General features: G+C 48.9%; 1 protein-coding gene across 2 annotated transcripts; it reads right to left on the bottom strand.

The window, feature by feature from the left end:
- Nucleotides 1-41,165: 41,165 nt before the first annotated feature.
- Nucleotides 41,166-69,621, bottom strand: PMP22 (peripheral myelin protein 22). Of its 2 annotated transcripts, none has more exons than XM_067020687.1 (5): nt 69,434-69,621; nt 65,222-65,333; nt 63,912-64,011; nt 50,187-50,327; nt 41,166-42,481 (listed from the first exon to the last, which is right to left on the bottom strand). In XM_067020687.1, exons 2-5 carry the CDS (start codon nt 65,297-65,299, stop codon nt 42,318-42,320), a joined length of 483 nt encoding a protein of 160 aa, XP_066876788.1. In that variant the 5' UTR covers nt 65,300-65,333; nt 69,434-69,621; the 3' UTR covers nt 41,166-42,317. The 2 variants fall into 2 exon arrangements, with proteins under 2 accessions (XP_066876788.1, XP_058904468.1); XM_059048485.2 differs by lacking the exon at nt 69,434-69,621 and adding an exon at nt 66,862-67,521.
- Between the last annotated feature and the right edge of the window lie 1,899 nt (nt 69,622-71,520).

Here is a 71,520-nt window from a genome sequence, read left to right as displayed (position 1 = left end):
AGCCGCACGGCTCAGAGTGCGGGGCTGAGTCTGTGTGTGTGATTAGGTTGCGAAGCTCTTGTCCAGGATTAAGAGTTCAGGCAATGGTCATGAAACCGTTTTCATCCGTGTGAGCTAATCGGGAATCAAGCCAGCAGCCTTGATCCCGTTAACACTGGGTTCTAATGAGCCTGTCCAACTGGGTAGAGGGAAGCAGATGGCCCCAGAAGCCCGGGGGGGGGGGTGCATATATGGCCAAACAACCAGAGGGTGCTTTCCCTCTTTAAGGAAAGGAACCGTGCTCCATGGGACAGACAGAACCAAAGTCCACGTTTTAACTTGGCCACTCTATCCGGATGATTAGAACACAGTGAGAGGGGAGTGGAGGATACACGTAGACCATTACGCTTTTACGTTGCCCCTCTCGTTTTTTCCAAGCAAGCTCTTGCAGAAGCCTAACTGATTGGCACGTCTCAAACCGCTGGAGGTCACTGAAAGTCTTGGGCTAAACCTGCAGCCTCGCCGAGGAGCAGCACAGGCAAATCTTACTGAATGCTGTTATTAATGAGAGACTTGGAACTATCCCCACACGGAACTCCTGTGTGACGGGAAGGGTCCTCGTCTCTCTGAATGAAGAAGGGCGAGAGCAGACAGTCATCCTTTCTGTCTAACTTGAAAGCCCTCGGTTTCCCACATCTCCATGGTCTGTGGTTGTCCTCAAAAGAAGGATTTTGCAGTGTGAGTTCCTCTTTAGGAATCCAGAGACCCAGCCAAGTCAATTGTCAGGATGTCCAAGATACAAACGCAGCACTCTTTCTTGATAAACCGAGGGACTAGTGCCTTTACAGAAGAACTTGCTGGAGAGGCTGTGCGCGCGCGTGCGTGTGTGTGTGTGTGTGTGTGTGTCTGTGTCTGTGTGTGTTTCTCATCTAATCCCTTATTAACACCCACAGACAATCCTTGAGCTCTTTCACTGATTTCTTTTTAGCACCCTTTCCTTATAGGGAGAGAGCCCTATGTGTGCATACACGCACACATACACACACAGAATGAGCCCATGTAAACACACACACACACAGAATGAGCCCATGTAAAAAGACACACACACACACACACACAGAATGAGCCCATGTAAACACACACACGCACACGCACACACACACATGCACTCATACACACACACACAGAATGAGCCCATGTAAAAACTGGTAGAAATTGAAAAAGGGTTTTAGTTTAGGTAACATTACTGTACCAACGTTAATTACCCGGTTTTGATATTGTATTGCAGTCATAAAAGATGTCACCATTGATGGTTCACAGGCCTCTGTAATATTTTTATAACTTCTGGGAATCTATAGTTATTTAAAAATTTTTTTTTTTTTTTTTTTTTTGGTGGTATGCGGGCCTCTCACTGCCGTGGCCTCTCCCGTTGTGGTGGAGCACAGGCTCCGGACGCGCAGGCTCGGCGGCCACGGCTCACGGGCCCAGCCGCCCCGCGGCACGTGGGATCCTCCCGGACCGGGGCACGAACCCGCGTCCCCTGCATCGGCAGGCGGACTCTCAACCACTGCGCCACCAGGGAAGCCCTCACTATATAGTTTTAATATTGTTTTGAATTATGAACTTGTATTACCTATTCAAAAAGAATAAAAATTTCATTTTAAATAAACAAAGTACGGCAGGGAACCAAACTCAATGACTTGTGATACAGTAGAATCTGGCATAGGTTCTGCTGCCCGTCAGGACCGCTTGGGCAGTTTCAGAATCTCCTAAAACCTTAGCCGCATCTCAGATTGATGAAATCAGAATCTGAGCGGGGAGAACCAGGCATCCATATTTTTTAAAGTTCTTCAAACGATTCCAGCGTGCAATAAAAGTTAGGGGGTCACTGAATTAGACCGTGGGTTATAAAAGAAATGTTACTTTAAAAAGTGGTCTTATCCATAATAGTTTAATTGAACCCTGATTTTTCTTAGGAGGACTAAACACAATGCAGAGTGAAACTTGTTGAAGTCAGAAGCCATTTGTGGGAAATCACTGTGATGGGACTTAGGCGTTCGGAGGAGCTTAGCTTCAACAACCCACAAACCAGTCAGCGTTTGATTCCCTGCTTTTACTAGCTGCTGATAAAATCTCATTCTAAATTCCACGACTCCGTTCCTTTGAATCTAGCGGGGGGTTGGTTTTCTGCTCTGTCTACTGCTTCCGGTAGCTGGGCTTACAAGCGGTGCTTGACTTTTAAAGATCCTAAAGATAACCTGAGGAACTGGTGACAAATGCACATTCCCTGTTGAACCTTCAGGATTTTGACTCAATAGTTCTGGCCTGGAGCTCAGGAATATGAATTTTTTAATAAGTTTCTCCAGGCGAGTCTGTTATAGACGGTCCAAGGATCAGATCATCAGGCAGTGGTGCATCGGAGCTTCTGTACTGGCTTCTGAGAGCCGACTGTTATCTATTCAGGAATTCTGCAGGCCGGCTCTTCTACTGATTGGTAGCTTGAAACTAGATACCCATCAATCAGTGGGAGTATTTACATGGTAGAAATTGGCAAAAGCTAGGAATCAGGTTTTGGTTTTGGTTTTTATTTTTCTGGAAAGCTGATTTACCAAAACATCAATGGCCCTGAAATCACATCATCTTGGTTTTTGGCCTTATTGCCTTTAGATTTAGCTTTTATTTATTGATTTTTTTAATTTAAATTTTTAAATAGGGCTTCCCTGGTGGCGCAGTGGTTGAGAATCCGCGCGGCTGGGCCTGCGCGTCCGGAGCCTGTGCTCCGCAACGGGAGAGGCCGCAGCAGTGAGAGGCCCACGTACCGCAAAAACAACAACAACAACAACAAAAAAAACTATATAGTGAGAAGTCACGCCCCCACCCTCCTCTACCCCATTTCTGCCCTTCCACACACACCTCCCCCCTTACATGGTATTTCCTTCTGGGATTTCTTTGTGCAAATTCTATGTATGCAAATATACGTGTCTATAACATATTCATATCTGCATTCGTAAATTCGAAGGAAATGATATAAGGATATAAATATACAGACAGATAAATAATACATTGTTGTTTTTTAAATGGCCCACATTAAAAAGAAACTTTATTAAAAAAAGAAAAAAGAAGGTAAGTCAGAAGAAATCCAGAATGCAGCACAGAGAGACAAAAATATGAAAATATGGAAGAAGGCTGAGAGATATGGAGGGTAGAGTGAGGAGACCTATATATTGTATACGGCCTCGTTGGATTGTGTTTGCTTTACTGTGCTTCAGAGTTTTTTTGACATTGAGCTGCATAAGCTGCTTGTATATTTTGGAGATTAATCCTTCATCAGTTGCTTCGTTTGCAAATATTTTCTCGTATTCTGAGGGTTGTCTTTTTGTATCGTTTATGGTCTCCTTCGCTATGCAAAAGCTTTTACGTTTTGTTAGGTCCCATTTGCTTATTTATGTTTTTATTTCCCTTACCTTAGGAGGTGGGTCAAAAAGAATCTTGCTGTGATTTAGGTCATAGGCATAAATGACATGAGCCACCGAGAAGATGACCACAGCCCTTTCTAGTAAAATGTCAGAAGGAGAATACGTCCCATTATTTGGATTCAACCTGCAGTCAAAACAGTGCCACTGAAACAGTGGGTTGCCCTACCCTTGGCATCTCCAAAGGGAACCCCAGTATTTAATACTGAGGAGGGAAGTCCCTCCTCAGTATTAAATAAGGTGAGAAATAGAACAGAGAGTCAATATGGGGACCCAAAATGTCACTGTTAGCTTCGATAGAGGCCTGATTGGAGGACCTCTCTTCATTGGGAAGCACGGTGGGCCCCCAGCTAAATCAGAGGTGAGCGGACTTGCCTCGGCGTGAGGACTGGGGGAGCCACCCCCACTGCCTCCTTGCCCCTCCCCGCATGCTGGTAATGGCTCAGACGCTCAGATGAGACCCAGGCATGAAGAACTCCATCTCCCTGCACGTATGAGGATGATGATGATTTTCTAATTTACTCACCATGTAAACTCACTCCACCTCTCCAGGGGCAAAGGCGTAAAGGGTCAACAGAAGCCAGTTACGTTATGAAAAATCCCCTTGCCTGGAATTTAGGGCAGGTAGCCTCTCCCACTGCACATGCCCCATCCGACGGCGTGGTGAGCATCTTATTGACTGTCATCCCCTGGGGAGAACCCTGGCCTTGAACCTTCCTCTGTGCTTTTGCTTTGAGACCTTGGGCAGCTCACTTAAGCTCTCTGGGCATTGGTTTCATCACTCGTAGCACCAAGATGATGGATTTGGGCTAGACAGCTTCGTAGCTTCTTTCAGCTCTAAGTTGACAAACGGTTCAGACTTTCTCGTCTTGGAGACATTCCCATTCAGGCGGAAGAGACAGTACAATAGACAAGGTAACCGTGGATGTGACCTTTCCACCCTCACGGGGCAATGCCAGGGTGCCCTCCCCCACCGGGGCTTTGCTCCAAGCAGGACGAGAACCAGCCCACTCTGTAGACAATCCTGCTACATCAGTGGGTAGGAAGACACTGGCGGGATGTAGGGTGACATGATGGCTTCTCCCAGCCCCATGGCCCAGAGACATCAGTCAACACTGCCCACTGCAGATCAGGGTACCAGGCTTTCTCCCCACAGCCTTCAGGAGCACGGTTGATAAAGGGGTTACCCTGGGACCACAGATACCCTTGTTGGCGACAGCCACTCAGTTCCCAAACAGCAGGATTTTACTTCCCCATTCAGACTAAGAGGCCCTCCTTCAGTTTTAAGAATTCAGGTAACCAGTAAATGGCTACTTAGGTCCTGTTCCATTGCTGGTTCTACGTGAAATGCCCATGTGACAGCCATCAACAATTACATATAAAATGATGTTAAAACAAGAATGTCTCAGCTTCTCTCTCAAAGGGATGAGTGTGTGTGTGTGTGTGTGTGTGTGTGTGTGTGTGTGTGTGTGTGTGTGTACACGCATGCACTGGGGTTGATTTACTTTCGAGTAGTGAGTGTACATTTATAATTTGAAAATGATCTATAGCTGGAGAACGCATAATGACTTTGTCTTACAAGCTGCATAAAGTGAGGCTCAACCAAATATTATTCTTTTTCTTTTTTTCACTTTTTTTTTTTTGTGTGTGGTACGCGGGCCTCTCACTGCTGCGGCCTCTCCCGCTGCGGAGCACAGGCTCCGGACGCGCAGGCTCAGCGGCCACGGCTCACGGGCCCAGCCGCTCCGCGGCACGTGGGATCCTCCCGGACCGGGGCACGAACCCGCGTCCCCCGCATCGGCAGGCGGGCTCTCAACCACTGCGCCACCAGGGAAGCCCAACCAAATATTATTCTTGAGTAGAACTATGAAGACGATCGTCTGCCTCTGATTGCTTTTAAGATGCAAGGATTTATCAGGATCTGGGAAGTGTGGCTGGGGAAAAGCATGTATCTATCAACTGGGGACGTGAATTTCAAGCAGTTGAGAAATAGCTACATCATCTGAAATATCTAACTAAACATCTTTAGGAAATTGACTCTTTTTCTATGCCACCAATGGGCATATGCCGCAAACCTTTCACAAGGTTTCACTTACTACCCCAACTGTCTGGGGACTATTTCATCATTTACACCCGAGTTCAGGTACCGGGCTCTGCCTTCTAAACCGTCACTGTTCAGCTTATTGCTAAGAACGCCTACGCCCTGTTTCAGGGACGCAGCCAGTATTCTCGGCTGCTGAAAAGGGGAGCAGGAGGGGAGTTGGGCTCGTAGGGCATTTTTAATGCCTTTGACAAAGCCTGGAGGTCCAGGCCAGCGTCCTCCTCTGGGTAATGCAGAGCACGTATTCAGGCATCTGTTGGAGGAAGGCCCTCACCCCCTGGCAATGAAAACTTACAGCATCCTGACTCCTCGATGGGAATGTCGAACACTGCGGTACTCGCCGAGGTGCTAAGGAATGGTCCCCGAGCGATGGCGCGCCTTCCTCTGGGCTCCAGGCACTGCGCACAGAGGTACTTCCAGTGTAGATGCCAGCCCTGAGCCTCCAGCCATTATGACCCCAGAAGGAGCTTTGGTCCAAACTTCCCCAATTTCCTTGAGGGCTTAAGTCCCACACCCTTGGTCCTGCCGCCTCTCTACCCAAGACCCCCTTCTTTTGGCATATCCCAGGGCAGGCCGCTCCTGCCAAAGTATTTTTCTGGTCTGTTGTGAAAGCTTAAACGTCACACTGTGTTTCTCTGGGGCCTCTCCTTTTGTTTCTCAATTTGTAAGTTAAAAAAAACAACAAGAACATTTGGTCTCTGTTTACATTGCCATCATAACAACTCCACTTAGATTCAAGGTGATGTTGATGTACTTGCCTGATTAAAGGACGAGACACAAGAAAATGAGGGAAAGAAATGCAGAAAGATTAAAATCTTAAGAGTGTTTCAATACGTTCAGACTCATTTGATGTCATATGTTTCAAATATATTTTACCAATTTATCATGTAGTCTGTGTGTATTCTGCTGCATTTTTGTCGGTGGTGGGTCTTTTTAATAGAAGTTTTCTCTTTTAATAGTTTTTGTTGTTGTTTTTCTGTACGCGAGCCTCTCACCGTTGCGGCCTCTCCCGTTGCGGAGCACAGGCTCCGGACGCGCAGGCTCAGCGGCCACGGCTCACGGGCCCAGCCGCTCCGCGTCACGTGGGATCTTCCCGGACCGGGGCACGAACCCGCGTCCCCCGCATCGGCAGGCGGACTCTCAACCACTGCGCCACCAGGGAAGCCCTATAGTTTTTTTAAGAGGGTAAAGTGTTTAATATTTTTGGAATCGGGTCCTTTTTTAAAGTTTCTTATTGTATGCTTACAAGGACATTTCCATTTTGAAAAAATTCACTGTGGTAGGGAATTTTTTTATGGTAGTGAACTTTTAAATTCACCATTTAAATAAAGAAATAGCCATTTCCCTGTCACTTAGTCCGTAGAGCCAATCTCTCACTGCAGACACTAAAAATGCTAGATTCTCACTCTCCCAGCATCCCTTGTAGCGAGAGTGGTCATGTGACCCAACCCTGGCCAATGAGAGAAAATGGAGACTATTCAGGGGACTTTTGGAAAAGATTTCCCGTTGTTATAAAAAGGAAGAAAGCTTCCCCAAGGAGATCCCCCCTGCCCCCTGCCATCCTTACTGCCTCCTTCCTTCTTGTTTTTAGAAGCAATTCTGCATAAATTGGATGCCTGGCACTATGGCAGCCATTTTGCTTCCATGAGGGGATGTGACCAAACCCCAAAAGGCAACCTGATGAGGATGAAAAGAGCCTGATTGACGCTTTGGGCCCCTGAATCAGCCTGTGAGCCCCTTCCTCCAGCATTCTTGTAATGTGACATAAGTGACGCTTTCTTGTCTTAAGCCTCTATGAGTCAGGGACACTGTGACTTGCAGATAGAAACAACTAACCGATACTCACACTTATATTTTCCTTTACTTTGTGTGTGTGTGTGTATGTTTTATTTAACCCAAATCCAAGATTTAAGATTTGTTTCATTTTCTGTTGTGAACTTTGTTTTTTATAAATGGTTAATTAGTTTTTCCACAAACGTTTATTCAGTGATTCATACTTAATGTTTTAAGATGTCACCTTTAATATATATCAGATTCTTTTCTATAGTAGGGTCTCATTAAGCCTCAAATTCCTCATTAATAAAATTGTTATAATAATAGTGCTTACCGTATAAGGTTGAGAGATAATGTAAATTCCTAAGCCCAGATCCTGGCACAGAGTAAATACACCGTATATGTTAACTATTATTATTACCCATTACCATTTCTATCTTTATTTTATTCCTGGCCATAAACTTCTTCTTGTTTTTTGTCTTTGGCTGCATATCTTCATTATATACTGTTTTTAATTCTAATGGTAGTTAACATTATATTTGGCAAAATTATGTTTAACCTCTTTTACTTCAACTACAAATTCAAGAATGAAATGGTGTTTTTGAGCCTTTCCTATTTCAGATAAGCACTTTTTAATAAATTTAGCCCTTTAAAAAAATTCTAAAAAAAAAAAAAAAAATCTACACCTCTCTATTGCCCAGTTCCTCTTCTTACTTCCTATATTGAGTTGGTAAAGTCTAGAATTTTAGGCCCATATTCTTATTATTAAATATTGTTTTTCTCTTAAATATCTTCTCCTTTAAGAATAGTTTTTGACGTTCTAATTTTGTTTGGAAACCAGATTAAACAACATATTCAAACTTTAATTCACCTTAACTTGATATAAAACTTGGTCACCACTCATTCTTTTCCATCAAGATTTTATACAATCTCAAGGCTTCTTTCTGTTTCTTCTCTCAGATGGCTGCAGTATATTATAAATATCCTTCTTCAAGAAAGATACATATTATTGATAAGTCTCTTGCAGAGAATGTCTTGTTGTTCCCTTCATGTGAAAAAAAAAAAAAAAGAATAAAATCCTTGAATGAAATAAGGAAGGAAAAAGCAGAAGATAAGATCAGAGAAATAATGCCGGAAAGGGGATGGGTCCTGATTTCCTAAGGGCCTCTAGAGCCTTTGGAAAAATTGGGGCTTTTACCGTGAATGCCCAGGGGAGTGATGGAAGGGTTTTGAGCTGAGAAATGGAAGGTTCTAGCTTCCTTTTTTTTTTTTTTTTTTTTTCCGGTATGCGGGCCTCTCACCGTTGTGGCCTCTCCCATTGCGGAGCACAGGCTCCGGACGCGCAGGCTCAGCGGCCACGGCTCACGGGCCCAGCCGCTCCACGGCACGTGGGATCTTCCCAGACCGGGGCACGAACCCGAGTCCCCCGCATCGGCAGGCGGACTCTCAACCACTGCGCCACCAGGGAAGCCCTAACTTCCATTATTAAATGACCATTCTGGCTACTGTGATTAAAATGGGCCAGAGACTATTATAATGATCCAGGCAAGGGATGAAGGTGGTGGCACCGGGGTGGTACCAGTAAAGTTCCAGATCTGCTTTGATGGTAGAGGCAACAGAGTTTCCTAATGGATTTGATGGCACAGATGAGAGAGGAGATGAGATTTGGGGCCTGAGTCAGAGATTTGGGTCCTGAACAACTGAAAGATGGACCTTCCATCAACTGAGACGAGGAAGATGATAAGGAGGGATGATTTTAGGGAAGGGGGCATTAGGAGTTGGGTTTAGACATGATACGTTTGAGATGTCTACTAGGTATTTAAGTGGAGACACTGAGTGGGCGGTTGGATATATAAGCCTTTCTCCCTGCAGTTTGGGAGAAAGACGCGCATTGGAGAAACGCATCGGGAGCCGCCAACATCTCGATGGTATTTAAGACCGTGAGCCTCAGTAGACTCCAACAGGGTTTTTTATAATAATACAAATTATAAAATGTTGAACTCTTATTTTCTTCTAATGTATATTTGAATAAGAAGAGATTTCTTTTTTTCAAGACACTGGGTGTATAAGGGAGGAGTGGCCGAGTTCAGAGTGCGTTGACCTCTTTCTCTGATCCACCGCCGGAGGGCCGGCGTGGCCACACAGCTCCGAGCCCAATCGAGCAGGCACTCAACTCTCACAGTTCCAATTACCAAGGTGGGAATTGGTCTCTCGCACCCCCTGCCGGGGACCCTGCTATTTCCACGTAACCAAGAGCTTGGCATCCACAATGCAGCGCGCACCGTTGGGGGCCCTTCCTCTCACTTCACCTGGAAGATTGTCGCCTACCACGGCCACGTCCTCCCGCCTCCTTCTGCACTGCTTGCTTCTGGAAGTTATTTCTTCAAGAACTGCCAAAGGGTAAAGCCTACAGAGTAAATGGATTCCTCCCCGGGCTCGGAGCGTGGGGTGAAATATGAAATACATCCTTATCTCGGCCTCAGTGGGAATATTCTTCATGAAGAGGTTAAGTCTGAGCCAAGCCAGGTGGGAGAATCCAGATGCTTTGCCTCCCTCGGGGCCTGTCTGCCTCGCTCTATCTTCTGGCCTTGGGTTGTTCATCAGGCTGATTTTGAATCCCGCTCTCTCTTCAAAACTACTTGAGAGGGAAGCTGAAAGAAATGCATAAAGAGCTGCTAGTCAAGATGCTGAAAGAAATGCATAAAGAGCTGCTAGTCAAGATGCCATCTTAAGCCATTTCAACTACAAAATAAAGTCACTCGGCAAATAGATCCTGTTAACATTCAGAAACGGAAATTGCTAAACTCTCATCACCAAGGCCAATGTGCTAAAGTCAACAGAGAAATGCCAAACAGTGGATACTAAGTTTCCTCTCTCAGATGCCTGAACATTTTATAAACTATCTCATTTATCTCTCCAACTACAAAAAAAACCCACAAAAAACAACGTTTTTTTTCCAGTCTCTTGCCATAGTCCTGGCATGGAGTCGGTACTGAATATTTGTTGAATGAAAACATGTTAGAGTTTGCAGGGATTATATAGATCATGTAGTCACATTCTATTATCTAGGGGGCAGCTGGAACCCAGAGATGTTAAGCAAATGGTCCAATAATTCAAAGGAAGTTAACGAGAAACGATCATCCTACCATTAGCTTTCTTTCTTTTTTTTTTTTTTTCTACCATTAGCTTTCTAAGTGGTAGGTCCTGTCTAAGGGTTTCACAAGTGTAACAGGAGTGGCTCTCAGTGTACAAGCGCTGACATGCAAGAAATACCCATTTCGCTGTTTCAGGTCCAATAAAATCTAAGTTGGAGCCCTGAGACTCTACTAGGCTGGTGGGAAATTCAGTCCTTTGGGGGTGCCTCTTGCAAGAATTGCAACAGAACCCAGAAGGTCTATGAAATATTGCAATGGTAGGAAGGGCTTCTAGTTAGTTCATCGTAACCCTGCTGAAAGCCTCACTCACTGTCTGAGTCTGTAGTGATTTATTAAGATTTGGAGGGCTTTCTGCTCTGTGCCACCCGTGGGGGAAGCTTAGGAATCGGTGCCCAGGCTGGATGAAGCCTCCCTAAGCATCCTGAGAAGACTGCCCCCTGCCCCCCACTGTGTCTTGACACTTTAGGAGGAAACCTGTGACCTGCTCTTACCCAGTCCTGGCTTCTGACACCCTCCTTTCATTGTAGGAACAAACCGATCAGCTCTCCCCCTCCCACTCCCTCGGTCTCCTGAGATCCCTCAAAGGAGCTTCTTTGAATGGATTGCATCACATTGCCTGCAGGGTTTAGTAAAACAGAAGCTGGGAAGGCAAGAGGCTGCCAGGCAGCTCTGCTCTCATTGAAATCCTTTTCCAAAGCAGAGAAGCACGAAAGATCTGTTTCCTTTGGTGCAATGGATGTGGGGGGAAGACACCTGTGTTTCTCAGAAAATAGACTGCCAGCCTCAGACTATTTCATTAAACCTCACAACAGACTTGTGACGATGACCGGCATGTCTGGTTTTCAGATGAAACAATGGAAAACTAAGAAGCCTTGAACAACTTCCCCGAGTTAAGCCAACTGGTAGGTGGCCAAGAAAAGAATCTACCCAACCTCAAGCCTATGTGCTGTCTTCTGTGCTGGCTTTGGAGAAGTGAAGAGAATGCGGCAAAGAGGCGGGGGAACATGAGGACCCGGTGGCATGAGCCGGTGGGCCCGTCGTGAGATTGAACAGACAGGTTTGCTCACCTGGAGTCAGGCGTCCACCGTGGCATTTCCCTGGTGCAGAGAAAAAGGTTGGTAGAAAGAAGTTTGTTTGAGGAACAGAAACAACACATCTGAACTATCAAGTGGGGACACTTAGAAAAGAAGATGCCTTGGACCTGGTGCTCTGGGTCTTGGGCTTTCCATCCTGAGCCATTCGATGTGTTCCAAAAGGCGAGACATGTTTTGCAGCATTATTTTGAGCTGGGATTGTTTTTTAATGGATTCCAAATGACAGCCCTGTCCTCTTCGTGGGACAATCTCTTGTTTTAATGCCAAAGCTTTACTGTTTGATGGAGGAAATGTTGTCAACGTATGGTCCCCGTTGCTCAGTCATCAGAAAACACATGGGAGGGATATATAGACTTCCTGGACACACACACACACACACACACACACACACACACACACACACGAATAACTTTCTTAAATAATTTGATGATGACATTTGGAATTGATCTCATACATATTAAACCCTCTGCAAAGTCCCTGTCTATGAAGAGAGGCTTTAAATATTATGCTTCCTTGCCTATAAAGATCAAATACACCCTCTTGTGGTTAAATGGCATATTTTATTTCCAGATGATTTCTGTAATAGAGCTCATGAGATGAGACTTTGAAGAATAATGAGTATTTGAGAAGAAACAATGAAACTTATCATGCATTTTTAAAGTATCAACGAGGGCGTCCCTAGTGGCACCGTGGTTAAGAATCCGCCTGCCAATGCAGGGGACACGGGTTCGAGCCCTGGTCCGGGAAGATCCCACATGCCGCGGAGCAACTAAGCCCGTGAGCCACATCTACTGAGCCTGCGCTCTAGAGCCCACGAGCCACAGCTACTGAGCCCACGCGCCACAACTACTGAAGTCCGTGTGCCTAGAGCCCCTGCTCTGCAACAAGAGAAGCCACTGCAATGAGAAGCCCGTGCACTGCAACGAAGACCCAACGCAGCCTAAATAAATAAATAAATTTATTTATTTAAAAAATTATTTAAAAAAGAAACTTGGAAGCATTTAAAACTAGACAATAGTATGATCTAATTTGTGGGGGTTTTTTAAGATGCCTTTAGATGCTGAGTAGGAAGGGGGATTCTGAGGGAAGGGGAGTAGAAGCCAAGAGGACAGTTGGGGGCCCTTGTTGGGGCCAGGAAAGAGATGACTGTAGGTAAGGGAAAGAGGAGAGAGGAATTTTCGAAAGTTACATTTGGGAGCTGTAATTGACAGTACTTCCTGATGGACTTAAATTCTCTGGTATGTATCATAGCTCAAAATTGGGATGTCTGTCTTAATGAAAAGGAATGTAACGCATCTGCAGTAAATATGTTTATAGGAAGAGAGAGATGAGCCACTGAAACCTCAGCAGGAGTGAGAACAGGGGTCAGTGACTGGGGAACTGCACTCAGAGTTAAGGAGACCCTGTCGCCAGAACTCTCCCGGTGGACGTGCTGGAAGGAAGGACACTGCCCGCCAGCCTCGCGTTTCCAAAGCACAGGTTGAGGAAACTTGAGGAGACCTTGCAGACGATATCTCTGCTATGTAAATTGTCGTGGAGCAGAGGGGAGAAATCTCATTTGGGGAAGCTAGCGTGACTGATAAAGAATCTGGCAAAAACACAAAATATGAAAAGTAGGTAACCTGCCTGGATGCCATTAAAGCAAAATTATAAAAGCCTCACGGCGACAAAATTTGGTTAAGTAACATAAAATCAAAATACGCATAAATCATAACTTTGTGTGGGAAGGTAATCCTGTCAATATTTTAATTCATAATTAACTTCATAAAGTTAATGTAATGCCAGTTAAAAACAATCCAAGAATGTGAGGGGGGGTTGTTTGTTTGTTTATTTGGTGGTGGTTGATGTGTGGTTGGTTTTTTCATAGGGAAGGGGGAGAGAGGGAGGGATCCTCACTAAAATTCTGAAGTTCATCAGAAGAATAAACATATAGAAGAGATACACAAGAAAAAAAATTTTAAGAATAGTAGTGAAGGAGAATTACTTCACCAGAAAGCAAACTATATTTAAAATTATTGAGACCAATGTGGTATTGGTACAAAAATAGACAGACGGCTAAAGAAGAAAATCCAGAATAGCACAAGATAAATTACATGACACGTGTAAGTTTTCTGTTCAGAATAGAGAAAAATAAATTTTTCAAAAATGCGATCTGAAAACTTGGTTAACGATTTGGAAAAAGATTTTGTTCAACCCAGACCTCGAAGTTAATTCACTGGTAACCAAAGAGATGCAAAGAAAAACAAGGTATTATACTTTCTTTGCCAATCAGATGAGGAAGGATACAGATGTTGTGGTCAAAAGGATTCTCCCTCTGTTGGTGGGATTAGAAATGGGCAAAATTTTCTGCTGTGCCCCTTCACCATACGTTTCAACGTTTAAAAACTGACACAGTAATCCCTCTTTGACGAACTTATTAAGGAATAGATAAGTGTGTTCAACCTGTAACATCATGTAAAAACTAGAGAAAATAGATTTTCCCACTGAAATAAAAACTTATGAAATGAACCCAAGAAGACTGAGAAAACCAGAACAGACCCTGTACCAGAGAACAAATTGCACTGGCCACCATGGAGTTACTACTGTAAGAAAGGAACTGGTTTCCGATCATTTACAGCTCAGTTTAATATCTCCTTAAGGCACAGATAATGCCTGTGAATATTTGAACCATTCCAGACTAAAGAAAAGAGAGAAAGTCCCTCCATGAATCGTGTGGATGTTACCAAACTCAGGTTCCTGTGCCCAACGCACAGTGACACCAAACAAACCAAGACGTCGGAGTCTGGAGCAGAGGAAGGTTTACTGCAGGGGCCGCAAGGAGCACAGGTGGCTTCTGTTCAAAAACGCCGAACTCCCCAAAGGGTTTCAGCAAAGCATTTAATTTATTTATTTATTACTATGCTGCACGGCTTGTGGGATCTTAGGTCCCCAACCAGGGAACTAAGGCAGTGAAAGCCCAGTACCCTAACCACTGAACTACCAGGGAATTCCTATCGGCCTCTCCTGTTGCGGAGCACCGGCTCCGGACGCGCAGGCGCAGCGGCCACGGCTCACGGGCCCAGCCGCTCCGCGCCACGTGGGATCCTCCCGGACCGGGGCACGAACCCGCGTCCCCTGCATCGGCAGGCGGACTCCCAACCACCGCGCCACCGGGGAAGCCCAGCAAAGCATTTTTAAAGGCCAGGTGAGGGAGGGGCCTCCCAGTGTATACGATCAGCTCGTGCACAGTTTTCTCTGCTGATTGATGGTGATCGATCCTTAGGCACCAGAAGGTCTGGGGGCTACGTGTTCATGATCATCAGGTAGTCAATTTCTTCCATTTGGTGGAGGTTGTAGCGTCTGAAAAACTCAGGAAATCTGCATCAGATACTATTATCTGGGTACTTCAGAGAGGCCCTAAAGCAAAGGATATGAAGAGGGGTCTGTCCCGGCAAAGTCCAGAGGGTCCTGCTGGGTTACATTGAGACGGGCAAGAGGAGAATTCCCACAATGGCAGCCAACATGAATCTCTCTCTCCACCCCCCCGTGGGAGGCTCCCTCTATACCTTTCAATGCCTCCACCCACCCCAGGGCACGGGACTTTGGGAACCCTTTGTTGCCTGAGGTCAATAAGGCTTCAAAGGAACTTCCACGCTCTTGGAGTGAAGTAGAGGCCACAGACCGAGAATGAAATGCAAATTATCTTGCCTTATTATCCTGCCATATTATCTATGCATAAATTTCTAAAGAATTTTTCAACAAATATTTTCAGAAGTATTCTCTGGTTTCTTGTGTTTTCGTTTTTTTTTTTTTTTTTTTTTTTTACTAATTGTACTTTCTTCCTTATAGTGTTCCATATTGTTTGAAGCTCTGAACAATAAACATGTTCTTTTATAATTAAAAAAAGAGCTCTTTTCATGTCAAAAAAGTATGGGAATTTAGAGGGGGCAATTGACATCTTTACGGTATTAAGTCTTCCTGTGTAGGATGATGGGTAGGAATTAACTCTGTGGATTTGAAGCTCTGCTTAGGGTATTTCAGGTAAACTTTGTAGTTTTTTCGTGTACTGATAGGTATTTCATATATTTTGTTGATTTGGGGCATTTGTTGTTGTTGTTCTTTGTTCTTTTATTTGGCTGACTTTGCAGCATGTGGGATCTTCAGTTACCTGACCAGGGATTGAACCTATGCCCCCTGCATCGTCAGAGTGGAGTCTTAACCACTGGACCGTCAGGGAAGTCCCTGATTTTGTTAATTAGGTCTTTTTTTTCTATTTTACCTTCAAAGTAACAGTTGCCCCTATACAGGAAGGGATTGAGTTCAATGTATTTCTATGGACTGGCTGTCAGGAGGAAAATTGACATCCTGGTTTTGTAATCAACATTGGTGCAAAAATGCCTTTGGTGTCGGTGCCCTGAAGGGGTGTTTGTGGTTTATTTCAGAAAGCTGTTCTTTTTATTGGTTAGGAAGTATCCCGTAGTTGCCTTTTTACAGAGTTTTTTTTTTTCAGGAATCTTTCAAAAATATTTTAGTATATATAAGGATTTTCTTATGGTGGTGGTTCCTCCCAAACTATTAATACAGTCATTATTATTATTCTATTTTTAAAACTGAATTATCCCTGGGTTTTGTGGGGGGGGGGAGGTAACAAAACAACCCCACACTTCAAGGAGCAGTATTCTTTTATTATAGTAATTCTATTGCTAATATTTTTCTTTGCTTTCATATATATTTATAAATGACACGTGTGTAGCTCTGTTTTTATATGCTACATTTCGCAGGCTTTCTTAGCTACACTCTGCTAACTTCATAGAATGAACTGGCAAGTTTTCCACTGTTTTCTGTGCTTTTAAGTGCTTAAGTGGTATAGAAGCTGTTTCTAAAAGAGCTGATAGGGGTTAGAGATGAACAAGATTGGCCACGAGTTGGTAATTGTTGAAGCCAGATACTGCTCTGTCTCCTTTTGTATATGTGTGAATTCCTCATAACAAACAGTTAAAATAATTTTTTTTTAAAAAAAGAGCTGATAGGCCTTGTGTCTCAATATGGTCCAAACATTTTACAATCAACGTTGTAGATTATTTTTACAATCGAATAGAATGAATACTTTGTTGAAGAATACCTAGACAAGATGAAATGTAATGATAAATTAAATAAAAACTGGGGTTGTAGAAATCGTCTGGGTGGAATAATTCCAAATCACTATAAACACAGGCATTGAAATAAGCTGGAAAGAAATATCACAAGGTTAACAGAGGCTACTGCTGGATGACAGAAGGACCAGTGATATTTATTTTCTCCTTTGAGTGGTCCTGCATTTTGCTGCTCTTTCCACCATTCACATGGAACCTGTAACATGTCTGCAATTCGAAATAAAGCGATGAGTGATTTGTTAAAGACGCTGTCCCCTTGAAATTAAGAGCTGAGGACATAATCGTGTTCATTGTCTCAAAAACCAGCCTCTACTGCAGGATGATAGAGTGCTGTCCAGAAAGGCTCAACCCTGCCTCTTCTCTCCGTCCACTGACAGTGTCCCACAGGAAGCTGAAAAGCGGCGAGGAGCACGGGGTGAAGGTATCACGAGCGTTCTGGGCAGAGTCGTGGGAGGAGAAGGGTCAGCCCAGTTGCCCTGAGGATGGTCACCATGCAGGGAAGGGTTCCAGCATCTACGATGAACTCACTTTGCAGACATTTCTAAGAAAACGTCAACAGTTTCAAAGATGGTGTCTCACTACTGCTCTACAGCCATACCATGACGCGCATTGTAGGGTGGCGGTCCCTAAATGCAGAAGCGAAATATGATTTTTCGAAGAGGCCTTGCAAGCAGATTTCGTCAGGTCGGGACGTATTCTGGTCCAGCTACCCTCACACACGTCAGTTTCATGTCCAGCGCGGCCAAGATGTCCTTCTGCCTTCTCTCTGTACACAGTCGCGGGGCATCACAGCTCAGCTCCATGATGGGACGGATGCTTCCCATCCCTCCCACCCCGGCCGCCCCAGCAGAGACAGCAGCCCTCGGCTCCCGAGACAATGCAGAGGAGAGGAACTGCCCAGCCATCTCTTTCGGGTTGTTTCTCCCTGATCTCCAACCATCATGAACCCGGTGAAAAATTCCATAAAACCAGCTGCCTGGCTTCATGTCAACACAAAAGTAAACTCATCGTCCTGAGAGCAGAGACGCCCTGGAGTGTTTGTCCATTACACACACCCTCCGGCTCGGCCCACCTCTGCTTTCATGTAAATAGAACCATCTGGACCATGTGATGCCCAGGCTCTGAGCAATCTTAATGCAGGAACATGCAGATTAGACACACGGGGCTTCCCACAGCTGCCGGGCCACGGCAGCCTGCTGGGAGACGAACAAATGTTCCTTTCCCATCATTTTTTCTTTCTTTCTCTCTTTGTGGCAGTAGAGGTGTCTGACAAACCCCTAAATGCAGTGCAGGAGTCATTTCCTTTCCAGGGCTGCTCCTGATTCTGTCCCAGGTGTCCTACCCTTCTGTACCCATCTCCCCACTAGCACTTTGTACCAACAGCCAATCATCCGTTTGCCCCCCCAACCGATAGTAAGCTCTCGAAAGCTTAATAATTACAACAAAGGGTAGCATTTACTGCACGAATTGCTGCACTAAGCACTTAATATTTATCACATGTATTACAATAGTTATATGAGTTATCACATTTACATCACTTATATCGTCACATACCTTGGACTTAATGTATCATCATATATACCTTATACTTAAAATATGTATATCATTTCTCGAAATAATCTGCAGGTCGAGTCTATCACTGTTCCCATTATACAGATGCATAAACTGAGGTTTAAAGAAATGAATTAACTTGCCCAAGGTCCCTAGCTACTGGGTGGTGAGCTGTAGACTGCATGGCCCAAGCACTGCCTATGGCTGGATGCTGACAGTAGCTGATACACAGAGTTACTCACCTCTACAGCCCCAGGACCTCGCAGCCTGCCTAAGACAGAGAAGATAACCAGGATACAGTCATTGACTGTACACATTTAACAGCAGAATCAACAAAGACCACCTGGATGAGGGAACAGAAAAGCTTCAGGAAACTTCAGGGTCAATGTTACGGCCTGGTTACTTCTCTGACCACCCTCTTTTTTTTTTTTTTTTAATTTGAAGTATAGTTGATTTACAATGTTGTGTTAATTTCTACTGTACAGCAAAGAGATTCAGGTATACATATATAAACATTCTTTTTTTAAATTTTTAAATTTAATTTTATTTATTTTCTATACAACAGGTTCTTATTAGTTATCTATTTTATACATATTAGTGTATACATGTCAGTCCCAATCTCTCAATTCATCCCACCACCACCACCACCCGCCCCCTGCCACTATCCCCCCTTGGTGTCCATACGTTTGTTCTCTACGTCTGTATCTCTATTTCTGCCCTGCAAACCGGTTCATCTGTACCATTTTTCTAGGTTCCACATATATGTGTTAATATACGATATTTGTTTTTCTCTTTCTGACTTACTTCACTCTGTATGACAGTCTCTAGATCTATCCATGTCTCTAAAAAAGACCCAATTTCATTCCATTTTTATGGCTGAGTAATATTCCATTGTATATATGTACCACATCTTCTATATCCACTCATCTGTCGGTGCACATTTAGGTTTTTGCCATGTCTTAGCTATTGTGAATAGTGCTGCTGTGAACATTGGATCTGACCACCCTCTCCTTCATGGCTTTCCTAGCAGCCCCTAGAGCACTTACTGCACTGTGTGATCACATTTATCTGAGTGCTTATCTGTCCAATCGCCTGTCTGCCCCTCTTGACTATAAAGTCGTCGAGGAGATCTGCACCCTGGTGCCTGGTGTCCTCCCTCATTCAATAAAAACCGAGGGAATGAATGAATGAAATGCATCCACTTCCTTCCAAATGCAGCTCCTCCTCACTTCTCTGTATTTTCTAAACTAACGATGCCAAAAGCTTCCCCCATCACTCCGGCTGGACGGCATCCCCTCACCAAGCACCATCAAAGTCTTTCCTCTTACTGTGTTGTGTCTCTCTCTCCTGCGGGGGCAGTTCGACACCACCGCTGAGGAATGAACTCTGACTGCTTTTCGCAGGATGCCGGTCCTCCGGGAAAGAGGGAGCCTCCTTCAAATTCTCTCCTCCCGGGTACCTGGCCTCCTGGAGGTCTGGCTTGATTCAACTTTAGGAAAATAAAGAAATGTGACCCTGCATGTATGCTCCAGTATCCGAAAGCAATCATCGTTTACAATTTTCTTGTCCTTTCCTTGCACCGGGATCCTGGTTTAGACCCTGGCCTCACGCGCAGACGGTGTAAAGAACCTCCTTCCCGTACATCGGAGGATCTCCCGTGGACAGGGAGTTGGAAATCACATCGATACCCCACGCCCTCTCCTGGCTGCATCTGAGCCCCACAGCTGTAAAGTGACTTGGGCGATACCAGAGCCTCACGCAGACCCCGGGCTCCCGGGCTCTCAGAGCCCTCCAGGGGTCTTTCATTCTCAGACTCACCCTCTCACCTCTTAAGACCACTTTACGGCCTGTCTCTTTTCGATGTCAAGAAGCAGAACTCGGCTCTTTCGAGAACAGAGGAAATCGCACATTTTTAAAACATCAGATTGATCGTGAACTGTGCAGAGCCAAACGCTTCCATTTCCTAGAAATCTGTTTCTACTTAGTCCAGCCTCCCGGGCGACTGCAGTCGGTGGCCGCGCGTGCCACCCAGTGGACACAGCCTGGTACTGCACCCGTGGGGGAAAAAGACCTCGGCCAACATCTGACTTGCAATTTCCTTAAGGCTATTTTCACCGATGAATTTCGACCCACGTTCTTCTCTGTGTCAGTGAGCTGAGCAGATCAGCTAGACTTGAGCGGTAGTGCCACTGGGATATGATGGAATTGCAGGAGAAAATAGGGAAATCCTGCTAACACTCATGACTGTTCATGTCCCTTTAAAATACGGAGCAGGGGAGGGTCTTTAGCAAAGGCAACTGAGAATTTGCTCGTTATTAACCAATGGTACTTAGAACCTACTATGTAGTGGTGATCTCCTTACACCTACCTCTAAGTCCCAGACTCCAAGACCTTCACGCACGGTTAACCATTTCTCCTAGCCAGATTTTTGTAATACAACTGGCATTCCTGATTCTCAGTTGGATAAACAGAGAAAAAAGAGTTCAAGAAGCCCCTCAGTGACTCACAGAATCTCAGAGGTTCACAGTAATATACACAGGCCTACCTGATGGTCTACAGTGGCTGTAGCACCTTCTAGAAATTCAAGAAATTTAATTTGTAGATGTTATGAAAATACGGAAAATGAAAATACACTTTAAATGACCGTCCTCACCCTTCTCAAGTTGTGAGCTAATAATTATGAAAAAATGAACAGTAAGTCAGACACAGGACACCTATGAATAAATATAAAAGTCTCCCCCAAATCACACCAGTTAGCCTATATCTACCCATACTCTTCGTTGTGGGGATTACATCTACCCCACAACTACCGAGCCTGTGCTCTAGAGCCCACAAGCCACAACTACTGAAGCCCGCACACCTAGAGCCCGTGCTCCACAACAAGAGAAGCCACCGCAATGAGAAGCCCCCGCACCGCAACGAAGAGTAGCCCCCGCTCGCCACAACCAGAGAAAGCCCGTGCGCAGCAACGGAGACCCAACGCAGCCAAAAATAAATAAATAAATAAAAATTATTTTTAAAAATAGATCATGGCAGAGCAAATTATGTTTCAAAAAGAAAGTTTTCTGTGTTAGTCAGAAATGGCCATTTGCTCACATAAGTGGCTGTAATAATCCATCATTGAGGACGCTTTCTTCCGAAAGTATGAACAATGGCTGAAAAAACAAGATCGTTTGTTATTTCAAACAACAGGACTTGAAGGCAAGACTTGTTCAAAGTAGGTTCAACACTGTCCTCAAAGACCAGGTCTTGTAATTCTTCTACCCCAGCTAGACTCATGGTCACAAAAAAGCACAGGCATCGCTTGTAGACACAAAATCCTACAGAAAGGGCGGGGCCTTTGTGCCCGCATTTCTTTTACTACAAGAGACCCCCCTCCCAGCAGACTTCTCCCCGGGCACCACCAGCCAGTCTTAGCTGCAAGGGAGGCGGGAAAAGACTCAGCCAGCTTCATGCTCAGCTCTATTCTGGGAGGGGGTCCTGACGGGAGGAATAGGGGATGGGTGGTTAAATGACCATTTGGTTCTAGTTCCAGTTTCTTCTCTTTTCTTTTTTATCCCCAAGCGCTCAGCATTACACCATGAGTCCCTTCCCCATAGCATACAAGGAGCATCTTACTCTCTATCCCACCCTACCCCCACCCTCTCTGCACAGACACACGTACACACACACACACACGTACACACACAGAGCTTCACTGCATTCATTCAGCCAACAAACATATGCTGTGTCCATGATGGGCCAGACGCTTAGCTAGATGCTGGAGACACAGGTGAACAAGGCGGTCATGGTCTCTACCCTCTGGGAACGTCTGCTCCGGGCAGGGAGCTCCCCAGGCCGTAAGGGAAGGGACCGGCAGGTACGCTGGATGCTGAGGGACCAACAGGGTGGAGAGCGGAGGCTTAGGGCACCCAGAGGCTAGCTGGGCTGTGGGGCTCCCTGGGCCTCCCCCTCCGCGACCCTGGCCTGTGGCAGCCCACCCTCACCCCAGGAGGCCGTGAGCTCTGTGGCTCTGAGCAGCCGGGCAGCCCAGGAACCTGTGGGTGATCTCCAGGGGAGCGGGAGGGACAGCAGATCAAGCGATAAGCGCGGAGGGTGGAAGAGATGAGTGGGGAATGAGGGGTGGGGAGGAGGGGAGGGAGTACAGAGGGACGAGACTCTCTAAGAAGAACAGTGTTTCCACTCCGTGTTCCTATCGGGTTAACTTTAATTCTGTGTTGACACTGGGTTTGGGCCACAAGGAAGAGGGAAGAGAGAAGAGCAGGAAGCAGCCCCGGGGGCCTGCCCCTCATCGCCTGGACCCGAAGACAGAGGGCCTGGCCTTGGTCTCCCGTCCCTGCAGCCAGAGCCCTTCCCCCTTGGGATCTGCAGGAAAGAGGACCCGCCTGTTGCCAAGATGCCCCCTCGATCACAGACACCGTACAAGGAGCACGGGAGGTGTCCCAAGGGCACCGGTGGCTTTAAGAGCCATAAACAAGGAGGCCGTAGGCCCTAAGCGCATCCTACCTCGACTTGCAGATGGAGTCACAGCGTTCATTACTTAACGAGAAGCGAGAACTAAAGACGCCAGAGTCTGGAGAAGGTCCCATGGGAGAAGCTGGGGTGCTGGGCCTGGACACCTGGTCGGGGGAAGAGCCTAGGGTGGGGGGATGGGTGGTCCCCCAGGGTGAGCGTTCGGGTACAGAAAAGTACAAAGCTCAGCCATCAGTCAAAGTAACGCTGTCCTCAGCCAGTAAGGCTTGGCAGAGAGAGAGGTTCAGGTCTGTTCCAGGAACAGAACTGGGAACCCAGGGGAGGAAGGAGGGCTTGAGTCATATGTAAATGGGATGCTTGCAAGGCAGTGGAAGTAGCCTTTTCCTCTAGCCTTTTTGGTTCTCGGCTGGGTCTCTGTAACAGCAGACAGATTGACAAGAGAAAAGCATCCACGTGCATTTACTACGAGCTGTATGGGACACAGGAGCTTTCAGAAGTGAAGGCCCCAAGGAGCGCTACGGCCGGAGCGGTTTTGTGCCAGTTCTGATGAAAAGTGGAGGGTCCCGGGAAGACGTGATGGGACCAAGGGTGTGAGCTACGAGGGCTGCCCTGGGGGGTTCAGCAAGCCTGTTCCTTCTGATTCCTCAGCTCCATCCATCTTCGCAGACGAGGACCCTCCCCTCCTCCGGGTGCCGGGAGGGCACCTCGCACAGGCTTCAGGGGAAGGTCAGAAAGCCCTTCCTGTACCTGCCGTTTCTCAAATGCCTTTGGTCAAAAATATCCCACACGCCCAGGGGCCATGTTTTGGGGTCGCATGTCCTGAACCTCGTCATGCTTATCCTCAGCGAACTATCAGAAACAGGTGCCAGGAACAATTCTGCATCCATTGCCCGTTTTGTCTTGGTTGCACTGAGGTTCTACCTTGGGTAAATTATTTCACTTCTCTGCAGCTCAATTTTTTCTTCTTTAAAATGGGACTACGTAGATAATCTATAAAGACCTACTGTAGAGCCCAGGGAGCTCTACTCAATATTCTACAATAGCCTATATGGGAAAAGAACCTGAAAAAGAATGGAGATATATATATATGTGTGTGTGAGTGAATCACTTTGCTGTGCACCCGATAGTAACACAACGTTGTAAGTCAACTGTACTCTAATATAAAATAAAAATTAAATTAAAAATCAATAAATAAAATAAAATGGGGCTACAGATATTCACCTCGTGAGGTCGTGTACGAGCCCTTGCCTGGGTTACACGTGGTGCGTGCTTTGAAGGAACCCTTGCAGGTGTCAACTTTTTAAAAAATGCACAACGTGAGAGCTGTGAGTTCAGTTTTATTGGGGGCAAAATGAGGACTGCAGCCCAGGAGCCAGCACTTCAGAGAGCTCTGAGCAGCTGCTCCAAAGAGGCAGCGGGGAAGGCAGGATAGATGCGATTTTGATGAAGGAGGAGTATACGCAGTCGGGCACATATTATTTTATTTATTTATTTATTATTATTATTATTTTGCGGTACGCGGACCTCTCACTGTTGCGGCCTCTCCCGTTGCGGAGCACAGGCTCCGGACGCGCAGGCGCAGCGGCCATGGCTCAAGGGCCCAGCTGCCCCGCGGCACGTGGGATCCTCCCGGACCGGGGCACGAACCCGTGTCCCCTGCATCGGCAGGCGGACTCGCAACCACTGCGCCACCCGGGAGGCCCCGAGCACATATTATTTTGCAGCAGGTTTCTGCCGTACACGAGGAGCAGTCGTCACCATGAAGGATTTTAGTGCTTTTCTAGATATAAGGAGATACAAGAATTGAATTGGGCTCATAAAATCAGCTGCTGAAAATATCTAACTACCTGAAGACCTATTCCGCCAGTTTTCCCCAGAGCACAGAGGACCTCAGTTCTGCTCTCCACCCTGAACTCCTTCCGGGGGCGGGTGGTGAAAGTCAGCAGCTGCAGAGCACAGGATTTAATCCTTGTAGAGGTAGATGGCAAGCGCTAGTGGCAAGTGCCTAGCCTGAATACCCCCTTTTTTTTCCTTTTGTCTTCAGCTCTGGACCTTTCCGAGATCTCTCCTGGGTTTGAGATCTCTCAGCTGGTTCTCTGCCAAGGATGACCCCAAGTGATTCTTCGTGATTCCTTCTCATTACTGGCCTCATGCAGCTCAGCGCTCGCCACACCTCATTGAGCAGTTTCTCCTGTCTCTTCCTTAAGGAAGAAATAAGGTTTGCAAATTCACCTGAACATGTAAAGGGACAGATCGGACCTCTAGGGGATCCCCGAATTGGCAGCTCAGCCCAGGTCCCTCCCCAGTCACTCCCAGGGGGCTGCAGCCCATCCGCCCCTGCATCCTCCAGAAGCTGAGTTGGCTTCCGCAGGCCCTGTACTTACTGCTCTGAACGTACCTGGAGACAGAATGTCTATCTCAAAACGGAGATCATCAATGCTCCTCGCTGCGAAAGACCTCCCAAACTTTCCTGATGAATGAATTCTATTGTGTGTGCATCTACATACTATACATGAACATACAGGGCCCCCTAGTGTTTGACGAATGAATTATGCATTATATTATGGCCTTATAAAATTGCATAATACACAAGTATGTAATAGAAATGATTAACAATGAACTATAGGTCTCCCCATAAGTTTGAGAGTTCCTTCAGGATAAAGAGTGTCTTTTCCATGTCTCTGTGCCTTATGACTAAGACTAAATAAATGCTTATTACAGGAATGAATCTATTACAAACTTGCTGTGGAAATAGACACCTACTGTTACAAATTTTTTACATTTAAAAACATTTTTATAAAGTAATAAAGCCATTTGTTGTCTATAATTTAAGTCTTGGTTGGGTGACATGGGAGTTAGCATAAGTGACTCCATTTGGGGCCTGTTGTCTTGTTTTCAACAGAATAGACAAAACTCCAATCACTTACATAGGAAGAGGTGAAATATATTAAATAATGTACAGTTAATATTTGCTTTGAAATTTACAATTCATGGGTATGCAGGAAGTGTCTCACTATGCAAATGACTGATGTAACTTTGCATTTGGGGACCCAAACATTGAGGTGCTGGATCAACTTGGCGAGAGAGAGAGAGAGAGAGAGAGAGAGAGACAGAGAGAGAGAGAGAGAGAGACAGAGAGAGACAGAGAGAGACAGAGAGAGAGAGAGAGAGAGAGAGAGAGAGAGAGAGAGCTTTCAGCAGGTCTTCGGAGCTCCTTTCTCTCTGCCAGGTTGGATGGTGCCTGATGCATGAACTGTTGAATAAAGTCAATGAGATCTTCAAAACAAACTCAGTTGAATTTTGTGTCTTAACATCTTCCTCCTCCTGGGTTTGAGGTGGTTAAGAAGATGGGGAAAGGGGTGAAGGACTTGTGACACCAAGAGTGCGCTTCTAAGGTGGTCCTTCCTTTGCGCCGTTTTCTGGCTGAAGCTGAATTGTGTGTCTAATGTTAACAGAAGTGAACCAGGAAAGAAAATGCACTGGAACCATTATTATTATTAGTGCTATTGTTGTTGTTATTATTATTATTATTACAATCTGATTTCTACTATCCTTCCAATAAGTAGGTATCTCTAACCCCACCCGTGCTACCTACAATGGCCATCCTCTTATGGACGTTACTGCTCACAAAATCTTCAGAGAGTGAAATAGCAGGATGCCCAGCTCCTTCTGTGTGAGCGTGATGTACTGAATCAATATCTGAATTTGAAAAGTTGGCCGTTTTCAGGGCTCCGTGTTCAAAGCATCTGATGAGAATGACTGTAAAATACACAAAACGTCTATGACAATTTCCTCAAGTCTGATCTCGGCACCCAGACAAAATGCTCATGACAGATGCACGTTATTTGGTAAAACGCTTGAAAACCAAGAGCTTATCGAGAATGATCCTTCAACCGGCAGTACTTCTCTCGATTTGTGAGCGTATCCACATTTGGGTCTTTGAAGGAGAAAAGACAGTAAGAAATGAGGTCAAGCTGGGATTTTCAAGCTAAGTTAGCAGCTCAAAATGAAGGCGTATGAATCTCTGCCTTTCTGTCGTGTGGAAAATCTGCCAGGGGCTAAACTTTGTTGTTAGAAGGGCCTCAATAAGCAAGACAGGTTAGCTGGGGAGGGGAGGGAAGAAAAATGTGGCTTCCTGTGGTTTTCTGAGGGTCACATCAGTCTCAGGAATTAGGGATACTGGGGGCAGCCAAACATATGCAAATAAAATGCAACTTTTCGGAGGGAATTTACTGAGTTCCTTCATTAGCACTGAGGCCAAGGGCGGTGCAGAGCTAATGCAAAGTAGATCTGAGGGTTTCCTTTTGTTTGGTTCAAGGTCCTCCTGGCGGTGGAAGTAATGGGGTGAAAAGGCGGACAGGGCTGTCCTTGAAAGGGAGCAGGACCTGTGAGCAAATCTCAAGTCCTTTTGGCTTGAATACCAGCCTTTGTCTCCAAAGGACCATGGCTGGGCTCCCCGAGAGGCCCAGTAATGAAGCAGTTGATTAAGACCTCATTAAAAGTTCATTGACATTCATCACGACCTGAGCCATCACCGCAGCCCCGCGAGATGGATCAAGTGAGGACGGGGGCCAGCCAGAAGCTTAAAGCCTGGGTCTGAACGCCCTCTCTGCCACCCCGTGGCTCTGCGTTCTTGGGGAAACATTTTAACCTTCTGGGATGCCACTTTTCTCAGCTCTAAGTGACTCCAGTTCAACGTTGCTGTGAGCAAGTGCTCTGAAAGCGTTCGTCGTTTTGTGCACCTGCACCCTTACCATCACCCCTTTCCCGTCTTCATCTGGTCGTGGGAGCCCCTTTCGGAACAGCCGAGACATTTATTTCCTGCATCACAGCACCGTGAAGCTTCCTGAGGCAGGAAGACCTCTGAGAAATACAGTCAGGTTATCAGAAAACAAGTCTCTGGTCTCTGGCAGGTGCTGACACAATGCACTCGGTCCCCAGGAAGGAGAAAGTCCAGGCAGACTAAAGCTTCTCCGCCCAAAGGTTGGCCAGGTGCTCTTTTGCCCAAATTCAAGCTCCTGGCCTCGGATCCAGGAACTAAGCACAACGGCGGATCGCAAAGTGTGTTCTAGGGACCACTTGTTCTAACAGACGTCTGGCCTTCCACCAGGGGGCTGGGGCAGCGAATCCTGCCTGCTTTCCCCAAAAGAGCCCAGGAATCTGCAAGGCTACCTTCTTTTTTTTTATTTATTTATTTTTAGTGAAATATAGTTGATTTACAATGTAGTGCTAGTTTCAGGTGAACAGCAAAGTGATTCACTTATACATATATATATAAATATATATATATATTCTTTTTTCACGTTCTCTTCCACTATAGATTATTGCAAGATATTGGGTATAGTTCCCTGTGCTATACGGAATGTCCTTGTTGCTTATCTATTTTATATACAGTTGTGTGCATCTGTTAATCCCAAACTTTTAATCTATCCCTCCCCCGACCCCAAACCCTCCTTCTAGACCGTGCGGCTCCATGTCGATTCCAACCACTGGACTCAACACGGGCATGTTTTGTTGTGTTTTGTTTGGACTTAGACCTGTGAAAAAATAAAATTTAACTGAGTACATTTTAAAGATCTTATTGGCTTTTTTACTTAGTGATTCAAGAATTGGACAGCATCCCACCTAGCACACAGAGAGGAGCTCCGAGGAGCTGTACAAAGCGAGAGGCTTTTACAGGCAGCAGGGAGCAGGGACAAAGAAGTTGTACTCGGCAAAAAGTGGGTTGCTCACTGCAAGGCCACTTCCCTCTAAGGGGCTGCCGGGGTCCACCAGGCAGGTGACCTCACTGGTGCGGGTCAGGGGATTCCCGATTCCCTGGTTTCAGGTTCCATTTCCGGGAGAGGCTGAAACTGTAATTAAGTGAAGTTTGGTGACGTGGGGCTCAGCATCAGCGACTCCACTTTGGGCCGGAAATGGCCTCTTCTGCTCTGGGACCCTCCTTCAGCTCCTCTGATGATACGGTAAGAATTTCCATCCCCGACCATCACCTCCAACCTCGAGTACCCTCTCACTCTTCCTTTCTTACCCATGGTTGAGATCTATCTCTCCTTGTCCCGGCAGGGGAGAGAGTCTTATTTCAGCTCCAATTCTTCTCCGAGAATGCTCCGAGAGAATGATATATACTTCACGTCTGATTCCTCCGCTTAGAGCCAAGTTTCTGAAAAATCAAAGCTTTATTCTCTCTACTCACAGAAGAGCAGTGGCTTTTAATTCTGTATTTGGGCTACAGATTTCTAAAGGTCTGCTTCAGAGCTCAAAAGGCAATGCATTTTTTTTGTTGCTTTCTCTGATTCTTCCCTGCCCAGAGGACGATTTATAGAGAGTCCCACTGGCTATACGACTGCTTGGTGGTGATGACAGAGCAGTGTCTACAGAAAGAAGGATTAGAGGTAAATGGTGTTGGCTTTTTTTTTTTTTTTTTTTTTTTTTTACTTTTTTAAAACTTTCTTAACTGAGATATAATCGACACATAGCACTGTGTAAGTCTGATGCATTTATATTTTGTAACATGAATTCTGCAGCGACATTAGCTAACATCCTTATCATGTCATATAACTACCATTTCTTTTTTGTGTTGAGAACAGTTAAGATCTAGTCTCTTAGCAACTTTGAAGTTTATAATGCAGTATTTTTTACTATCATCGCTATGTTGTGCATTAAATCTCCAAAACTTATTTATCTGCCAGTTGCGATTTGTACCCTTAAATAACGTCTCCCCAAATCCTCCACCCCCAGCCCCCCGGGGACCGCCAATCGTGTCTCCTGTTACAAGCTCAGTTTTTTGTTTTTAAGTTTCCACATATAAGTGAGATCATATAGTATTTGTTTAAAGACGTGTCTCACTGAGCATAATGCCTTCAAGGTCCATCCGTGTTGTTGCAAATGGCAGGATTTCCTTCTTTCTCATGGCCGAATACTCTTCCATTTCATGTGTACAGAGCTCACCTTATATATGCGTTCATCAGTGGACAGACACTTAGGTTGCTTCCATGTCTTCAGTGTTTTGTCTGATGCTGCAATGAACATGGGTCTGCAGATATCTCTTCAAGAGAATGATTTCATTTCCTTCAGATATCCACTCAGAAGTGGGAGTGCTGCATCCTACGGTGGTTCAATTTTTAATTGTTTAAGGACCCTCCATACTGTTTTCTATCAAGGCTGCATATGAACTTCCATTCCCATCAAGTGTAGGAGGGTTCCCTTTTCTCCACACCCTGGATGTTATTAGCACTTTTTATTTAAAGGCCACTAATTAACACTGTTCATTCTCCTCCAAAGTGCAAAATGAATAAAAAGACAGAGGGATCATATGGAGAGAAATGTTAGCTTGATTACTGATAAAAACTGGATTGGATGACACGGTCTAGATGCACAGCTAAATGGTCTTGCTAATTTTTGGCCCTTGAATTCAGTAAATGTCCCCCCCGGTCACTGGCCCAGCTTAAAGCCCAGAGGTCTTCCCCGTAATGCTACTCCGTAGAGGAGCAGAGGAGGCTTACATTCCGTGCAGAAGCTCGTTCCAAAAGAGACCCAGCAGGCTCAGTGTCCTCCTCAACACTCCTCAATTAAGTAAGTCGTTTCTCCTCCCTTGGGAAGGAGAGAGTGAGGAAGGAAAGAGTGGAGATTTTCCCTGAAACATGAAGGATCTAAAACAAAGTGTTCTAAAAATATACGTATATGAAATCAGAATAACAGCCAACCCAACTCTAAAGCGTTATTTGCTAATAGTATCCTTATAAAGTCCTGAATTCAATTTGCTCGTATTTCATTTCAATATTTTTGCATCTCTGTTTAGAGGCTAGGTCGTTCTCCACTCGTGTTCTTCGTGCAATGCTTTTCAGGTTGCCCTCAAGGTATCGCAGTACCATGGTGTGTGACAGGACTTCCGCTGGCTCCTGTAGGGCCACCTCCACCTTCCTCCGCCTGCCCTCTGCCCTAGGAGGCTGACCCACACGGACCACCACATCAGCGGACTCCATTGACCTACGGCTTCCAGTTGGGTTTGGTCAATGAGGAACCAGGAAGAAAATCGGAGGGTGGGAGAAGAAGGGGCTGAGGGCATCTGTTCTCCCAGGCCTTCCCTGCAAGTTCACGGGAAGCTGACTGGGTCCAAGGAGCAAAGATCACAACTGCTGCAAAGCCCTCCTAGGAGGTTCTGATAAGACCCTCTCCCCGCCCCTTCAAGCCAAGGGTGGTGAACAGGACTGCACCACCATCTGGCACTTCTGTATCCTTCCCACACCTTAACTGAGCTCTCTTCAAATTAGTCAATGTGAGTGTGATATGTGTTTCCTGCTGGAAAGCTGATTGATACATGTGGTTAGGCTAACTTAGTAAAACGAGCTGGAAAGCCTTCTATTTTTATCTCTGCTCTGGAACACATTAACTAGTGCAAGAATTTTCTAGTCTTTGAAGGTCAAAAAGCTGCTTTTTCGTGCCCTCTTGGCCTCGTATTGTGGGGATGGGATAGTCCTTTAACAAATGTTTAAAAATTTTCTCACGGTGATTGCTTTATTTAGGTCTCTTCCTTGTGTCAAGTTTTGAATTTCCTAGAAAAGCATCCATTTCTGTAACAATTTGAAGTGTATTCACGTGGAATTGTTTCCAGAACCATCTTTTTACTGTTTTAATCCACTTAGAATCTATGGTCGGTCACCTTCCCCGTCTCACTTCTACTGTTGTGTATTTGTTTTCCCTTATTTTGGTTACGTTTATCTGGTTGTGTGTGTGTGTGTGTGTGTGTGTGTGTGTGTGTGTGTGTGTCTAATTTGCCCCAGGTCACACCGGGCATCAAAAGCAGAATCCGTGTTTTCTGTTATGAAGCCAAGATCTTTTGCCTGCAAATGACAGTTTTTCCTGAGCCTCTGCCTGCCACAGTCCTCCGGGCAAAGAATCCAAATGAGCCCCAGATCAACCAGGGTCAATCCCAAGGTGAAAATTTCGGGAGTCGAATGGAGAAGCAAGTGAGTTCTTTCCCAGCTCTGCGTCCTTAAAGCCAGTTCACACCTTGATAGAGCCTGTGACGTAGGTGGTGGCCCTCAGCCAGCACACCAGGCAGAGGAGAGAGAGGGCAGGAGACCTCCCCACCCCGACCTTCTGGGTGATAATACTTTTAATGTTCATCGGCGCAAGACCCCGTCCCAACCCAGAAGGGGTTTTGCCTCATTCATCATGGCCCCTGGCCACACAATGGGGCCCCTGGCCACACAATGGGGCCCCTGACAAACAGAACATTAGAGTGTGAGAGAAATGGACGCCATGAACGCTCATGAATTGCTAATGCTTCTCATGAAAGGATGCTCTCTCACTTGGGACCATCTGCTTGGTGTAACGGGGCCCAGGGCCTCAGGCTAGAAACATCTGCCACTTTAATCATTTCACCTCTTAATTAAAGCGCAACCCAAAGGAGGCCAAACCTCGCTGTGACCCTGAACATGTCAGACCTCAGCCACACAGAGTGGAGAACACAAATGCCTGGATAAAGCATGAGTCAGAGCACATAGGTGTGCGGTTCCTCCAACGCATGTGCTTCCCCACGGAGAGAAAGCGAATGCGGGCAAATGAACCCCCTTTCCCCGTTCACTCTGTGTATCATTTCAAAGACACTGTGTCTTCAAATTTAATTGCTCTTCCACCGGTAGGGCCACCGGACCAGTGGCCTGCGAGCTGCTCTGCCCTGCGGCATCTCTGTCAAGTAGTGAATGATCTATAAATAAACACGTTAATACACAGGGGAGATGCTATTTAAAGGAACCCCATGCTAATACTTTTGCACCGCAAAGAATTCTTTTATAATGCAAATAGTCACCCTTTAATGGATCTATCTTGGAAGTTCAGATTTTCATATGCATTTTCCATGCGTCATCAAAGAAACAATGCGTGCAAACGCTCCAGTTCACGCCCGGCAAAGCACTTAATAAGTGGTAGGTGACACCATTATTTCTCACTTTGGGATGTACCCATATTGTTTGGAGCTTATAGGTCAAACTGGAAGCACGCCACCAAGATTCCGGGTATACATCTGTCTAACCCGCCTCATTAGTCTGTACTCTCTCTAAGATCCTAGACGTTCATATTTCTTTTATGTTGTTTCTCATATAGCTGTCTTGTGCTGAGTTCTGTACTCCAACTAGTGAAATGTTGATATCAGTTGATAGCAGCAAAAAAGTCATATATGCATCTTTTAATACTAAAAATCCTTTCAACGTGCTAAAAAAAACTATATATATAGTTTTTGGATATATACTCAAAAACACTATCAAAGATAACTGAAAGAATTGAAAGCGTAATCTCAAAAAGGTATTTGCACACCACGTTCATAGCAGCATTATTCACAACAGCTAAAATGTGGAAGCAACACAAGTATCCATCCATGGGTGAATGGATAAGCCACCTATGGTCTACACACGCAACGGAATATTATTCAGCCTTCAAAAGGAGGGAAATTCGACACATGTGACAACATGGGTGAACCCTGAGGACGTCATGCTGAGTGAAAGAAACCAGTCACAAAAGGACAAGCACTGCAGGATTCCACTTGTCCGAAGCACCTCTCATGATCAGATTCATAAAGACAGGAGGAACAGTGGTGTTCAGGGGCTTGAGGGAGGAGGAATCGGGAGCTAGTGTTTACTAGATAGAAAGTTTCCCTTTTCCAAGGTGAAAAGCGCTGTGGGGAGGGATGGTGGTGATGACGGCATAACCTTATGAGCATATTTAATACCACTGAACCGAATACTCAAAAATGATCAAGATGCAAATTTTATGCATATTTTACCATAATAAAAAATTGGAGAAAAAAAACATTCTAAAAGATCATTGTTCAGACACATACAATAACAGTGTAATGTGAGGTTGATAATACATGTAAAATTAAAATATACAACAATAATAGTACAAAATGCAAAAGACGTAGAAAAGCCACAAGAACTTGAAACAGAACAAACTAGGGTGGTAAAACTATCTGGTTTCAAGACTTATTACAAAGCCACAGGAATCAAGACAGTGTGTTTTAGCATCAAGATAGGCACATAGATCATAGAAACAGAATCTAGAAATAGACCCAGACATGCTGAAACACTGATTTTTGACACTAAGGAAATGTTGTGGAGAGAAAAGATTCTTTTCAATACATGGTGGAAGGACAACCAGATATCCACAAAAAAAAAAAGAAGAAGAAGAAGAAGAGAAACAGAATGAAAGCTAGACAAAGGGAACTTTGATCCACATCTCACACTACACTCAAAAATTAACTCAAAACGGATTATAGACCTAGATGTGAAGCCCCAAACGATAAAACTCTAGAAGAAAATACAGGAGAAAATTATTTCGACTTTAGGTTTGGCAAAGGTTTCTCAGCTGCAAACACCAAAAAACATAATCCATACAATTAAAAAATTTGTAAACTGGGCTTTGCCAAAATTAAAAAATTCTGCTCTTTGAAATACACTTTAGGAGAATGAAAAGATAAGTCACAGACTGGGAGAAAATATTTACAACTCCTGTATCCAACAATGGGCTTGTATCCAGAATAAATAAAGATATATCAAAACCCAGTAATAAGAAAGCAAACAACCCCATTCAAACATGAGAAAAACATGTGAACAGGGAGTTTAGCAAAAATATGCAGATTGAAAATAAGCACATCAAAAAATGTTCGTAAGTCATCTGAGGGTGTGAGTTAAAACCACAATGAGGTACTACTACACACCGATTAGCATGTGTAAAGGAAAAACTCAGTTATCCACCCCCCATGTAGGGAAAAACCTAGTTCTTCCCTATTGTGTATTTCTTCCCTGGGCATCTCCTGTACAATGTACACGAACACTTCGCCTTCGACACTTCTGGTCACCAAATGAATGAAGGTTTCCCCACACACCAAGCAATTCGCTGTGACATCAGCTGGCTGTCCTATAATTTAACTCAATTCTGACATCACCTACCCAGAGGTAGTGTCAGATCCCATGGGTTATGGGCTCAGGCCCACAAGACTCTCTCTCTCTCTCTCTCTCTCTCTCTCTCTCTCACACACACACACACACACACACACACACTCTTAACCTGGACTCTGACCAACCAGCTAGAGGTGGGAGTTGCCAACGACCCCCGCCTCGGGTTCAATTAATTTGCTAAAGTGGCTCACGGAACTCAGTGTATTTATGTTTACTGGTTTATTCGAAAGGATATGATAAAGGATACAGATGAACATCCATGGGGAAGAGATGCATAGGGCAGGGTATGTAGGAAGCAGTGCAGAGCTCACGTCCCACTCGGCCAGCATCTCCACGTGTTCATCAACCCGGAAGCTCCCCCGAACCCTGTAATTTGGGGATTTTATTGGGTCTTCCTCACATAGGCATGAGCGATCATTAACTCCTTCTTCAGCCCCTCTTCCTTCTAAAGAGAACCAGGAAGTGGGGGCTGAAAATTCCAAGCTTCTAATCATGGCTTGGGCTTTCTGGTGACCAGCCCTTATCCAGGAGTCACCCAGAGTCGCCTCGTTAGGACAAAAGACACTTGTCACCCCGGAAGTTCCAAGAGTTTCAGGGGCTCTGTGTCAGAAACAGAACTCAAAGACCAGTATTAGAATGGGAGATGGTCCCAGTATTATCACTTAGGAGGTTACAAGGGTTTTAGGAGCTCTGTGGCAGGAGCCAGGGGCAGAGACAAACAGATTTTTTCTATTATCTCCTGGAATTGCTAGAATTGGAGACTGACCAGATGCTGGGAAGAGCGTGGAGGAAGAAGAGCTCTCCTGCCTTGCGGGAGGAGGTATAAAATGGTGCAACCACTTTGCAAAACACTATTGCCGTTTCTTACAAAGATAAACTCGCCCTGACCATAGAAGTCAGTCATTTTATTCCCAGGAATTTGCCCAAGAGCAAAGGAGATATGTCTTCATTCAGACTAGCACACAAATGTTCATAGCAGCTCTATTTATAATGGTCTCCAAACAGAAACAACCTTAATATCCATTAACAAGCGAATGGATAAACGAAGTGTGGTAGCCAAACACTTGGAACACTTGTCCACAATTAAGAGGAATGAACCATGGATGCATTTTGTTAATATATTTTCAAATATGTTCAAAAATGTACAGTGAAATGGATAAAATTAATTTCAAAAATATATTATATTTAACCCAGTATATCTAAAATATTATCATTTCAATGTATAATAAACATACAAAAACACTACATAAATTCAATGTAATTTTTTTTTTTTTTTGGCTGCATTGGGTCTGTTGCTGGACGCAGCCTTTCTCCAGCTGTGGTGGACAGGGGCTAATCTTCCCAGACCAGGGATCGAACCCGTGTCCCCTGCATTGGCAGGCGGATTCTTAACCACTGCGCCACCAGGGAAGCCCCTAATGTAAATTATTACTGAAGTTAAAAATTCAGCTCCTCATCACACGGGCCACATCTCAAGTGTTCCGTAGACACACGTGGCTGGTGGTTACTGGGCAGGAGAGGGCAGATAGAGACCACCTGAGAACACACTCCCTCCACGGTCAGCATTTATACAAAAAACAAAGGTCAGTTTAATCCTTCAAACACTTGCAACCTACCTACAACAAGTGAAGGACACATTCATATTTAGCAGCAAAAAGGGGAGGTAATCATCTCTTTTCTCCTCCCCGTGTCTTAACACTTCATTTTTAGAAAGTGATTGCCAGTGGCCTTTGGGAACAACTGGATGTGTCCCAGTGGTCCCAGTCCTTTGGACCAGCTGTCCCTCACCACTGGAAGCCACTAGAGCTCCTGGAAAACGATCATTTACTTTTGCAAACTCGGGTCTCCCCGGCTCCATCAGTCCGAAGTGAGGAGTACCTTGCAGTGAGAGGGGCCTTCCCACCCCTCCTTCGGGGAGAGCTGTCTGCAAAAATAACCCCCAACTCAACAAACCTTCCTCTTGCAAACCCTGTTTTATTCTCGCCACCACAGACCTCTAGAACTTCCTTCCACCCAAAGCGCAGATTATGTAAGAGATTACAAGAGAAAAAGAGCAAAATCAATGAAAAAAAAAGGTTTTACAACAGCAAATTTTTCTTTTGTCAAATCAGAACTGAGAGTGGCTCTCAGGAGGAGTCCAATAAATAGAGACCTACTTATCTTATTCTTCAATTTCCTTTGATACCAGATAATAAAAATATGCACAGGATATGGAGCGGGGGAAAAAATTATATAGTGTATTAAGCATAACACTTGCCTAATTATGAGTCCTGCAGTTGTCAGCAAGCTTCAAGGGTGAAGCAGAATCAGAGGATTTCAGTGCAAGAATTTAGGACACCAAAGGCAAACTGGGTCTAATAAAAACCACAAAAACGAGGGGACCTTCAAGATGGTGGAGCAGTAAGATGTGGAGATCACCTTCCACCCCACAAATACATCAGAAATACATCTACATGTGGAACAGCTCCTACAGAACACCTACTGAACGCTGGCAGAAGACCTCAGACTTCCTAAAAGGCAAGAAACTCCCCAAGTACCTGGGTAGGGCAAAAGAAAAAAGAAAAAACAGAGACAAAAGATTAGGGACGGGACCTGCACCTCTGGGAGGGAGCTCATAACAGCTTATAGAATAGATAACTTCCTCTGGCCAAGAACTACTAGAAAATCTGGATTCTATTTTTTTCCTCTGTTTGACAGCACCAAGAGATACCAAGACCTCCAGCACTCAGGCAGCAGATGTGAGACGAAAACCCCAATGTCCTTTCCTAAAATTTCTGCTTCAAAAATTTGCCAATTAATTAGCAACAGACCAAGAGGTTGAAAAGCTGTCCTGAAAGCAGCTGCAAAGGGCAGGAAGGCTAACAGCATGCTTAGCACCTCGAAAAGTTGGGGAGACAAAACTGAAGTTCAGAGTCGCTAAGACATACAGGGTTCAAGGTCCCGGAGAGAAGATAATTGCAAAGAAGCCAGCCTGACACCTCCCTGCATTTGCCAGTTCATAAACGGTACCCTCCTGAGCGCAAAGCGCAAAGCAGCTGCTAGGAGGGCAGTTTCGAACCGAAACTCCATTGCTACAAATTCCTAAGATTGCAGTATTTCTCAGAAGAGCTCAAGGACGGAAAAGAAATGTCATCAAAACAGTCCTCTGGGAAAACCCAAGATTCTGTGAGTGAAGAACTATGTTAACTGTTCATCTCTAATATCCTGGTTCAGCTTTATATCGCTCAGAAGGAATAAGAATCTCATCCCTTTAAAATATACATCCGAAAGCACAAAAAATAAGAGGTGATTACTTTCCAAACAGAAAGAACAGAACGAATGAGAAAACGAAGAAGGGCTAGAGCAAACAGCTGTCCCTTTCTTTTCTCTTTTAGGAGCTTTATTGAGATACAATTCTCCTACTATACAACTGACCCATTTAAAATACACAATTCATTGGTTTTTAGTATCTTCGCATCTGTGAAAAGAGGTGCAACCACCACCACGGTCAAGGTTAGAGCATTTCACCACCCAGAAGGAAACCTCATACTTTTCAGCTATTACAGCCCTACTTCCTCATCCGCCCTTTCCCAGCTCTAAACAAATCTGTCTCTATCCATTCCCCAGTTCTGGATTTTCATAGAAATTCAATCGTGTAATATGCAGTCTTTTACGACTGGATTCTTTCACTCAGCTTAAGATTGCCTAGGTTCACCCGCGTTGTAGCACGTAGCAGTACCTCATTACTTTTTAGGGAGAGAGCACGTGGATAGACTACACTTTGTTAATGCATTCATCAGCTGATGAACTTTGGGGTTGTTTCCAACTTTTTTTTTTTTTTTTTTTTTTTTTTGCGGTACGCGGGCCTCTCACTGCCGTGGCCTCTCCCGTTGCGGAGCGCAGGCTCTGGACGCGCAGGCTCAGCGGCCATGGCTCACGGGCCCAGCCGCTCCGTGGTATGTGGGATCTTCCCGGACCGGGGCACGAACCCGCGTCCCCTGCATCGGCAGGTGGACTCTCAACCACTGCGCCACCAGGGAAGCCCTGTTTCCAACTTTTGACTGTTATAAGTAACGCTGCCATAAGCATCCACATACAAGTTCCTGCTCAGACACTTTGTTCACGTCTCTTGCATAAATACCTAGAAGAGAAATTGCTGGGTCATAGGGTCATAGGGTTACTATGCTTAACCCTTTGAGGAACTGACAATGTTCTCCAAAGCTCTTGCACCATTTCCATTCCCACCAGCAGTGTATCTGGGTTCCAATTTCTCCACCTCCTCATCAACATGTGTTGTTATCAGACTTTTTGATTTGAGCTTACCTAGTGGGTATGAACTAGTATCTCACTGTGGTTTGTGTTTGCATCTCCCTGATGACCAAAGATGTTGAACATTTTTTTCAGTCGCTTACTGGCCATTTGCATATATACCTTGGACAGAAATCTATTCACGTCCTTTGTCCACATCTTAATTGGATTATTTCTTTTTAATATTGAGTGTTACGAGTTCTCTATGTATATTCTGAATACAAGTCCTTTTCCAGATATACGATCTGCAAGTATTTTCACACTTAGAATAAACGACGGCAGACGGGTTCCCAGATCAGAAAGACTGGCCCGTGGATGGGAGATCCATCACAACCGCATGCAGAGGAACTGGTAGCGGGTACCTGTTTCTACTCAAGATTTTTTAGTGTAACTTGCCTCTGTTTTGGGGGGCAGCCCCCATGAGTTATGTGTAGAAAAAGAGCACCGTCAGAGTTGGTCCAATTTTTCTGGAGACAAAGTTGGCCATACCTATTACACTTTTTAAAAATATGCATGCCTTTTGTCTCGGTAATATCCTTACCAGGAATTTAGCATTTGGATGTACTCTTAAAATGCACCAATATTCATGTGTAAGAATGTTCACTGAAACATTCTGGGTAATAATAAACACCAGGACACAATCAAAGTGTTTATCATTGAGGGTCTGGTAAATAAATGTGCAGCTGCACAGTGAAATACTATGCAGATTTGGAAAGATTGAAACAGAGCTCACTAAGAGTAGAATAAGGTATATGTTCCCATAGAAACATCTCCAATTTATATCCTTAAGTGAAAAGAACAGCATGGTGTAGAATAATGTGAGTACTTTTCTCCATTTTGTGTAAATTTTACAAAGACTTGAATGGATACATCTGTGTGGGCGTTGCAATTTTTCCTGGAAGAAATCATAAACTATGTCTTCTGGTTACCTTTGGCGAGAGACCATGGAAAAGAGGGGGAAAAGAGGCTTTCGCATGTCATGATCCTGGATGTATATTACTTTTTTAATGCCAAAAGTGTTACCTAAATGGTGAGCTTTGGGCCATTTCTGTTCTTCTTTGTTCTTAATTATTAATTTTTCGTTAAATGTTATAAAAGAAACCTTATGAAATAAACATGTGTGTTTTCAAAGTTCAAGCACGTAAAGTGAAAGTCCCAGTTTTTTCAATCACCTTGTGGCCATCGGTGCCACTTTACCCAATCTACCCGAGTCAACACAGAGAAAGCGGGTCTCTGCCGGAAACCTTGGAAGGGAGAAGCCCTTCCATCACGGATGTCCAAAGACGCCAGAGCACGAGGTGCCCGAAGGCGGACTCATTCTAGATCCTCGCACCTCACCCGCAGCACCAGCATGGCTCAAGCTCTAAGTTGGAAATGCAGACCCTTAGCCCCCACCCAGACCGACTGCACCAGAATCTGCATTTCACAAGACTCCCAGCCAATTCATTAGCGAGCTTAAACTCTGAGAAGCAACGGACAAGCTCAGAGGTTGTCACCCTCAGCTAAACGCTGTCATCAGTGGCAGGGGTCTTGAAACCTACCAAGGCAGGATGGGTCCCACCATAGGCACAAGGAATCTGCATCTCTGGGTGAGCCCTGCCCGGGAGATTCTAATGCACAGGTAGTGAGGTTCCCCAGAACAGCCAAGATCTCCTTGTAATACATCTCTGTCATGACATTTGGGATTAAACACTCATTTATAGAGTGCCCTCTACCAGCCAGACCCTAGGCTGAACGTTTACACATATAGATCGCCACGAAGGTCTGGCCTCAGTTCACCATTATGCAGACGGCCCATCGCATCACACCTGTCCCCCAAAGGTTAGGGGCCCGCGCTGCTCACGCCAACATCCCATATATTAAGTGAGCGTGTGCCATGCTCTGGAGCCCACGTGCGTCATCAGAGACCAGAACACGAGAAAGAGGTTCAGCTAAATAACACTCAGGCCCCTCCGGCCCACTTTCAGGGTCTGTTTCAGCTGCAAGGCCCAGCCTCTCCAGTGAGCAGACGTTGGCACAGGCTTCTGGAAGGCATAAGATGCCCCCGGAGTCTGGACCAAGGTGATGATTTTGGTCCCTTAGCACCAAACTGCAACCCAGATCATGTGCCCAACGGCGGCTCCGTGACCCTCTTCCCTCTCTGCTCCGACACGCACCTCGCACCCTCACCCACAAAAACCCACAGGAGCTCAGTGAGTTACTCTGATGTTTATTTTAATGCATCTTAGTCCACACAGTTGGTATAAAATCAGAAAAAGCTAAGCAAAAAATATAAAAAAAAAAAAAAAAAAAAAAAAAAGGTCTGGAGTCTTAGCATCAGAAGGGCCCCGTATATACATCTACAGTTGGTGGCCAGTACGAGTCATTGCCAGACAGTCCTTGGAGTCAGAGGACAGTCTAGACCCTGCTGCATCCCGGGAACCCACTGTCCCAGGGGGTCTAGAAGCTTGTCCTGATGTTCCGACCATAAGGAAAACGTGGGAGTGATAAAGGCGGTGGTTTGTTATTTATTATAGTAATAACAGCAGCCTAGCTAAGTACAAACGTGGTTATAAACCATTTATCTTACACAGAATTATTCAGGTCTCCATTCGACTTCATGCTGTAAAATTGTTAATTGAATTTCCAGTGAGGCGTTTAGATGATTAGTGATCGTAAGGAATGGTAAATACATAGCACCACTTCGTAGGTTTGTTGTCACCAATATCTCACCTAGATGCGTGACTGGGACACCCCCCCCTTCAAGGGCAAGTATTCCAAAGCCACAAGCCGTGATTCTCCGAGGGCTCCAGTTTGGGGGGTTCTGTCTGAGTGCAGGTAAGGCTGCACACAGAGGCGTGGGCAGTGCATGTCTGCGTGTGACGCACTGGGTCACCCACAGTAAAAGGGCTTTGGGCCATTTGGGGTTTCTATCCACACTTTGGTTTTCTAAACGAGGTGGAGTGGGAGGGAGGTATCTTCTTTCAGACGAAAGGGAAGGGGCAAGATGGACTTATTTTATTTCTGGGCAAAACAAACGAAAACAAACAAAAAAACTGAGCTTGATTATACGGTTAGGATGTCAAGTTCCTTAGCTACTTTAAGGTTCAACCCAAGGCTGATGGTCAACACATAAAGCAAACAATACTATGTACATATATGTAAAAAGTGTTATAAATAGGTTTTATAAACCGTCGATATTATATACATCTTCAATCAACACTAACCACCCCCCCCCGCACCTGCTTTCTGTTTGGTTTGGTTTGAGTTTGGGTTTTTTGGCTAGCTCCTTTTTTTTCCTGGCTTCTGGTTTACTTCCTCCCTCCCTGCGTGCGCTCAGACCCTCGGACGTCCTGTCCCGGTGCCTCATTCACGTTTCCGCAAGATCACATAGATGACGCCGCTGAGGAGGGCCAGCGGGAAGGCCACCCAAGCCAGGATGTAGGCAAAGCCGTAGGAGTTCTCCGAGCTGAGATGCCATTCCGGGTGCCTGACCGTGTAGATAGATGCCGCGCTCATCACACACAGACCTGGGAAGGAGAGGGACCAGCTGGGGGCGGGAGGGGTCATGGAGCGGGGACCCTGCGCCACCCCCAAACCAGACTCCAGGGGACCCAGAGCACCTGCCCCACCCACCCTACTCTCCCCCCAGACTCGACCCCACCTCACACAAACACACACACACACACACACACACACACACACCAGGGCACCCGTCTCTCTCTCTTAGGGAGAAGGGTATGGGCTGCAGGAAGAGAGGGCACATCCGTCTCAGGCAGGAACCTGCCACCAGATCCAGAACTGACAGGAGGGGCTCAAAGGTACAGGAACCCAGGAAACGACCTGCTCTCTGTGTCCCATCTACGTGGCCCACACCATGGCTTCCAAGGCCTCCCCTCCTCTTTCCTCCTCCTTTCCTTTAACCGTCACCCCTTGCCAGTTGACACGAGGGGCCCAGCGAGAATTCGGGTGGCAAGAGAAGCCCACCTATATCTTTGCAAGGATGGCTGGGTGTGGGAGCCCCTGGAAGCCTGTAAACCACTCCACAGATGGGTGGTGGCATTCTCTGAAATCAGGGAAAGTGACACCTCACCGTTATCTGGGTGGCACTCACGCCGAGCACAGGGGCAGAACTCCACGCTCACCTCCTTGGCGGGATCGCTACGTCAGAGACCAAGCAAGCAACGCCCATGGGCACCACTAGGCAGACAGAAGAACACGTGGAGAGGAAAGGGGGGAGGACACAGGGAGGAAGGACACTGCAGAGAGAGGAGGTGGTCACGGGCACGCTGCACGGTGCCTGGTCCCTTCCAGCTGTTCTTGGTCCCCCAGGGTTGGTCTGAAGCCCAAGCAAAGGTGAAAGGGTATCAGATCCGCAGGCAGGTCAGGCAACTCCTTCCTCGTCTACCACACAGCCTTGCTGGGGGGACAAGAAACTCCTCCACACGAGGCCTCACAAAGCAGGCAAGTTCAAGCGTGACGGGCCACGCCCACGGCAACGGGCAGCATCCGTGCAGGGGGGAGTCCAGCGCCATGAGCAGCCCAGCCCAGAGCAGCACAAAACCTGCTCTGTCCCCTCCTGAACACAGGGGCTTTGACAGGCTCTGACTGACTCCATTATAAGTCCAGAAAGCACGTGGGATGCCTGTGGGTCCGGAGCCCCCCAAGGCCTGGACCACCTACATCTAACCTCACTGCTATTTGGGTTATTTAACCGGACACTGCGACTCTGTTTGAACAAAGTGCAGAAGTGGGACTGTGTCGCATTCATTCACTGCCCTGATAAGACTGTCCCTTCTGCAAGTCAGAGAGAGAAGACACCCACTCCAGCGGCCCCCGTTGAGACAGCCACGCAACAGTCTTGGGACCACAGGGGCATGAGCTCCAGGACCTGCCGCCTACAGATAGCCCGGGAGACGGGAAGATGTCTGTTTCCGCGGGGAGGTCATAGCTGGCCAATGGTCACAGGAGGGAAACTGCAGTTTCGATCTGCTGGACCTCAAGGTCTATAGCTCACCTCTCCGAAGTGCTAATTCTTGCCTGTCTCTTAGACTATATCTGACTTACCTAACGAAGGCAGAGCCTCAAAGGCGAGGCGAGAGCAAGGGAGAGACTGAGATGTCAACAGAGCATCTGAAGGGCAAGACGGTGCCTGTCATCTTCCAGATGGGGCGTGTGTCTAGCCAGCATCGGCATGAGAAATGCAGTAATAGCTGTGTGGACCAGCTGTGTCCAGACCTCCTCAGCAAAGAGAAAACAGCAAAGAAAAAGCACTTTGTCTGTGATCTGGAGGGAGCGAGAGAGATAGGACACACAAGAGCAGTGACTAACTCAATGGCTTAATTATATGACATTCGCCCTGGGAGAATCTCAGAAGTAAAGGAGTTTATGCTTCGCTTCAAGAAGCCACACGCTTGTACACTTGCAAAGTCAACAAGAGGATACACACTTTATAATTATTGTTGTCGGGAGACTGATGTTTTCGGGAATATATCATTACAAGGCTGTCTGTATGCAAAGCAACAGACATGCCCCGGAATACAGAGTTGGCAGTGCCATACAAGAGTCCCGAAAAGTCAAACACTTCTCCCAATAAAGGGACTGTGACTCGCATTCTTGGCCACCTACAGTAGGTGGAGATGCATTAAAATGCAAGTGAGGCTGCCAACTACACACAGGTGTGCCGCCCTCCCCAGCGATGAGCAGGGAGGGGCCTGAGTCTGGGAGCAAAGGTCAGCTGTACGTGCAAAGGCACTGAGCCTGTCCAGACAACACAGAAATGCTGGCCGCTCAAGACTTCCCAAGAGTCTCCCCTGCCTCGGCATGGCTGGGTCTGCATCACTAGAAATCCTCCCCGAAGACCAGGCCTTGAGCCCCCTTTCAGGATGACAGCAGCCACAGGTGAACAATCAGAGCTCAGCATCTTTAGAAGGGAGCAACCAAGAGACCAAAGGCAGAGGAAGGAAGGGAGGGCGTTCTCTAGGCTTCCTCATCTCCATTCTGTTCGGTTCAGTCAACGTGGAATGAGCACGTGGCCCGTGCAGGTGCCATTCTGGAGGCTGAGTGCGCCGGGATCCACAAGACGTGGTCCCCACCTTCAAGGTGACTGTCACCCAGAAACAGACACGTCCCTCGAGACTTCCAATAGAGTAGGATGCGATTCCAAGGAAAGGAGACAGAAACACACCGGATACCCTGAGAGCACAGATCGATCAGGGTCTGGGGAATCCTGAAGGGGGACACGGGGCTTGACCGTGGTCTAAAGGATGTGGAAGAGGGGGGCCAGGTGCAGAAAGGTGTGAAGGAGATCCCAGATAGAAGGGAGACCATGAGTGTAGCAAGGAGGACGGAGGGCCCCGTGGACACCATCAGCGGGTCCCACTCAGAGTCTCCGTGACGGAGGCTGGAAGAGAGGGCCCACCGGGGCACTTGACGAGGTCGTGGAGGGAAGCACAGCTTGTGTGGAAGAGAAACAGGATCGGAGGTGTGTCCAGAAAGACCGCCCCAGATTTAGAGGTGGGGACAAGATGGGGGGCAGGAAGGCGCATGAGTTGGCTTTTGCCCAGCAATGGTGCCGGCAAGTAAAAGGAAAGAAGTGAGCACAACATCTAGGTGTGATGCCACACAACGGAGGGCCCGGTGGTGGACTGGGGTGGGGGTGGGCGGCTCCGGCATGACTGCCTGGTGGGTTACTTGGGGAACTGGGGGAAATGGTCTTGGAAGCTGAGGAAGTACAGTTTCAAGGAGCGAGATGGCAACAGTATCGAAAGCAGGGGACGGAGTCAGCAAATGGACATCAGCGTACGTCCGTGACCTCTGCCAAAGCAGCTCAGTTAGAGCCTGGAGCGAAGCCAGGGACCTGGGTGGGGTTGGCTAGGAAGTGAGCACTGGACAGTGCAAGTGCCTCCCTGAGGCTCGTTTCATGAGCGAGGCCCCTGTCTCTCCCCGCCTCACCCTTCAGGCAACAAGGTGGAGCAGGAAGGGGCTGGAAGGTCCATTACCCCGAAAGCACTGGGCTCTGTGTCCCACCCACACCGAGCCACCTCTGTGCCGCCAGCCCCCTTTCCGTTCTCAGCCTCCGTGTGATTCCTGCAGCCTTGCAAATCACCCACAGCATTACTAGGTGCCCATGTGGGCCCAGCCAGGGCAACATCTGGGATGATTCGCCCAGAACTGGTGTTTCTTAACGGGGTCTCCCACTTAAGCTCTCTTTGAACCACTCAGAACAGGGAGGGCACTGGGCTTTTATTCCTCCCCCAGATTTTCATTCTAAATGCTCTCTACCCACCTCAATGTGTATGAAAGAAAAGGAACAAAACAAACAGAAAAAGTAAATGTCGCTTTTAAAAGGAGTCTCCTCCTACCTACCATCCTTGCTGTTTCTCGTAATCACAGTAAACACAAATCGCAAAACCTACACAGGTGGCCTGAGTTTAATTCTGCCAAGGGAACACGTTATTACCCGGTCCCCCGACAAGTGGGACATTCGGGGCGTTCTATGAGGCGTGCGTGGAGCTCGCCGCTGGGTGTGACTCGTGAAACAGACCAAAACATAGTCTGTATCTCCGTGAATTTCTTGATGCTTCCCCATCCAGTGCAACTCAACCCAACAGGGCCAGGGCCAGGGTGAGTACTGTCTGCAAACACAAGGCTGCAGGTCCTGAAAATAAGAATGACCCCAAAGTCCAGATACAGGATCAGGACGGCCCTTCTCTAAGAAGAGGGTTTAGAAGAACTGATGGCTCGTGGATAGGATGAGCTCTGTAAATCATCCTAGAAGAACTCACAGTGGGTCAGGGCAGGTTAATGGCTGCCACAATGGTGCCCAACTCTGGATGGACATCAGTCACCAGGGAGCAGCCCTGCCCAAGAACTCTTAAATGAGACTCTCTGGGGATGAGGCCTGAGCACTAGCATTTTTTAAAACCACCCCCTTTTTTGTTTTACTTTTTTTTTTTTTTTTTTGCGGTACGCGGGCCTCTCAGTGCTGTGGCCTCTCCCGCTGCGGAGCACAGGCTCCGGACGCGCAGGCTCAGCGGCCACGGCTCACGGGCCCAGCAGCTCCGCGGCACGTGGGATCTTCCCGGACCGGGGCACGAACCCGCGTCCCCCGCATCGGCAGGCGGGCTCTCGACCACTGCGCCCCCAGGGAAGCCCACCCCCTTTGTTAAAAAAGGTGACTCTGGTCTGCAGTTGTGACTGAGGAGCACCCAACTGGATGACGGAGCCTCTCAAAACGTCTTCAAGAAGCAGCCAACCTAAGAAGTATGTAATCGAGGAAAGACAGTTCTTGAAGGTGAGGCTCGCAGCTTATTATAAGTGGAGAAGAGATGATGCAGAGAGACAGGCAGCCCCGCAAGCACACGCAAGTCAGTCACCCAGAGCCAGGCAGAGACGGCTCCCAGGCCTGCAGTCAGCCGAAGAGCCCACACACCTTTCACCTGCCTTTCCTGCACGCTCACGTGTGTTTAAAAAGTCCACCGCCGGGCCCTCCGGAGGAAGCTACGCAGAGACAATCCAGCCCTGACAGCCCCTGGGACACTCAGAGTACTCTGGAGCCTTGCACACAACAGGCTTCAGTGTTTGAAGAAGCATCTGCCCTGTGTGGATCCAGCTTTCCTGGCCAACCTACTTGTAGACTGCACATCCCATGACAGTAGGGCTCCTTCCTTCCTTCCTTCCTTCTTTCCTTCCTTTCCTTCCTTCCTTCTTTCCTCCCTCCGTCCCTCCTTTCCACTCTTCTTTTTGTTCTCTGACTGTTTTTGCTTTTCTGATTTGTTCCTTGATATTAAGGGGTAATTTCTCAGGTCGTCACCAGTCCTCAACCCCAACAACCCCTCCCTGACCGTCTCTCTAGTTACTGAATCTTTCATAGGCCGCGAGATAGGAAACACACATGAGCAGCGTTGCCAGACACTGAAGTCTGGAAGTCTCTAAGGGAAGTCCCCACTCTCTTAAATCCCAAGTTTAGTGGGAAGACCCTACAGCAAGTTCAAACACAACATTCTAGAGAGCTGAGGTTTCTAGAAGACTAGCTCTCTCAGGTCCTTTTGACTGGAGGGAACGAGCACAGAACGTTCTTAGGACGTACAAAGTACAACCACTCTTCTGGATCAACACTTCAACCTCCAGACAACTTCCTATTCACAGATGGACCGCTGAACTGACAAACCGACAACTGAAAACTAGGTCTCATGAGAGATAAGAAGCTAGATTTGAAGGGGATAACGCAGGCACAACCCATGTAAGTCTATACGCGGAGGTCTGCATGGCAGAGTTCTAGAAGGCTTGCACTGAGTTTGGAGAAGAATCCAAACAGTGAAACGAGGAGGAATGAGTAAACAAACTTTGGAAGAGTAGCAAAATCTCGGTACCTAAGAGTGTTTGGGTTGAACAAAGTACTTATCTCAAGACAGTGTTAGAGAATTTTAAACTAAACTATCTCAGTTGGAAAAATGGAGATGAGGCACTCCCTGCCCTGAGGTGTCCCTTCAAAAGTAAGTTCGCTCTGTCCAGTGTTTTCAGTTGGACTAGTTCTGATGGTGTAGACTCATTCGTCACCGATGTTTGGGAACTTGGGAATCATAAATGGGGTACATTTGAACTCATCTTCCACGGTCAATCAGGTTCAATGAGAAAGATCATATCAAAAGCAGAGTTTCTGCCTTGGATGTCGCGTTCCTTAAAAACTCGGGTGGATTCTGAATCTCTAAATATATTCAGTCCACGTGGCATGGGAAGAAATGTGGGAACCCAGTGTCCTTGCATGAGCTGCGTGTTCATTTAGCCTCTCCCGGTCTCAGTTTATTTATCGGTAAAATAACAAGTGCGTATAGATCAAATGTAAGTATTTTATATCACGTTTTCTTGAGGATATAATCATCGATACCATGGAGAGGACCACCATTGATATTAAACTGCAAACAGGGAGCCTAAAAGGCGATCCCAGAATATATTCTAGTTTTCTGTGTTACTTGTGTAAATGGGGTGAATAACGATCACTGCTCCTAATGTACCCAGAAATGATACCTCACTGAAGAATCAGTAATTTAGCAAAGCTGGCAACACTCCCAGAAGCTTGGCTCGTATGATGAAACCTTGATAAAATCAAGTAGCAAAGCCCTATTTGGTTTTGAAATTCCAAACTGTGCACATTGACAGGTTGTATTTAGGTATTTGATGAGAAATGGTTCTCTAGTTCACTTACTTTTTCCAGTAAAGCGTAAGTCTCTGGCTTCTAGAAAAGGGTCATCGGCATTCAACGTCAGGTTGTGTCTTGCCCTACAAACCTACGTAAGCCATGAGCTCTGCCTGCCCATCCATCCACCCATCTGTCCATCCGTCCATCCAGGACTTGTGTGCTGTTTTCAACCCTCCAATGACTGCTCATGGGTCATGGTGGTGATTCAGCACCGAAACAAGAGATGCTACACCCCTGCCCACTCAGGGGCCAGAAGTGAGAACATTTCACAGTGCCCAGATGTACTCTGGCACATACAGATTTCATGAGTTATTAGCCTGGACTGTAGAATCCACCACATCTGCTTCCTATGTCTCTCCAGTGCTCTGCTGACTCGGTCAGCCGGCCACCAATGGACAGAAGGATATAAGGAAACAAAGTGAGACAACGGCCAGAATCCAGAGACAAGAGCTGGAAGGCGTCACGTCTAGGACTCTGCGCCTGGTGCGTGTCGATAACCTGGAACCGATGGTGTGTTACGCGTGCCGAAAGGAAGACACCAGTAAGTCGGAGGCTGGTGGACTCCAGGGGCCAGAGTAAAGGGGAGTAAGAATTTGTCAGGCGGCCCCATCAGTGCTTCGAGGTAGGCGACAGGTACCTGAGAGCAACCCTGGCAGCGGATCGGGGCCATTTCCACGCGCTGAAGCAGGGATGGCCCCAGGGCATAATGCGAGCTATAGAAATCCACCCTCGAGGCTGTCCTGTGCTCTACCGACATCCTCAGCCTTTACCTCTGATGGTATGTCCAAACTGTAGCTCCGTCCCAGGCTAGGGACCTTCCTTCCAGAACCCCTCGTCCCGTTTCCTGTGCACCCCGTTCCATGGAGAAGTGGGGAGTTCCCAGATTCACACACACACACACCTGTGCTGTATGAAATCCATCCACGGGGAGGACTCCTGCACGCCAGTCATTCTGGAGCCACGCCCTTCTGACTGATCATCCTGCAGTCTGGGGGTACCCAGCCCCCTCATGCACTCGGTCATCTCCGACTTACCCGCGAGGATCTGGAAGACTCCGGTGATGTAAAACCGGCCCCCCTTGGTGAGGGTGAAGAGCTGGCAGAAGAACAGGAACAGGGACAGAACGCTGAAGATGATGGACAGGATCATGGTGGCCTGGACGGACTGCAGCCATTCTGAGGGAGGAGGCACTGGGTTAGGAAAAGCCAGGGCGCGGGGCGCGGGGAGGCGGGGCTCTGCGGCGGGAGGCGGGGCTCTGCGGCGGGAGGCGGGGCTCTGCGGCGGGAGGCGGGGCCCGGGGCACCAGGACAGCTGAAAGCCCCTCCCCGCCGCCACCGCAGCCACCACCGCCACCACCGCCGCCCCGGGCAGCAGCAGCAGCAGCAGCATCCCTCCTGTGAACAGGGGTCAGACTATTCACTTTCCCACTCTTAAAAGTCATTCTTTACTTCCTGCTTTCTTTCGGAGGGGAAAAAAAGGTATTAATACGTGCTTCATTGTAGACGTTTTAAGGAAAGGCTCGAAGACACTACCTAGTCCCACCGCAAGGAGTTAAACTCCAGTTAAAATACATTGAATTCCCTTCCAGTCTCTTAGCCAAATGCGTTACTTACACAGATGTGCGTGCGTCGAAGGGGCTCTGAGCCCCGCCCTCTGCCTCCCCTCTCCCTGCCCTCGGGGGTTCGAAGGGCTTCTTGGAGCCCCCGGATTCTGAGAATAGTTCCAAGCCACTGTTCAAAATATCAGCATCCCCCAAGGAGACAGGGAGACCATGGGGATGGCTGGGAAGAAGAAAATGCTCTTGGAGCCAAGACTAATTCTGTAGAAAGTCGTAAGAAAACGCTGATGGGAAGAGCATGCTTTATTTAGCTAGGAACGCCTGCTCTCCCGCAGCCACGCTGTGTCTTTCCTTGGCTGATCTCAGAGCAGCGGATGCTCAGTTCGACCATCAGATAGCACCACGGCTGACACTTCCTCGTCTTTGCTGAACGCCCGGCCTTAGATCAAACCTCCAGGCAGGCACCCAACTGAAATTCAGGCAAGGGAGGGAACTCTGTAGTTCACCGTCTACTGCAAATGACGGTCACTTCAGGAAGGAACGGACAAGACGCCACAACCCGGGTTTAACACCGGAGCGGGGCACTTGCCGTGTGCCCCCAGGAGACCTCCAGGGACCGTGCCAACCTGTCTCCTGCGTCCTTCCTCCCAAGCACCTGAGAACCGCTGGGGTGGGCGCTGCTCTAAACAAGAAAGATCAATCAGAGAAGACCCACGCTTGATCCTCGCCACTCAGGAATGGATCAATGGGCACTGCCTCAGAAAAACACACACCGGTGCTTAACGCAGTAGAAAAAGCTGTGAAATCTGGATGGTTTATCCTCCGTAACTCGCGAAGATGTTCCCTTTTTTTTTCTTTCCGTGCAGCATGCAGGATGTTAGCTCCCCATTCAGGGATCGAACCCAGGCCCCTGCAGTGGAAGCACAGAGTCTTAACCACTGGGCAGCCAGGGAAGTCCAATAACTCACAAAGGTGAAGCTGGTTTGAGCTGCGAGTAGCTCAAGGCAGAATTTTAAGGGTGCTGGTTAGGCTATCTGTGACTAGAGTTTCACAGACACAGACCTTTTTCCAGACTGAGACTGGAAGCATTTTAGAATTGGAAGAAGCCTGAGGGATCAACTAACGCACCCCTTTGTACCGACCGAGAGTTCCAGAGATGTTTCGATGAGCCCCACCGGCACAGCCCAAGCTAGGAGGCCCTTGATTCTAGTCTAGTGTTCTTTCCACCATGACGGACTATATGCTTCTTTTATCTTTGCAATTTCTTTGTCAATTAAGGTTAGGAAAGGATGTCTCATGGGTTGTGAGCCATCCCAGCTTCATTTTCATATCTCTAACTGAACCACTATGCCCAGTGTAGCACTTCTTCTGGAGGAGTTGGTCTGCAACAAAGCCAATGCTGCCATGATATCATTTTTTGTAATAAAGCAATTACCCAGCACTCTGGTAGGTGAAGCTGGAAACATGAAGAAATCGGAGCCCCAAATCTAGAACTAAAACAGTGACTCTATTTTGCTGCGGAATGGCCTTCAAGGCACACCCTCAGAAGGGGCACAGCTGGTGCAGGTGACATCCTAGATTTCCTTCTCTGATTCTGACATCTTTTCCTAAGCCTTTACCCATCATTAACAACAGAAACTTCTGCCAGACCTCATATTCAGAGAAAACTCAAAATCATACATGTTAAATCTACATCAATAGGAGAAGTCCCTTAGATTTAATAACGGAATGAAATTCTTCTCGAAACTCTTTCACCAGGAACTTGAATTTTAGTGCCAACCTCATTACAATTGAGTTGGCTTTCCGTAAGTTGTTCCGCAAATCAGATCACAATCAGGAAATCAAGGAAGTTTTTATTCAATGGGTCTTGGTTGAACACCTACTGTTTGGAGCCAAGCTCTCTGGCTTGTTCTGGGGATAAAAAGTTGAAGAAGAAAGTTTTCAACCTTAAGCACAATAAGTAACACACATACACGATGAGAGCAAGTCCAACTATATCCATCACAGCATGTGTGAATGGGTTCAGGTCACTCATTATAAGATGTGGAATTTCCATCTTGAATTACGTACTTCGTATCTATAGTCTGATACAAGAGATATACCTAAAACCAACAGCAGTTGAAAATCAAAAGATTTTTAAAAGAGACACCAGGCAAAATTAACAAAAAACGTACAGTAATAATAGCATCAGGCGGACGGAATTCAGACTGAAAAAGATGAAAATGGCCAAAGAGGGATATTTCATAGTGAGGAAAGATCCAGTTTACCACGAAGAAATAAAAGCCATGAATCTCTATGCATATAATAGCATGGCCTGGAAAAAATATAAAGCAAAAAATAACTGAAATATGAGAAGAAGTTGAGAAAGCTAACAATCATAGTGGAAGATTTAAGCATAGCTCTCTCAGAATAGATGTATCAAGTAGGTCAAAAATACGGTAAGAGATAGATTACCTGTATTACAGCATTAACCAATTCAGTTTAATAGCCATGTAGAAAAGTTACGTCCCTATGACAGACTACAAATCATTTTCAAAGACACATGGGACCGTCTTGCAAACTATGCAGCAGCAACAACCAAAAAAATCTCAATGCATCTCAAAAAAAAAGCACGCGTGATGTAAACACAACTAAAGGCGAACAGAAAGTAGACATTCAAAACAAACCAGCCAAAATAAATATGGACATTTTTAAATAGTATTCCAGATAATCCTCTGGATAAAGAAATCAAGATGAGAAGTAAAAATTTCTTCAGCAAGGAATGATATTGACAGTACGTGTGTTAAACCTGCAGGCTGTGGTCCCCAGCTGCGCTCAGGCCATGCACTCCATCAGAACAGGCCTGGGTACCCCCGGCTTAACTGGCTACTTGCATATTTTTGCTCCTGAATCCCTCTCCTATATAACAAGTGGGATGAACTATCTCAGAGGATTGTTGTAACGATCAAGTAAAAGTGTTGATATAAAAGCTCTGTACAATACAAATAACCCCATGAAAAGGCTGAGCTGAGGGGCAGGGAAAATAAGCACCTAGAGACTGTTCCAGGGTGGTTCCTGGGGGGCGGGGGGCATCTCCATCTGGGCCGCACCAAGTAAATGTATAACGGGAACAACCGTGTCCACATAAGCCGTATTATTATAAGGTGCCAACAGGAGCGTGAAGAAGTATTTTAATACAACTCTGCTATCGATTCATACAGAATCTTCAGCACAGAGGCTGGCAGATTATCTGTGACGAGTCAGACCGTAAATAGTTTAGGCTTCGCAGGCCATGTGGTCTCCGTGGCAACTACTCAAGTTTGCCGCCTTGGCGGAAAATCAGCCTTAGTCAATATGTAAATGAGTGGGTGTGGCCTGTTCACCTAATAGAATCTTGTTTACAAAATCAGGCGGTGGACCCAACTGGATCTGCAGGCTATCGTTTGCCAACCTCTGCTACAGAGGAGCACAACCGATGTACAGAAAACAATTGTTAGAGTGGAGAGACCTGGACGGAAGGGAAAGCCCTGTCCGCCGCAGTCCTGTTTCATACAGATCGACCTTAATGTGATGCCGCCATGCCAAGTGGTGAGTCTGAACTTCTCCCCAAGCCCCAAGGCAGCGAGCGGTGCTCTTTTCTCCCAAATCACAAGTGCAGGGTCGCTAGCAGAGCCCGTGACCAGCACGCACTGTCATTCTCCAGGCCTTGCTCAGCGCCTGAGAACTATTCGTGGAATCCGCAGGGGCAGCGTCGTAACCCCAACGTTGGTGCCAAGCACAGGAATTAAAAGCCTTTCGCAGACCTGCCGTTCTGATGCGCGTGCCAGGTGATAGGGCTGCTGACAGCTCTCTGACGTGGGCCAGGCCCTGGCTGCCAGCACACCCCCTCCCCCCGCAGAAGGGAAAGCTGGAGATGCCCAAGACCAAAGGTCAGATTCCTGCCCCAGCGGCAGCTAAGCAGTGAAGGAAATACATCTGCCCCCTCAGCTGTATTCTTAGCCCAGGGTCAACGATCTGGTGAGCTAAGAGCTCAGAAGGGATGCAACACCAGCCCCTCTGCGTTCTTCGGCATCTTTCACTCCCAACCTGGAGCCACGCCCCTGGCAGCCCCTCCCGGGCTTGCACTCCACTCAGGCAGTTCATAAAAGCTCTCTGACTCCATGGAGAGGACAGCTTTTCCGGAAGGTGAATGGAAGGACGGTGGCAGTTGAGTCAGAGCATAAACTGGGGGGAGCTAAGCCAGGAGGAAAGAGGCCGTGGGGGTGACTCACCACTGCAGGAGCAAGAGCCACCCATCTGCATAATGCTGTGCTGCTTCGCAAAGCCACGTGACCCACCGGGCCTGGATCCCCGCCCTCAAACCTCGCTACCCACTGCCGTGCCACAAACCGCCACTCTCCTTCCTCCTCGGGATGAATGTCATCCCGGAGACGCTGACTTGCAGAGCGGCCTGCCTCCTATCCAGGTGGCCTTGGCTGTTAAGCTTCGCCACCCCACCCCGCCCCGCCCCGCGCGGTCCTCGCCCAGGACTCCAGCTTGTTCCCATTCAGTCCGGCTGGGAGCTTTGACATCGGGCCCGGGGCTCGGGCTAACTTTGCCCGTGACCCACGCAGGACGCTTGCCACAGGGGAAAGCTACACAGGGGCTTGCAGCTCCCTCTGTCCAGGAGCCCACGCGGATGAGGAAGACCGCAGGGGAGGCTCTTTCAACTGGCAATAACGAGGGCGTTTCAACTCCAGCACAACCTCTGGCTGCTGACTCGTGAATAGAAGTTCAAGGCGCTCTGGCTGCAGCTGACACCGTCACTCAACTCACTGCCCTCGCAACCAAGAGGCTTCCCGATGGGGCACGGGAACTAGTTTTCCGGAGTCTAATTTATATGTGTGGTTTGATACCACAGGTCTTATTCTCACGAGTCTTCAGACTTGAACAGGGAATATAATACAGCCATTGAGGTTCTGCGGTGACGGAAAATACTCAGCTGTTTCAGGCTTCCCCTCTTCCCTCGTTGGAAAACTCTAGTAACAGGAGGGTCAGGTTAGGCTGTGTTTCCCAAAGACTCGCTGCTGATTACACAGAAAAACCGAGGGAGCTGCTTCCATGGTCAACTCCTCGGACGCTGCAATGTACAATGACGGACTCAAGGCTCCGAGAAGTCTTACCGTTAAAAAAATAGCCTGGGTAACTTTTAAATGGCGTTTTCCAGATTGACTTATTGGAGAACCTCTTTTGTTGGTGTTGCTAAGAACAGGCCACAGACAATGACAGTGGAAAGGAGAAAGGCATTTTAACTGCCCGATCACAAGCTGTGCTGATGGAAATGTACAGGGAAGGAGGGTACGCCTGGGGGCAGGGGGCTCTCCGTCTTTGGCTTTAAAAGGCATTCTCCATATAAAAATAATCAGAGGTTCCCTCTCCTTTTTAATCCTAACATATAAAAAGGAAGGCAGGCATCATGGAAATTAAGAGCCCCCAGCCCCAGCACCCACTCTTCTCTCCTCCCCATGCCTACTGAAGTTCTACCCAACTTCCAAGGCCCAGCTCAAAGGTTCCCCTCCCCGCACCCGCTGTCACAATTACATCCTGAACAGGAAGAGGCTCCGGGACACATGGGGTGTGATGGGTGCCTACTCAAAGTCCCACCTCCACGCTCACCCTATTAGGCCAGCAGGGCACCTGCCCCAGGTAACCAGCTTGTAAGAGGCAGACCCAGTGCAGAACTCCCGGTACCCATCCACTGGGGTGCTGAGACGTTGAAAAGCACGTTTGAAATCTAACAAATTAAATGATCCTGCTGGCCTTCTTCGGGTTTGGCATCCACAGAACACAGGGAGGGAGGAGGAAGAAGGGGCCGGCGACCAGAGAGAGTCTCCCCTTCTCTGCTCATGCACCTGCCAGGCCATCTGCACACGAGAAGCAGCAAGAGGCCGACGCTTGCCACCCGGAGGCAACACGTTAGCCAGCTGGGACAGCAGAGGACTGTCACCAGCTCCAGAAAAGCCACTGCAAGAAGAAGGCATCGCCCACAGAAAGGAAGACCCTCGGGAGATGAGACCACAGCCTCCAAATATTTGAAGAGCCAGTCTGGGGACACGATGGGGGTTTAAACTCCTTGAGGACAAGCTTGCAACCTGTAAAACCCAGGTCCAGCCCCCCAGGCATGAACGGAGACAACACAGAAACGACTGGAAATGCAGGGGACAGTCGTGGCCTCAGCGACGTAATGTGTCAGTGGCAGCACCCCGTGGCATTGCCCCCGCACCCGCGGGCCCTCCCGCCCGGCCTCTCTGCCAACCCCGTCCCCGCACCCGTCAGCTGCCGGAGTGTCACAGACCCACTCTGGACCCCTCCACGCCTTCTGGCCCTCCTCTCATCAACGGCCCAGCACCAGGACGTCAAATGCCCTCCGTAGACACGGATGACTCCAGAGCTGGGTTTCCAGCCCAGACCCCTGCCCTGAGCCACAGACTCCCAAACCCAAGCGCTTCGCTGACTTGCTGCATTCTCGGTGCAACGGCCAGAACGAGCTTTCAAAACACAAAGCAGGTCGCGCCACGCTTCTGCTCCAGACCCTTCAGCGTGGCTGGGCTCTCCTTCTCAGCATCATGGCCCGAGCCGTCGGCCCGTCCTCTCCTGCCTGTAGCACACTCAGACACGCCAGCCCGGCACTCGTGGACACACCAAACTCTTCCCGCCTCAGGGCCCCGGCCCCTTTCCATCACCTCCTGGAATTCTCTTCCTGCTCTTCTTCACACCGCTGGTCTCTGCCATCTTTCAAGCCTCCATCCACGGGACTCTGGCAGGAAGAGGCCTGCGGTGACCAGCTGCTTCCTCCCCAGTGGTGACTTGCTATTCCATCACTCTCTGTGTCTCCTGCAGAGCGCTGCCTACTGCCCCCAAGGACTCATTCATCGTCTCTCCTCCGTCTCCCTCGCGTAACCGTGAGCTCCATCCGCCAGGGCAGGGACTGGTCTTTCTTGTTGAGCTCTGTCTGCCCGGCACCTAGGATGCGCTCCCTATATTTGAAGAATGGATGAATGGACCACGCTGGCAGCTCTTTGAAAATGGAAGAGGTTCTCTTGAAAGGTAGTGAGTTCCCCATCACTGGGAGGATGTGCACACATGGTGGGCACACTGCAGAGAGTCCGAAGCTAGTGGGATGGGAAGGGGTATGAATCTGATGACCTCCCAGGTCCCCGCCAACGTCAGAGGCTACGTGTGTGCTGATGAGCAAACACCCAGAAGGCTTCGTGCCAGGCTTCCTCTTCTCAGGCACCAAAGACCACATCCTCAGACCACCCCACGGCCAATCCCTGCTCCTGAACTACAAGGGATGCTTTCTCGACTCTGGTAAAATCCTGGGAATGCAATTTACCTTTTTTTTTTTGCGGTACGAGGGCCTCTCACTGTTGTGGCCTCTCCCGTCGCGGAGCACAGGCTCCGGACGCGCAGGCGCAGCGGCCGCGGCTCACGGGCCCAGCCGCCCCGCGGGATCCTCCCGGACCGGGGCACGAACCCGTGTCCCCTGCATCGGCAGGCGGACTCTCAACCGCTGCGCCACCAGGGAAGCCCCTGGGAATGCAATTTAAATCTTTTAAAAAGCAAAGCCTGAGCTGCAAGGGCCATATGGTACAGACACAGGTCTGGACAAGCCTTCTAAATTAACTCATGGATGCTGGCGTCTGATGAGAGACTCCAAGGGCTGAAGCGTCGTCATTATGGCACCACAGCCCACTCCCCGCACCTCCCTCGCCTGCCAGGGCCTCCTCATCCCACGAGGGCCTGTAAAATCAAGAGCCACTACTGGGTCAGAGCTTGTGGGTTGGCCCACGGAGCCACAGAGATTCTAAATTGCAAAACATGAACCCGCAAGTGCAGAGGGCCTCCTGTGTTTACTAAATTCTGACCAAAAGCTGAGCCACAGATGAGGAAATGGTATGATGTCCTTTTGCAGAAATGACAATATGCCGCCAAATGGATAAACGAGATGAATCTGAGATCACAGAAGATACAGACACAGGAGAGACCACCGAGGGCTCGAGTCGGGGGCTCCTGAGACTGGCAAGACTTATTTTTTTCTAATTTTCAATCCGAAGCATTGGTCTAATGCTGCCCACACAACCTAACGGCCACGAGGTCGCTGCTGCTGGAAATAGATAGGTGCATCTCTACTTTGTAAGATTTCTGGTGCATTCTGCCTTATAAACGCACAAGACTGTTGCTGAGTCCAACCTGGAATAAAACAGCTGAGAAACGCATACAAGACAGAGCAGGTCTCAATGAAATCATAACAATTAGAAACCTATCCATCTGCACCAAACTCCTTTCTGGGGTCTAGAAGGCCCTACAGGCTGGCTCGCTGCTCCATCTCCTGTGCTCTCTGTTCCTCAACTCTGCCAGGCTCCTTCCCGCTCCAGAGATCTTGTGCTCGGGAGGCCCCGCGGTCTAGAAGCTGCCCCAGATGTCCCTGCGGCTGACCCCTTCCTGGTCATCCTCAGGCGGTCATTTCTCCAAGAGGACACCCTTCCTCACCCCAGTCCCTCATCACACATCGCCCTGCTTTTATCCTCTTTGTCCTTCCTATCACTGCCTCTGATTATCCACGTTTATTGACTGTTGCACCCAGTACAACGGAAGCTCTCGTCCACTCTTGCAGCCTTGGTGTCTGCGGTGGAATCTTCTACGGGGCAGGTGTTCAGTGAATAGTCCTGCATGAAAGAACAGAGGGAGGGGGGAGTCCGGAGGTGGGAAGTTCAGGATCAAGGAAGTGAGAGAAGGCTGAAATTCCAAGATGAAGGGGAGGAGAGATAGGAGGTGAGGCTTAATGGGAAACAGGAACAGATCATTCAGGTACGGACCTGAGCGAAGAGGCTCATCTGAAGGTGCAGACCAGTGGAGGACCTCTGAGAGGTTTTAAATTGAGAGTAATACGATGAGGTTTGTATTTTTAAACATCGTCCTTGATTCATTATGCAAAACGGGTTACCAGGAAGGAAGAAAGGTCAGGAGACAGGAGGCTGCAGCAATGGCCTGGCAGGAACTGCAGGCATGGTGAGAGGCGTGAGAACGGAGAGTACCCAGTACCCAGTGGGGCCGAGGACGATTCTGAGAAGGGAGAGAAGGAAACACATGCAGGCAGACTCTGAGCATGAAGCTCACTGGATGGTGAAGCAGCGCCCACTGAAACGCTAGGCACCGTCAGAGAGGGAGATCGGGTGGCGGGGGGCAAAGGCTGGCTGGTTTGGAGATGCCTCTAGACATCCCCGCCAAACTGTCAGGTAGGTAGCTGTATAGGCTACAGGAAGGAAACACGGATTCAAGAGACATCACGAAACAGTGAAGGCTTGTTAATGACTTGGGAGGTGGAAAGAAAGAGAGGGAAGTCGAAGGAATATCCAGTTTCCAATATGGGTCACTGTCTTGCTGATGGGGCCCAGGACACAGCAGAGATGGGCTATTCGGAGAATCCTGAAGTAATTGGGCTCTGCTCTGAAACTGCATAGGACACAGCCGAGCTCTTGTAAAAGAGTGTGATTGGTATGGAGGGGGGTAGTCAAAGCCCTGAAGAGAAGAGTTGCAAGCCAGGCTTACTGGGAGGTGCTTGCTATTAAATTTCTATGAATCGAGAAGCCATGCTTCCCATGAAGCCAAACGACTCCATTCTCAGCCTCCCTTGTCACTAGGTGTGGTTCTGTGATGAACTTCCAGGAAAAGATAAAAGCAGAAGTGTGTGGTCTATCCGGAGACATTTCATTAAAAGGGAGGGGGACACATTCTTCTCCTCCCTCTTTCTCTACCCTTGCTTGAAGGGTAGAGAAATGGCTGGCGCTCTAGCAGCCTTTTGGTCCATGAGGATGAGGACCAAATCTGAGAGATGGCAAAGAAATAAGCTAGAAAGTGCCTGGGGCTCTGACAATTTCATGGAACCACCATACCTATCTCAGGCTGCCTACTTCCACACTTATTCTGAAAGAGAGAGAAATAAACTATCTTATTTAGGCCACTACCATTTAAAGATGTACTGCTTTATGCAGTCAATCTTAATCCCAATCGGAACGCTGGCCAACTGGTCTAATGTGTCCTTCCATTGCCTTCCCCTTGCTTTAGGTCATCATTGCCTCAGTAGGGAATCGCTTCCTCCCTGCCTGTATTTATTTAAATCCTGCCCATCCTTTGGAGGATGGATCAGATCCCCCCTCCCACATGAGACCTGCCTTCCACTTCCTCCCCTGAACTCCGGCACTGCCCGCGTGTCCCCACTCCTTGGGTATCTGGCCTATGCTGCCTGGACAGTGATTCATCTCCCTGCACAGAGCTCAGGACTGTCAAGGCCAACGTCCACATTCTCCAAGTCCTTCTATTCCTCAGGCCGAAAGGCATTCAAAACAAGGTCATGATAAATAGTCCCCCACTACTAAGCCTCCTTCACCTCTACCTGCAGCCAGGATCAGGATGGGGCCAGAGGGTGTGTAAATACATTTAGAAAATGGAAAAGCAGACAGAGTTGAGGGCATTTAGTAAGGAATCTAAAACTACTCTAATATCCAGAAAGAGTTTGAGGGAAAAAATCTAATCTGTTTCCTTCCAACTGAATAACGTAGATGTTTTGACTGCCGTGCAGTTAATGTAGCAACAAACACCATCCATATAAGAAAAAAAGGTGAATGACGCCCTGCAGAGGTGAACTGCCCCAGCCCCGCACAGGCAAACGCAAGCCCCTTCAGCAAAAATAGCAAGTCATGTAAACCAACGCGTTTTCACATCACATGCTTGCGACATATGCTTCACAAATTGGTATCTGTAACGAATTACTTTCAATTACTGAAATAAAAAGTATCTTTGAAACATTCTAAGAGCAAATACGGACCAAGGTGTCTGGTTTACAACTAGCAGGGTTCATCTGTAAAGGCCGTCTAATATTTTTAATTATGTATTTTTTTTCACCTCTTGTTTGGCACAGAAATGGTTAAACCCAATCGAAAAGGCAAAGGAGGCCCAGAGGCTTCACCCCAATCAGAGCTGAGGCTGTAACACAAGCTGACCCATCAGAAGATGAGAACGAGATACCGACCACTGGGAAAGCTTAAATGGAAAGTTCTGACTTAGAATCAGCCCAAGTGCAAACAAACCCAGCTTGTCCAGAGTTCCTCAGAACACCCTTACTGGGAGAGGCGAGAAGGCAGATGTGGAGGAGAAACACAATCTGGGACCCCGCCCCAGGGAAGCAACCACGCGGATTTGGATAAAGACCCGCGATGCACGCCCCAAAGTCACGGTCAACGAACCCGGGAAGATGAGCTTGTACACAAAGAGCCAGCCGAGCGATCGGAAAAACGCTGCTGTCTCTTCGAGAGCTGCTGCGAGGGCGGAACAGCAGCCACTCCCGACCGCAGAAGATGCAGAAGGCAGGTCAGCAGCAGGCAAACATCACCGTCCAGCAGGCAGGACAATTTAGATCACTGCGCCTCTGCCGACTCACCCCTCTTGAAACCCAGTCGGGTTGGAGTATGCCTGCCAAAACTGCCCCTTCCGGGACTGAGAGTCGAGAATCCCCTGCCAGCCCCAAGTGGCCAAATGCCAGCTGGGCAATGTCCAGGTGGACACCTGGTGGCGAGACCGAGGGGGGGGGGGTCAGGGAAAGCCGGCCCTTGTGGGCGGAGTCACCACTCGTGGCCACCAGGTGTCAGTAGCGAGCAGGGAGCCTCCCATCCTGAGCTTCAGGGAACTTCAGCCAAACCCTGCCCCGGGGACCGGATGCTGTGGCTTTGGGGCCAAGCAGTGCTGTGGCCACATGCGCAGACACTCCTGAGTGTTTCAGTTATTTGACTGCAAACTCACAATGCAACCTCTAGGGTGGTTTGAATTCAGTATCCTTCACAGACTCAGAGAAAAGTTTAAGGACTGCTCCCTTCAGCAAAGACTGGGGTCTTTCTTTTCTTCGCCCCAGGAAAGTGGAAACATAAAACAGGGTCTTCCAGTCCTTGCCTATCCTCCCCATATAAACTACAGTAGTTCGCGCAGTTTCTCTTTATACTGAGGTTGCAGATATTTCATTGGTGATGCTTCAGGGGCAGCTTGAGTACTGTTGGATGCAGAGCTCTGAGGAGAAAAGTCCAGCAAAGAAACTGGACCGTGCAAATCCAGAACGGAGGGCCACTGCCCTTCCTGCTTTGTTGAGCTGCATCTGAACTGGTTTCTCTCACTGAGCGTAGCATCTTCAACAGAAATACTTGATCTAGGGGCAGCTGTAGCCTCATCAAAGCGTGTACTTTGCCGGTCTTTAAACCCAAGATGTCGGGAAAGCTCTGTCACATCTATAGGTACTTCCCTCTCCAGGCTAAGGACACGTCCTTTGGAACATGAGACCGTGCAGAGCCTGGCCCACTGTGTCCTCAACGCCAGGCACTGTGGCCCCTGCCAGGGTCCACGCTGCCACCAGACCCCCCCACCCGGTCACCGAAAAGAATGCATCCTATTTATCTCTGCCTCTCCACATCCAAAGACACCAGGTCCCCGCTGAGCCCTCCTTCCCTCTGGGTGCTGGGAGTATCTGGGGCGTGCTTCCGTGGCCAATTAACCCCTTAACCTGAACCCAAGAAAGCCTGGTTTCCCATATCTCACAGAAAAGATGCTAAGGACAGAGCAGTAATACTCCCGGGCTCAGCTTGGGGTTGTGCAAATAGCGTCAATGCCCCACCTTGCAACGAGGAATCACTCAACAGCTATGACGCTAAATGGTACCCCTGAGGCCCAAGAAGCAGAGAGGAACTCCTATAACTGGAGACCAAAAGCTGGCCCATCTGTCCTCAGGACAGCCCCTCCGTCACCGCACCAGGGAGACACAGGACATTCCCGGATATTCTCCCACCAAACCAAAGACGCTAACTGGATTGAAACTCCCAGCGGGGTCCACCTAAAGTTGTGCATCACCACTGCTTATGTGTGTCCACATCTCTTGGCTCACAAGGAGCCTTACACAAGTGGTGGGAAGCGGGGGGTGTGGCGCTCTAGGGCTTCTCTGAAGGCAGAGAGACTGCACAAAGACTCCCCGGGATTTCAGTGTAGCCAGCGAAGCGACCGCCCCTCCCCTGCCACGTCCCACCCCAGCCTGGCCACAACTCTCCAGCCTGTGTCTTCCAAGAAGTGCTTCCAGGTCTGCACAGAGAGAAACATGCCGCGGACAGATCGGGACGAACTTGTGGAGCAAAAAAACCATTCTCACCGTTTGCTGACGATGTGAAACAGTGTTGGACGTTGCCCAGTGAAGAGGTGCTACAGTTCTGCCAGAGGTCGGTCGCGTGTCCATTGCTCACCACCCATTGCTGCAAAGAACCAGACGTGGTAAATCAGGGGAGTCCGTGAGGAGGGACAGAAAGGGGGAACCTGTCTACCGCCCCTGCCATGCCCCGGGGGCTGCCTAGCCAGAGCCCAGGGGGGTGCTTGAGAAAGGGGAGCGGTGGTGGTGTGGCCCAGACATCCAGAGGGGAGGGCCGGGGCTTTGCTAGTGAAAAGCACTCTGTTAGTGGAAAAGTACCACACACACACACACACACACACACACACGTAAGTTGCTCTGTGCCGAGGTGTGTGCTGTAGTAGAAGGAGCCACGGACTCATCCCAGGACACCTGCATCCAAGCTCCCCTCCACCCCCGATCTCCCCAAAGCCGCCGCAGCCACTCTGAGCCCATCTCCTTACTTACAATTCCTATCGACCTCACAAGATCGCCACAGGCACACTTAAGACGTTGGCAGGATGCTGGTAAACGACGGACCAACTCAGCAATCCCCAACATAATTATCTCTCAACCTTGGAACCAGGCCAGAAACATCACGCCTAGGACTTGCTGTAGTTTACACAGAACTTAAGGCCACGGTCGCAAAACTGCCCGAGTCTGGGCTCAGCTTCAAGAAAATAAGTTTAAAAGCTAATGAGCTTGATGTCTGATGGTTTTGCAACACAAGTTATCCCAGTGACCTGTCTGTACTGGAGGAGGCTTTTCTAAGAAGGTGCCGTGTCCGCAGCGCAAAGCAGACCTGGGGCTGTGAACTCTTAGGGAAAAGCCAATGTGAACTTTCCGATTTCAAGTCCTAAAAGGCTGTTTTATGAACTAACCCGCCCATCTGATGGATGCCATTTGGAGGAAAAACCAACCTTCCTCGATACTCCACTTCCTTCCTCAACGACCCTGCATTAAGGAAGATGCTACACGAGCTTTTATCAAATGAAGGACGCGGGGGGAGGGTGGGGGAACCCCTGGATCGGTACCTAAATTCTTTGGCTTAAAGAGAGGCCTGCGCCGCGTAACCTAGCCCCGCGCTCGCTTCCTTCCTCCCCCTTGAATCTGCTCTGGTTTTCGCAAAACTACTTTTGAAAAGGCGCGGATCGCCAGAAACTGCAAAAGGCCCTGGGAGGTCTGAGACGCTTTGTCTGCGGACCGGAGGGGGCACGGCTGGCACCGCCATCCGGAGGCCGAGCTCGGGGTGCGCGCCGGGCGCCCCTCCCGCCCGCGGCCCGCCCGCCGGGACTCACGCTGACGATCGTGGAGACGAACAGCAGCACGAGCACCGCGGCGTGGAGGACGATGATACCCAGCAGCAGGAGAAGCATTCTGGCGGCGAGTCGTGCTCGGCGGAGGCTCTGCCTGGCCGGAGAGAGGGCCGAACTGGACGTGAGGCCGAGCGAACTGGCCCGAGCGAGCGAGCGAGGGAGGAAAGGAAGGAGGGAGGAAAGAAGGGAGGGAGGGAGGGAGGGGCGCGGAGGGAGGGTCCTGCGCTCGGAAGGCCCGGGCCTGGCGCCGCGCCCGGCGACCGCCGAGAGGGGGCAGCAGCCGACCGCGGCATCCCCGCCCCGCAGCCCGTCGAGCCCGCCCGCGACCGAACGTCTTCTGCGTTTGGAACAAAACAAGTGGGACGCACGACGCACGTCGAAGTCAGCCCGGGCGGCGAGGTTTTTCCAGGGTGCCAAGCAGAGGCCGCAGCGCGCCTCCTCCCACCTGGGGGCTCCGGGGGCAGCCCAACGAGGAGAAGGGGGGCGGAGGGCGAGAGCTCGCGTTCCCCCGGGGGGTGGAGCTGGGGGTGAGCGGAAGGGGCCCAGATTTCTGCGAGAGGCCCGGGGACACCAGCGGCGAACCGGGAGGGGGGGGCGCGCGGCGGGAAGCCGGGTTCCCAGATCCCAGCGCGCTCCGCATTCCGTTAGACTCCCAAGTTTCCAGCCAGTTCCTCCCGCGCAGGGGAGCCGTCCCGGCCCCAGCACAGCTTGGCTTCGACACCAGCGGCCCCGGAGAGAAGGCGCAGAGCGGGGTAGAGCGGAGAGGAAAGAACGGCCGGAGAGAAAGGCTGGGGCCGGCGCCTCCTGCCCTCCGCGCGCGCTTCCCCAGGCAGCCCTGCGGGCCGGGCCGTTGCGCTCCCGGGACAGGGGCCCAGGAGCCGGGATGGAGGGGAGCCCGTGTCCGGTGGGTAGGAGACGCGGAGGGAATGGCTTGCGTCCCCGGAGAAGCGCAGCCGGACGGAGCCGGCGGGACATCTCGTCTCCGCCACGGTGTGGTCCTAGCCCCACAGTTTGCAGACCCTAATTAGGGACTGAGACCCGCCGACCCGTGGGAGGATTTGCACGTCTGCGAAGAGGAGCTGCGTTTGGGGGGCTACTTCAGGACAGAATCTTGGGCCAGAGACATCGTTTCAATAACTCGGTTTTTAAAATACCCAATCGCAAACCTCTCCGTTCCTCCCCTTAAGGAACACGTTCAGTGACACTCTGGAATGTGCAGGAGGAAGTAAGCACGATTTTCTGATGTCTCCCAGAAGGTTTGAATTAAATCCAGTGACTCCTAATGCCGAGGGCGGGGGGTGGGGTGCACGGGGGTCCTGTACCCCGGACATGTCCACCGCAGGCACTGCTTTGCCAGTGAGTCCAGCGAGGCGAAACGTGCTCCGCCCCTGCCCCATACCCGGACACCAGCACCCGCGTCCCCGGCGGTTTATAGACCCCCAGGCACCCCGCAGCGGGTCCCTACGAGCCCCGTAGGAAGGCCGCGGGACAGGCGGTGGTCTCCCCGAGACCGCGGACCGCGCCAGCCCGAGGTCCCCTGCTCCGCGCGTTCTGTCACCGTCTACGGAAGATGCCCACGTTCCTCCTCCATCTCCTCCACCTTCCCTGCCCAAAGCACTTACGGCCTAAAGGGATAGCTGTCCCCGATCCTCGGAGATCCTCAGTGGCCTCGGGCGCAAACTGCGTGCGTCCGCTCGGCGGCTGGCGTCCGGAAAGACAGCTGCTCTGCGGGGCTGCGTGCGCCGAGCGAGGGGCCGGAGGGAGGCTCCCGGCGTTCCCCTTTAACGGGAACAACGCCCTGTCTGCGTCGCTACAGTAGGGTGTGTCCCTGGGTCAGCGTGTGCAGGGGGGCGGGACTCGGGGAGGGGAGAGGGCGGTGAGGAGGGAGGCCGGGCAGGCGCCAGTTGCTCGGCCTTCACTGCGCCCCGGGAGCGAGTCGGCGACTGCAAAGCAGCGGTGACTTGTCCTCGAAACGAGGAGGCGGCGAGCTGTCTCACCTCCGCCTCCCTGGCTCCGCGGAGTTCACGGAGACCAAGAGTTGACCGATCTACTGGCCCCTCTGCCCACGTGGGAAAGCCCGCCCGAGGTCGCCTCCGTGGGTGGCCAGCGCGGGGCTCTGGGGCGCACGCAGTCGGGCCGCGCCCGCGCGGAGAGCCAGCCTGGATGCCCCTGCCACGGGCAGGGGGAGACGGCACTTAAGCGCTGGCAGACCTCCCTCCCCTCGGGCCCTGGCGTCCCTGGCCCGCCCTGCAGTCCTAGCGGGGCGCGCCCCGCCTGCGCGATCAGGTCTGCGCCCTGGCCGTGCGCCGGGTGCCTCGGATTCCCGGGACCGATCTGGCGGGCCTGCCCGGCTGAGGGTTGGGGGAGGAGGGAGACGCCCGCCCACCGCAGGACAGCGCGCCCTGGGGTCGCTGGGGAAATCCAGACCACAACCCGGAACGCTCCAGGCGAGTTTGCCTGGCTCGGCGCCCGGCCTCGGCTCGCGTCCCCGGCCACAGGGTGGGGAGTTGGCCATTTGAGGTGGGGGAAGAGCGGCCAGGGAAATCAGCTGATTCATAGCCGCCTGAACGGGTCCGCCCAGCGTCACGGGGAGAGCGGGTAACCCTCTACCGGGCGCACGACGGGCGCGCCCCAATAAGACGCTCTGGGGGTCCGGCCTCGAGGCAGGAACCCGGCCCCGGAAGGTGGGTAGTAAACGTCTGCCGGCCAAGGCAGCAGGTCACCCACAAGACACCTCCACCTGCCAGCGTCTGTGTTACAGAACATCATCGCTCTGAACGAGGCAAATACGCCCACGCTACTTATCTTACTATTACGAAAGTAGCTGCTTATTGTAGCTAATGGTACATTCTTCAAGGAAAAATAATTTGAAAAAAATCTTCCAACAACGGGCTTTCGAACATCCTTAGATTAAAAAGGAGACTCCTGGTAAAATGTTCGCTCAGTGGCCAGGACACCTCTGTGAGAGGTGGTGCGGTCCAGTGGTTAGGCACGTCGACACTGGGCTTAGACGAACCCGATTTCCCTGCTCACTCAGGGCTGCGGATTTGGGCAGTTGGCTGGAGTTTGGGGTGCTTCGGTTTTCTCATCTGGAAACAGGACTGAGAATGGCCATTTTAAAGGGTTACGGTGTTGATTAAAAAGAGTGTGTGAAGCAATTAGCATAGCCTCTGGAAAAAAATAAAGGATCAGCACCCAGTAAATTGTCACCATTGGTATTATTAGTTCACATTTAGTCCTCACAACCACCTTTTGAGGAAAGCCTGACCCCCTAAACTAAAATTGCTTATCAGTCCCGTAGATTGAAAGCACGGATGTAGGTAGAAGGACCACCTTCTACCTACCAACGGGAGTGGCCTCTTGCCTCCCGGGTCGTGGTCTCACCGGGTTTGCCCTGGGAATGGTTACCGCCCTTCGTATGTCATTCAGACATTTTTATTTATGGAACCAATATTCACACGACCACCATGTACCCCGGACTCTTCTAAAAGCACTTTGTAAATATTCACATATTTAAGTTAGGAGTCTCTTTCCTTTCCTTCCTTTTTTTCCAACTAAACTTTTAAATGAAGTATATTCATCTAGAAAAGTGCACGCGCGGTCAGATACAGCTCATTTCTTCCTTTCTTTTGAACCCAATGTTTCAGTCAATAACCAGGTCACGCCACGCTGCGGGACACCTGCACCCACCCATCCCTGGTGGTCACCTCACCGGCCCTCGCCCGCGTCCTGCCTACTCAGCCCCGAGGGGTGGAAGACGGGACACCACCCAGTGTGGCTGGTGTCACCAGCTTGGCCACACCCAGAGCCCAGCCAGGGATCCGCTACAGGTGGAGCAGAGATGACGTTTCTCCCTAACATGCTTACCAATCCAAGGCCACCTGCCAGCTGTGTGTGCAGAGCTGTTCCCTATCAGGGAAGGCCCAGCTGGTCCCCTTTCTCCCTTCCACTCTGGGTACACTGAGGTTTCTAGATGCTCCCAAAGGGTCCTTCTTGCCTCCCCAGCCAGAGTATATATCCAGCTCTTCACCAAGGATTTTAGAAACCCTCTGACTCTCCCGTAAATTCTAACACACACATGCCTTCTCCCCTGCACCCCTTTCCATTTGTGCTTGGCAGGGCGTGGGGCTGGGCAGCTCTCTGTAAAGCGTAAGCACACACCATCCAGAGGCATAGTTTGCCAAGACAACTCACCAGGCCAAACAGAGTAACCCCTTCCTCCACGCGGCTTTCTTTGCAGTCAAACGTGACGGACGCCCAGGCAAGGGCCCCCCCGGGACAGGGCAGTGGAGAGGCCGGCAGCTGGCAGATCTAGCCCTGCTGCTTCCAGCCAGGCTCCTCGAGATGTGCCCTGGTGGTGCTCCCTGTAACTGAAGCCAGACCGGGCGTCCATCCAGTTTATTCAGGGGCTGGTCCAATGCTGGGATATGTCATGGTGGCCTGAGAGCCTCTCCAACCTCTACTATTTAAAGAGACAGCGCCCAGCTTTGTGTATTGGAGAGTAAACACAATGATCCCGAGAGGCCCCGGGGGGCGTGGAGAGCCTGGACTCGGCCAGGAGAGGAGCTCTGGCTGTGCCCATCCTCAGGGCACGTGGCAGCCTGTGTGAGAACAAAGAGGTCCCCCAGTCCTCAGTCCCATCCCCCTCCCCTCCCAGTGGAGTCTGCAAAGACGAAATACACTGGGTGTATAACACGTGTGTGCAGGTAGGTTTCATCCTCTGTCAACATCATCATTTTTTTTTTTTTTTTTTTTTTTTTTTTTTTTTTTTTTTTGCGATACACGGGCCTCTCACTGTTGTGGCCTCTCCTGTTGCAGAGCACAGGCTCCGGACGCGCAGGCTCAGTCAGTGGCCATGGCTCACGGGCCCAGCCGCTGCGCGGCACGTGGGATCCTCCCAGACCGGGGCACGAACCCGCGTCCCCTGCATCGGCAGGCGGACTCTCAACCACTGCGCCACCAGGGAAGCCCGACATCATCATTTTAAGGGGCTCAAACGTTGTCAAACAGGTCATCTCTTCACAGCATCTCCGCAGGGAACCAGAGCACGTCCACAGTCCCAGCCCCCAACGGCAGAGGGGCCCTGCTACCTGCCCTGTCTGTCTAGACCCCTCCGTGCCCTACCACATGGGCAGGTACTGGAACACAGCTCCAAGAAATGGGTTCTTTCAGCTCTGTCTTCCAGGGGCCTTTTAATTGAGTCGTGATTAAAGGTTGACCTTCATGAGATAATTCAAATAAGCAAAGCTCTGCTGAGAACATTCTAACCTGTCAGGCAGGACAGGCTGGAAGAACAATTGAAGAGCTGCGGAGAGGTGGACAAATGAAAGCAGGTGTTCCTCGGGCTCTTTGCAGCTTGTCCCCCTTCAAGCTCGGAAAGCGCCCTCCATCTCTAGCAAGTCCTCCTGGGTGGAAGCTTCAAGGCAAGGGGACTTGGTTTCACTGAATGAGTTTCCTGGGGTTCTGGAAGTTTCTCCCCCTCTTACGTCGAGGGTGCCCCATCTGGAGCGCCCGTGCATGCGGGGACGTCCCTCTCTGCCGCAGATGCTTTGCGTTCTGTTGGCCTCCGCGGTCAGGAGGTGGCCTGCTGGCCTTCCCCCCGTCCTACCCCCGGCCAGCATCTTTCCAGGCCCAGTGAAACAATTTAGCATCTTTTCAGATATCAGATCTCAGCCTCGGCTGCCCCTTAGAATCACCCGAGAGCTTGGGAATATCCTTGCCCGGGCCCAGAGCCGTGGACGCGGTGGCCCGGGAGGGGGCTCAGGTGTGGGTCATTTCTAATGACCCGCGGATGTTCCTGCATCCAGCCAGATTGTCATAGGGTGTCAGGCTGTCCCTGGCTTCCTTCCAGCTGCCTTCTCTCGTGGAACCCAAATCGAGGTAAGTCCTAGTGCGGCTGCAGTGTTACACAAACTGTGGTCAGAGCCTTGCCGGGCAAAGCAGGGGCGTGTGTGTATATTTGGGGTGTGTGTGTGTGTGTGTGTGTGTGTGCGTGTGAGACAGACAGACAGAGGAGATTCCCACAATCCTCCGCTGACACGGTGGTGATGGGGACCGACGTGCATGATTTCCCGACCTCCCCAGACAGCCCCCTTCCCGGGTGCCCCCACGACCCGACTCTGAAGCCTGCATGACAGAGGCCGCTGCCCCTCCGCCCAGGACTAAGCCTGGAGACATCTGAGAAGATCGTTCCTGCTCCAAGCCCTAAGGATTCAGAGGAGGAAGGCTCGGGTAGGGTGGGGTGCGGGGAATGGATCTTGCTTCTGGCTGGATTGGGCCCA

The sequence above is a fragment of the Kogia breviceps genome, chromosome 19, assembly GCF_026419965.1.
Source record: "Kogia breviceps isolate mKogBre1 chromosome 19, mKogBre1 haplotype 1, whole genome shotgun sequence".
NCBI classification, from domain to species: domain Eukaryota; kingdom Metazoa; phylum Chordata; class Mammalia; order Artiodactyla; family Physeteridae; genus Kogia; species Kogia breviceps.
The sequence above is the reverse complement of the archived record's forward strand: the minus strand, read 5'-3'. Positions and strand labels throughout refer to the sequence as shown.

Bases quoted from the DNA above. Each gene is read 5' to 3' on its own strand.
- PMP22 (XM_067020687.1), bottom strand. From the start codon at position 65,299: ATGCTTCTCCTGCTGCTGGGTATCATCGTCCTCCACGCCGCGGTGCTC. The intron at 50,328-63,911 runs GTGAGAATGGTT...CTCCTCCCTCAG, and splicing joins TTTCACATCGTCAGCAAACG to AATGGCTGCAGTCCGTCCAG. The intron at 42,482-50,186 runs GTAAGTCGGAGA...TCTCCTTCCCAG, and splicing joins AGTCTTCCAGATCCTCGCGG to GTCTGTGTGTGATGAGCGCG.